Source organism: Struthio camelus, chromosome 5, assembly GCF_040807025.1.
Source record: "Struthio camelus isolate bStrCam1 chromosome 5, bStrCam1.hap1, whole genome shotgun sequence".
NCBI lineage: Eukaryota > Metazoa > Chordata > Aves > Struthioniformes > Struthionidae > Struthio > Struthio camelus.
The window spans coordinates 58,979,034-59,038,898 of record NC_090946.1 but is presented as its reverse complement, the minus strand read 5'-3'; the positions used below and the strand labels follow the sequence as shown (position 1 = coordinate 59,038,898).

The 59,865-nt window shown below is 53.0% G+C and overlaps 1 protein-coding gene across 9 annotated transcripts; it reads right to left on the bottom strand.

The window, feature by feature from the left end:
* Positions 1-2,286: 2,286 nt before the first annotated feature.
* On the bottom strand, positions 2,287-44,434 carry TMEM63C (transmembrane protein 63C). Of its 9 annotated transcripts, XM_009675653.2 has the most exons (28): positions 28,866-35,586; positions 25,205-25,293; positions 24,534-24,629; positions 22,870-22,971; positions 22,558-22,765; positions 20,847-20,955; positions 20,311-20,531; positions 19,209-19,288; positions 17,522-17,609; positions 15,617-15,654; positions 14,960-15,102; positions 14,519-14,570; positions 13,972-14,080; positions 13,329-13,402; positions 12,934-13,014; positions 12,429-12,549; positions 11,694-11,827; positions 11,255-11,377; positions 10,620-10,773; positions 9,913-10,019; positions 9,004-9,090; positions 8,377-8,442; positions 8,058-8,220; positions 7,464-7,569; positions 7,100-7,267; positions 6,800-6,915; positions 6,194-6,265; positions 2,287-6,082 (listed from the first exon to the last, which is right to left on the bottom strand). In XM_009675653.2, the coding sequence occupies exons 7-28, from the start codon at positions 20,506-20,508 to the stop codon at positions 5,870-5,872; spliced, it is 2,493 nt and encodes an 830-aa protein (XP_009673948.2). In that variant the 5' UTR covers positions 20,509-20,531; positions 20,847-20,955; positions 22,558-22,765; positions 22,870-22,971; positions 24,534-24,629; positions 25,205-25,293; positions 28,866-35,586; the 3' UTR covers positions 2,287-5,869. The 9 variants fall into 9 exon arrangements, with proteins under 9 accessions (XP_009673948.2, XP_009673949.2, XP_009673950.2 ...); XM_009675654.2 differs by lacking the exon at positions 22,558-22,765; XM_009675655.2 differs by lacking the exons at positions 22,558-22,765; positions 22,870-22,971.
* Positions 44,435-59,865: the final 15,431 nt, after the last annotated feature.

Here is a 59,865-nt window from a genome sequence, read left to right as displayed (position 1 = left end):
TGCAACCCTAGTGCTGCTGGAAGGGTCAGAGCGACAGTCCCCAGGTGCACCCCGCTTTGCTATCTTTGGCTCCCAGCACCAGCCCGGAGGTTTGCTACGGCTCCCAGAAACCATTCCTGTGTCGCAGCAAGGCTCTGCGCTGCTGCCCGGCGGGGGACGTTCCCCGCTCTGCCGGCCCCGGCCGGCTTGTGCAGTGGTGCGACACAGTGGGAGAGGCGATGTGATTGCTTGGCCCCAGCTGTGCAACACTTTTGCATGCAAAGGCTGTAATCAGGTGAGTGGGTTTCTGAGGGCCTCAGTGCCTGAACGCACTGAGTAATGGGGCTGACACAACCCTGTTATGCTGTGATGAGCTTCTCCTGGAGCGAGGGCTGTGAGAGCCACGAGCTGGGATTGGGGAAGCAATTACAAGCCTTGCTAGCAGCAGGGACTCCTGCTTCTGCTCCCTGGCATCAGCAAGGCCCCAAACGTAGCCGGATTTACTGCTATTTACAAAAGAGAGTGTGTGTGCTGGGGTGGGGGGGGAAACGGCTTTAAAATTTTTGCACCCAAAGTCAAGCCCCCTCCTTTTGCCGTGAGCCAGGCTGGTGGGAACAGCGCTGACCCCGTGGGAGCTTTGTGGGGTCTGGGCGGGAGGGCTCCACTCAGTTCAGCCCTGTGCTGGTGAAATGCAGGAATTTGGGTACGAAGTGTGTGTTTTGGGGAAAGGGGGCGAAGGGCAAAAGAGTCTGCTCAAATCCTAGAAAGAGGCACCCAAAATGGCATTTGCTCCTCATAAAGGCCTCCTGAGAGGGATGATGTGGCCAGCAAGTCACCCATGTCACCTTCCCTGGGCTCGCTGGTGGTCATGTCAGCCTTGGGACTCTTTCCTTCCCGAAAGGGAGCCCTGAGAGCTGAGGTCCTGCTTCATCTACCCTAGGGTCCCCGCAGCTTCTGCCAAGGATCCTCCATGGGACAGATGCCCTCACTCCCCCTGGGCCATGCCATGGTCCTGGTGGCCACCTCCCCCCAGCTGGGGGGTGGGCAGGAAAGGATGCCCCTGCCACCCACATCCAGGGGCAAGTCTGGGCCCCGCCAGTCCCTGGTGTTGCTGGCAGTCTCTGCAACACCCCCCGCCCCCAGCTTCCTTTTCTTCAGCTAGTGATCCCAGGAGACGTGGGAGCTGCCATCTCCAGGACAAGGGGCACAGGAGCCGCACGGGGCAGAGGCTGCCTGCAGGCACGCTCGGCTCGCGGCCCCGCGTGGGTTGGCGGGGGAACTGCTCCCCTCCCGGCGTGGGGTGGCTCGCAGGGGGCACCCTGCTGGCTCCTCTTCCTCACCAGGGGCCGAACTTGTGCTTTGGCCTGGCTGCCGAACACTGCTGCCCGGGGCTCCCGGGAGGGGGCTGTGAGCCAGGAGGGAGTCCCTGGGCTGGCCCCGCGGCCCTGGCGTTCCCCTCTCCGCAGCTCCTGGCAGCAGAGGCGCGCATCCGCTCCGCGCAGCGGGGCGACAGCAGCGGCCAGGGCTGCCTTTGCTCTCCAGCGCTGCAGCTTTTCCCCACACCCAGCACAGCTGCGGGGCTGGGGGTGCTGCTCAGGGAGCTGGTACCGACCCCCCGCTGCTGGGGGGCTGCTAAGAGGCTGCGCCAGCCTCTGAGAGGCTGAGGGAGGGGTGGGGGGGGGGGGCCTCATTTGCCCCTCAGTTCTTAGGCCTTTGCTATTTCTGTCCAGTCACCCCCTCGCAGCCCGTCTTCCCCTTTATCTCTACCAAAGCTTCCCCGCCCCGCCGGCTTGTCTGCTCGCCGGCCTTTGCGCCCCTGCTGCATTTCTGCCCCAAACGCCGGTGCGGTGCTGGGAGAGCTGCCGGGGCGCGACAGCGCACGCGCCCCTGGCTGCAGCGGCGTGAGTCCCCTCCCTGGCTGGGCAGCGGGTTGCGAAGGTTTCGCCCAGCAGCCCGGGGAGCAACACACGTGCCCAGTTGTGGCACTCGCTGCAGGTGCCAGCGCGGTCTCCCTGCTCTCTTAGCACATCAAGAGCGAGCCGTGGGCTTTGCTTCTGTGGGAGCCTGGTGAGGGGAAGGGGTCTAAGCAGCAGCCCCCCCCCCGCCCCCCCCGGCCACAGGGCAGCTGGGAGGCAGCCTGCCTTTCCTGCAAGGGCTAGCCAGGCAGGGAAAAAGGCATGGTTTGGGAAGGGGCTGGGGTATTTCACAGGCTGCAGCAGTGGGTGCCCCCCCCCCCCCACCCCCCCCCCCACCCCTCAACTCTCACCCTACTATTGCCTCCTCGGCACTGTGCGGGGCACACAGGGGTGAAACTCCGGCCCGGAGGCTGGGTGAAGTCATTTTATTCAAGGCACGGTCATAGCAATAAATAAGGAGACGGCACAGACCTCTGGCACATTCCTGTAGCGTGGCAGCCAAGGGCAGGTGAGGCCAGGACCCAGAGCGCCCGAGGACGTGCTGCCACGCGCAGGCATTTGCTTCCATGCTGGAGAGAGCCTGCAGCGTTTCCAGCGGGTGCTGAGAGCATCCCGCCAGCCCCAGCCAGGGCCTCCTGCCCCAGGTGCAGCCAGCAAGGGCAGCGGCTGAGCACCCCCCCCCCCCGGGAAAGGGTGTGGGGGGGGGGGCCCCCACACTCGGGATGAGCAGCGATGCAGGTGCCTGGGCAGGGAACCGTGTGAGCCCTGTCGGGGGGCAGCCTGAGGGGTGCTTTCTGGGGCTGGGCCAGCAGGAGGGGCTGGCTGAGCTCAGGGCCCTGCCAAGGCACCCATGCAGTGGCTGGCACACCAGATCCACCAGCCTGGGCATGCAGGAGCACAGGTGTGGGGAGAGGGATGCCAGCTTGGAGAGCTGGGGGACCTCCCCCCCCCCCCCGGCCCCCGGGCCGGGCCACCCCATGGGGATGGTGTCAGGGTGCTCTTGAGGCCTATGAGACCTGGGCTGCCTTTTAACCCCCCCCCCCCCCAACTCAGGACTTGCGCACTGTGCCTCGCGCGCCCAACAGCCCCAGTAGCATTGAGCACGGTGAGCGGTGCAGGGCATCCCTATAGCTCCACGCTGCTGAAAGTCCATCCAGGGGTTGGACCCCCCTCCCCCCCCCCCAGTGCAACTGCCTCCCATGGTGTCCAGGGTCCGGGGGTGGGGGACAGGGTGCTCCCCCACCAGTGTAAAGCGAATACAAAGTCTTCTGGACGGGCAAAAGACCAAGTTTAGCTCACCCACATCCTGGGCAAGGTCATGAGCCATCTGGCCTGATGCGACAGGCACCAGCTCAGCTCTCAGTCTTGCCTGAGGGTGCTGCATTTCACCAGGTCACTGCAGTGGATGTGGGACAAAGAGCCCAAGCATCACCCTGCGCCTAGGCAGATGGTGATGCATCCAAGGGAAAGTGTCCAGCTCTTGGAAAAGGACATGATTTCCAGTGCTTTCTTCTGCATTTCCCACTGGTGGCCGTGGGCAGCTCCTCGCAGAGGAGTCTGAGCTTGTCGGAAGTGCCAGCATCTCCCCTAGCACAGCACAGAGGCTGTAGGGTCTCCGTGGGGTGTTTGGCATCTTAGGCCCTCCTACTGCCATCCTCCCAGGTACTGGGCCACAAACCTGCTGAGCCGGCCTGCTTGCATGGGCAGAAGCAGTTACTCCTAGTCCCAATTTTTATGCAAGTTGCAATGGTTGAGCCCCTGTCTTTGCATTGCAGCATTTCCCTTGCTGGTTGCCTCAGTGTGAGAGGGGGCTGCAGGAGTGTCCCTTGCCTCTCTGGATGGCTCAGGGAGGGAGATGATAGTGGCTGAAATATTGCTCTGAAGTCAGCAGAGGAGCAGAGATGGTCCTTGCCACCAAATGCAATTTCTCTGTTGTTAGGAGATCACATTGTGAGGCTGGGCTCAGCAATGGCGAGGTCAGTAAGCAGCAGCTTGGGGTGCCTTTGCTTACCAGGTACTGGGCTGAATGGGAGAGACTGGGCATGCTGGAAAGGACTGAGCACAAGTTTCTTCTCAGGAGAGAATATGCCCAGCTGGAAGGGGCAGAAACAGTTATGCAATGCAAAATGCTCCCTTTCAGCTCATCCGCTGGGCAGTGATGCAGGGGACACAGAGCATCACAGCTGCAGCTGCATCCACGTCTGGGCTAGGAAGGCTGGAAGAAGGGGAAACCCTGGGAGCTTGGGGTCCAGTGGCACTGACCATCCAGCTCACGAGAAGCCAAACGCCTCAAGCAGCTGGCTCATCAGCTTGTGAGCTCAGCAGCCAACACCCCCACACTCCTGAACCAGCACGGCTCTGCTCACAAACTGCCCTGATGCAATACTGCATCAGAAAAAGCAGAAAAATCAACTTGAGGCCAAACAAAGGCTGAGCACGTAACTAGAAGCACTCAGGTGCACTTGCAGAAGAGAGGCTGAATAGGACAAGGCTCCCTGGCCCCTGAAAGGACCTACGCTGCTGCTGAGGAAGAGTCAGAAATCCTCAAGGACCCCATGCAGGCAACAACAGGCACATGCATGCTGGCCCTGCCAGGATTTACACTTGAGAGGAGGTGATGGTTGTGGAAGAGCCTCCCAGGTACAGCCAGGAGCAAGGGCAGGATGCAGTGCTGAGACAGGACCCAGGATCTGGAGGTGGGGGTCCCACCAGCCCCCCTTTCTCTGGCAGTGGGACGGAGCCACATGGGGTCCTGCAGCAGCCCTGGGGAGAGCACCACCATGCAGGGGGCTGCTGCGAGGGGGCAGCAGGACGATGGGTGCTAAGGAGGAAAGGCTGTAGCTGTCATGGTAATTGAACACATGCTTCCCTTGACCTTACCCATCTCTCCAAACACTTGGCTCAAAAGCACAAGCACTTTCCAGCTGCAGAGGGATGAGATGGGATGGGATGGGAAGGGAAGGGAAGGATGGCAGGGTAAGCAAGTTGCTCACTGTGGACAAGACCAACGCTGTGGACATCATTAGTGCCTTGCTGCTGCAGCAGTGTGGGGGTCTCTGTGCCTTTGAGGAGCTGGGATTATGGCTTCATGTCTGACTTGAGCAAGGGACGCTGGTGCTCAGGAAGACCGGGCCAGAGATAACCCAACCCTGTGTGGGCCCAGGGTTCAACCCTGTGCGCTCATCCAGTCAAAAGCACAAGTGTCTCAGAAGCCCCCGTTTATAATTGGCAAAGCCTTGGTGCAGCTCACAGGCAGCATGGGGGATGCACTCCTGAGCTGGCGCGTGGGTAGGCAGGAACTGGCTGCAGTGGGTGCCAAAGGGCAGCGGCGAGCTGCCGAGGGCAGCGACAGCAGCAAGTGGGCACAGTGGGAAGCGAAGGTTTGGCAGCTGCACCTGAGCGCGGCCGGCTCCGGCAGCACCGGGGTCCTGCAGGGCTGTGCTTCTCCATTGGACGCATTCATCTGAGCTGTCTAGGCCATCTCTCCCTCCTGGCCAGGGACCCAGCCTTCCTCCTCCCCTCAAAGCATGGCCTTTAGGAGAGACCCTCTCCCCCCACTGCTGCACCCCTCTGCTCCACGCAGGGCTGGAGGAAGGAAGGAAGGGGCAAGGAGGGCTCGGGGCCATTGAGCCCCATCCCCAACAGAGGCAGGGAGCCATGGAGGTGGGCTGCAGGGCAGGGGTGCATGGGCTCCTGCTGCCTTGCGCGGGTGCCTGGGATGGGGCGAGATGAGGCGCTCTCCTGCCCATCAGTCCTGCTGCCCTCCGGCCCTAGGCCCCTGGTACCACCCGTGCGTGGGCCCGTTGGCAAGCTGGGGCAGGCAGGCAGGCACTGGCCCCACAGGTGCTGGTGCCCACCAGGCAGCAGCAGGGTTGGCATGGGAGCCTGGGCTGGTGGGGAAGACTCCTTTCTGCCCTCTCCGCACATCCTCTGCTCTCAGGCATTGCCGGAACTCGCCACGGCGGCGGGGATGCTCATTGGTAACGGGCCTGGCTTTCCATCACCGGCCCGGTCCTGTACTCGCCCTCCACCGCTTCCAGCTCCGTCTCGAAGCTCTGCAGACAACCCTCCTCCCCGTCCTCCGCTGGCTCCAGGTGGTTGCCCATGGTCCCGTAGGACTGGTGCGCCGGGGAGGCCGCTGGCGTCAGGGTCAGCTCAGGCTCCTGCAGGACTGTGGCCACAAAGAGCTGCGGTGGGAGACAGAGTGGGGTCAGGGCCAAGGGGGGCATGGGCTGAGGCTGGGCCACAGCTGTCCCTGCAGGGCTCGGAGGGTGAGTGGGGAGAGCGCGCGTACTCACGTTGGAGTTGGGGGTGGAGGAGACACTGCTTCGCTCCGTGTCGTTGAAGGCGCTGTCAGACTGGTCGGACATCTAGGGAGAGGGAAGCAGGGAGGAAATCAGTGGCACAGAGTAACTGAGCCTGGCACCACCCTGTGCAGCCTCCCCTCTGCAGCCAGTAGTGGGCAGGAAGCCCATCTGCAGGGCTGGTGCCGGGATTCAGCCAAGCAGGCCATGTGGCCTGCTACCCTGTGGCTGGCAAAGGCTGGCCAGCTGCAAATCAGAGCTGGAGCAGTAGCTAGGACAGGGATTAGCTGCCAGCCCTGGTGGGCCTGCGACTGTGAGACTGGCAAGTGTGGCAAGCACTGACCCTGTGCTGGGGTCTCTAGGGGTGGGGAGTGACCATGTGGGTACCAAAACATGGGTTCCAGGCAGCTGCCAAGCCAAGCGGGTAAGAAGCAACCTGGAGGCAGGAGTGATCTGTGCCCTTCCTCTGGTCTGGGTGCAACTGAATCCTCAGGATCCTCCATGAAAACTTACCCAGAGGAGTGGGAAAGGGACAAAGTGGGATGTGGGAAGGAGCTGTGCCCTACCCTGAGAATCGGACAGGCAGCTGCCCATGCTCACCTGGTAGCTGGAAGGTTTCCGTGGCTGCAGCTTCTTCAGGCAGAGGCCAAAGAAGGAGAAGAAGATGCAAGAGAGAAGGACCACGAAGGTGAAGAGGGTAACAGGGCGAGTGGGACCTAGAGCAGAGACACAAGGGCAGCACGTGAACCCCCAAGGGCTCCTTGGGACTTGCTGCACATCTGGCTGAGCCTCAAGCTCATGTCTGCACTATCTGATACTATCTGATGCTTCTTCTGTAGAGCTTGAGACCTGCAACACTCAGAAATGGTGGGGGGGGAGCCAGCCCCGACCTCTCCCTACCGAGGCGCAAGACGGAGAAGAAGAGCAGCCAGAACATGCAGAGGATGGGGGCCACCACAACCTGGCTGATGGCAGCTACATGGAGGCGCTGGTTCAGCTTCGTGGGGATGTACACATAGTAGATGTTGTACCGGTCGACCATGTGCTTCAGCAGCATGTAGAGTAAACCTGGCAGAGAGAAACAGGAGACATTTGGGGAAGAGCATGATGGGGAGAGCCATGGAGCAGGGAGAGCAAGGCAGGCCCAGGAAACAGCACAGGGGGGCATCCTTGGGCACTGAGGAAGCTTGTGCTCCCCTACTGTTCTTGGTGGCTGGAGCACGCTGTTCTCAGCACAGCCTGGGGCAGTGGGGCTGGTACTCACCAAAGGGGACAATGATGGGGCATGTGATGCTGTAGGTCATAACAACTGAGAAGATGCAGCAGGTCCAGGCGTACTCCAGCCCAAACTGGAACTGGTAGGCTTGGCTCTGAGGCACAACCAACAGCACTGTTACCTTCCTGCTCCCACCTTATGTGACTGGAACACCCAGGGTGCTGGAGATGGGCCCTTCAGTCCCTCCCCTAGGGCGCTGACAAGCTGGATGGACAGCAGACCCAGAGATGGTGGGTCCTGCGCAGAGCACACAGGAGCCAGCAGCTGGTCCCTGGTCTTCTAACACCCCTGGCATGGCACTACTTCTTCACCAGCCCTGCAGAGCTCAGCCCCTCACACAGCAGGGAGTCTTTGCATCCCAGCCGGGCCTTGCTTCCCCAAACCCACACAGTTGCCTCTGCACACCTCATCCCATAGGGATAGGGCCAAGGTCCAGCAGCACCCTTTACACGATGGCCTTTCCCCCCATGCCTCCCCATAGGACCAGGAAAGCCTGAATTTACAGCCAGCCCCTGGCAACCGAACATGTCTCTGGCATGCCACGGGGACTGCATGTGTGCAGATGCAGCCCGAGCCATGTACCCGCTTGATGTGGAGCCGCTCGGGCTCAGACTTGGCAAAGCAGAGCCGGGTGGTGTAGACAAGGAGGCCAGGGATGCGCAGCAGCTCCATGGCCGTCCCAGTCAGGCTGGAGGTGATGATGTAGTTGACAAAGAAAGCGCCATTATCAGGGAGGAAAACGCACCTGCCCCCAGAGACAAGGAGGGAAGAGAGTGAGGCCACACAGGCAGCCGGGAGAGCCACCAGGGCAGGAGGCAGCCAGGGGCTGGCACTGGGCTCTCCCCACTCGCCCAGAGCACTGTGTGAACCAGCGCAAGCCAGGGAGCTCCTTGGTACTCACTGGAACTTGATATCAGCCTCATCCAGAAAGTGCATGTCAAAGAGCCAGCGGAAGAAAAGATCCAAACTAGAGGGAGGAGAAGAGTAGCAGCTTAGAAAGATGGCACAGAGAAATATGAGGGGAGCATTCAGCAAGCATGTCCTTTCTACATGCACAGAGCCAGTTCGCTCAAAAGCAGCTGTTATTTCAGGATCCATCAACAGGGAGGTTTCACAGGCCAGCAGGACCTGGTACGGCTGTGGCTATGCAAAGGCTCTAGCAGAGTGTTGTCCTATGCTCACCTGCCTGGCCCCTATAGTACAGAGAGGCTCTACCACTGACTCCCTGACTTGCATGGGGCTGCTGGAGATAAATAAACAGCAGCGCATTGCCCTGGAGTTGGCCATGGCAGCCTGGCAGGCTCCACAGCTGTCCCACTCCCTCTACAGTGGTGTTTTCTGTCTGTAATGATGCTGGGAGTGGCTGGGCACTGCTAAAGAGTGAGCAAGATCCTCACCAGACACAGCTACTTTTCAATAGCAGCTGAAGTGAACTGTTTTAAACTCATTTGTAGGGAGGCAAGGAGCCTGTGCATGTTCCCTAGCCTGCAGGTAAGCAAAGAGAGCAGCACAGCAGATTGGTCAGTACCTGGTCAGCCCCAGTGAAGGCAGGATGATGACCATAAACACCAGGAAAAAGAAACACTTGTGCATTGTGAGTTGATTTTCACTTGACCTGGGGAGAGGAGAAAAAAAGAACTTTGCACTTTCCAGAGGCAGATCAGGAGGTCAGGGTGAGAGGAGGTTGGGCTGGGGTCTAGCTCTTTACTGAGGCACTACTGCTAGCCAGAGGAAGCCAAGCAGGAGCTGTGCACCTGCAGGGGCCCTGGAAAACCTTTCTGCAGGCTGTGGAGGAATCACCATTAGGAAATGCGCTGTTGTGAAAGCTATCACTCTCTTAGCCTCTCACAGCCTTCATCCTTGCCCCCTCCTAATACAGTATCCACTGGTCATGCACCTTGCGCATGGGCTGGACCAGCAAGAGGGAGCTGGATTTCTACCCTGGATGCAGGAGCCAGGGACACTTTCCCTGCCCTTGGAAGGAGAATGGAAGGATGGATGCAGGCAACAAGACAGTGTGGGCCAGGCTCCTGCAAGGAGGGGACTCAGTAGACCAGGCACAGGGGGTGGGACTGACAGAGAGTCAAGAGAGAGGGAGCAAACTGTAGAAGCTGAGCAGTAGTGGCACTTCCTCTGCTAGGAGACTTTGAGCATCCTGAGTCTTCTGTAAATCTCTTCAGACCCCTCTCAAAACCAGCTCGGTTTGCACTTGTTGGCACCCTGAATGTGTTCACAACCATGGCAAGGAAACGTTTCCTTTGAGCATGAGCTGGGGCCCTTTCCTGGACAACATCCATGGTGCTGTGGAGATCTGCCACTCTTCAAGCCTACTGCCTATCTCCCTGCAGGTTGGGTTCAATGAGTCCTACTGAGGCTCTTCCCATCTAACACAGCCCTGAGTAGTCTTGTGGGGAGCATTACGGCCGGGCCCTGTTACCTCGTCCAGTGTGATTCGAAGAATGCAGAGTAGTAGACGATGAAGGGCAGGAAGACGGAGAAGGCCCAGAGCAGCAGCGTAGGGAAGAACTGGGTGATGATGGGGTTCTGCGAGAACAGAGATGCCAGACACCCATTTAGGAGTCCGCTGGCTTCAAGGAGGAATGAGCTGTGCCTGCCTGTGCCAACACTGCTCAGCCATGATGGAGGCAGCTCCCCAGGCCTCCTGGCACAGGTGCCCCTGAGTGCATCCCCTCTGGGAGCACTGCAAGGGCATTTGTTCCAGAAGGGAAGAGCTTGAGGATGGCAAAAGGCATGATGGGTATGTGCTAAGACCCAACACCCTCACAGCAGCTAGCAGGTCAATGAAGAGGAGGGTGTTGCATTGCTGGCAGATTCTAATGTCCTGGAGTTGTTCCCACCCCTTTCCTCCTGCACAGACACCAAGCTATACTTCCCTGTGGACAGCAAGCCTGAGGCACAGACACCCAACCTCAGGTATGCATGGAGGCCCCAGGACTCTGCCATCAAAAACACATATGAGAAGGGGGAGATGACAAACTGCACAAGCTCTCTTTGCCACTCATCAACAACTGTCCTGGTGATGGATCATCTCCTTGGGCCAGCATAAAGCCAGGGACATCCTCTAACACAGACAAGCCTGAAAATGGAGACTCTTTGAGGCTGGCACTGGGCCCTATCAACTACCTTGAGGCTCTCCACGGGCCGTGTGACATTGAACATGTCCATGGTGTTGACGATGATGGCCGGTGTGGTAAGGAAGAAGAGGAGAATGAAGAGGCAGATGTTAAGGAGGATAAATCGCACCCACCATGATGTGCCACGGACCGATAAATTCTCCCTATGAGAGAAAAGTACGTTTTGGAAATGGAGCATAGGACAAGCTGTGTGCCTTGGGGCCTCTGAGCATGCCCTCCAAAGTGTGCAACCACACTGCTTCCCTGTCCCTGCTGTATACACTGACCCTCCTGGCAGCCCTTGCTCCGAGCTCACCCTCTCCCTGCTCTCAGCACCGCTGCATCGCTGCCAGCAGAGCCCCCGGGACTCGAGCATCACAGCAGGAGCAGCTCTGTGCCCCCACAGAGACTCTGGGGGCAGGCCAGAGAAATCAGAGGATGGCAATCACTCCCAAGCCTTGCCAGGCCAAGCCCTGTCACCTTTGGGATGATCACCCCAGTCACAACTGGTGATTTCTGCTAAGGCCGCAGAGAGAGGGATCTTCAGCCCCTGCCTGCCTTGGGAAGATGCCCCGTAGCTATGGCCACAGATTCCCCCTCTGCATGGCCATTATCCCTCCCGCCCCGGCCTGCAACGGGATTTACCAGATGATATCGCTGGGTGCAGGGGCATAGCGAACACCCCAGCAGTGTGACTTGACCACTGTAGTCACGGAGGATTGCTGAGGGTGCTTACGACAGCGGATGTGACTGTAGTCCTTCAAAATCCTGCAAGAGAAAAGAGCTAAGGGGACAGGTCTGAGCCAAGGGCTCAGGACTGCCCCTGCTTCCCTCTCCCACCTTTTGTAACACCTTTTCCACAACCCCAGGCTTGCAGAGCAGTCCTGTCTTCAGCTAGGAGACAAAGCTGGAACAGACGCATCACTGGCTTTGGCTGGAGGAGCCAGGGAGGTGCCCTGAGATCCCCTTGCTGTCCCCCAGAGGCAGTGGCCCCAACCCCACTTCCCACCATGCTGCTGCCAGGCTAGGGGGATGTGCTTGGACTGGTAGGGTCACAGCCTCCCCCTCAGAGATGGGCACTCACACAGCCGTCATCCTCTCATCCTGGAAGGTGACGAAGGCCATGTCGAGCCGCTTGAGCGTGATGCGATTGCGCTCAGCGTTGAACTCATCTGTGAGTTTCTCCTCCAGCTCCCCATAGTACTGCTCAGCATCCACCTGCAGGCAGGAGCAAGGTGGCTTTGAGGAGCTCTCCTTTCTTGGGGCAAGGTGAGAGCAGATGGGGGGCAGGATAACAATCACCCGTCCAGGACCAGGGCCTCCTGAGCATGGGGGATGGAGAGGAGGAGCTCTGCTTTCCCATGCTGGGTTGGAGAAAGATTGCAACCTCGGATTCAAGAGCTGCCAAATCCCATTCGGGGAGTGTATCAGCCATGGTGGGCAATGCGTGCGAGTTGCTGCATGTCACGCCAGCCTTTCCAGCACACACTGCTTACGACAGAGTGGCAGAAGCTGTCACAGAGGCAGCACTCTGGGCTGCAACGGAGAGCTGAGCGCCCTTCAGTACCGCAGTGCCTGTCAAGGCCTTAAAGGGCAGTGCTGGGGAGAAGATACTCCTGGGTGTCCTGTTGCCTGCAAGGGGCTCTGGGGGCTCTTCAGCCTTGGTGTTCACGGCAAAAGGGAGATTTCTGAGGAGCCCATCAGAGATCAGTGCGGCAGGCAAAAGGAAGGCTCTTGGAAGGCTTTCCTGCCATAAGGCAGCCCCTGCCCTCTCTGCTGGGGAACATGCTGTCTCCAGCACTGCCCACTCCCCTCCTACCTGCTCAAAGCCACAGATGCGACAGCAGAAGATGCGGGCACAAGGATGGGTTTTGATCATGATCTTCCCCTCTTTCTGTGCCTTGGTGGTGAAGTAAAGTCGCCCCTTCATTGCCTTGCGCCTGCCAAGAACAGAGCCAGAGATGATGTTCTTTCAGGGAGTTCCCCTCCATCTCCCCCAAGGAAGTGAGACCAGCTCTCTGAAGTTGTTGGGTAGGAGCCATTTCAGACTTCCACAGCCACACTGCCAGCTCAGGACCATTGTGGTCTGAGCCAGCTGTCTCCCCTTGCCAGGTAGACTCCATTTGGCACAAGGCAGCTGCTATGCCAAATCTTGCAGATCACTGTATTCCCTAGCAGGATGGAGGCCTGGGAATAGCCAGAAAAGCTGTAGGAAGCCTGCCCGCCAAGTGCGAACACCAACGCTCACCAGGGCATGCACATCTGGGCCATACTTGTGCACAGAAAAGAAAAGCTGCAGGCAAGGGGCCCCAGGACACACTCACCTCTCTGCATCCAGCTTCATCAGCTTGCGCACGTCGAAGCAGAACTGGACATTGGTGACGGTGCAGCTCGGGTAGGCCTCACTGTGGGCATGGAGACACAGAGACACTGGGAGCCAGGGGGATGGGGACAACCTTCCCTCCCCATGGCAGAGGAGGTGGCAGAGGAGCTCACTGCCAGTCCCCCAGCTTTCTCCCTGGCAGGGTGAACCGGACTGGCAGGGGTCACTAGCCCCAGTAAGACCCCTGGCCAGGCTGTGTGAGAAGAGGCCAACTGCCTTCTCTGCACCAGAGTGGAGCCATCCTGCCTGCAAGGGCCGCAGCATGTTGCTTGCCTTCAGCACGTGGTGAGCACCAGCTGCCCTGGTGGGGCAAGACTGGCACATGGTGCTACTCACTGGAAATGCTTGATGATCAGGGAAGGGTCTGTTATCTCCTTGGGAATCCGCGTGACCATCAGTGTCCGGGCGACCTGGAGGAGGAGAAGGGGGAGAGGTGATGGATGGGGGCAGAGGGTCTGTGGGACATCTAACTGCCATCCTGCTTGCCTGCACGTGGTGTTCAGGGTCACTGCTTCCACAGTATGGATGGTGAAAGGATGTGCACAAAGGGAAGGGAAAAGACTAAGTATGATCCTGCTCTCATAAGGTGGCAGAGAAGGGAGAATGATCCCTCATCCCTCCACCCACCAGGAGGGCTTGCTGCCAGCCGTGCAATCTGAGTCAACACAGACCTCCTCAAAGCCTGCTCCCAGACTCCAGAGGCACGGCTGGACATTACAACCTCATAGAGAGCTGGACACAGCAGAATTTTAATTTCAGCAACAAGGTAGCAATAAGAGAGAGTTTTACCTCTGGGCTGCCAGGCTGCCTCCAGAAGCTGGAGGACATCCACCTTATCTTTGCCTGCCTGCCCAGTTCCAGACTGTTTGTAAAGCTCTTTTTCTATATTGGGACCATCATTTCTGCAAAGCACACACAGCTGTCCATTTGTGCTGAGAAAGGCAGAGATGATGGCTGGCAGAGAGGGGAAGTTGCTCACCTTCTCGTTCTCCCGGTATTCAAGATGGACAGAGTGATGAGCCATGCAGAGGATGGTGAGGATGAAATAGATGAGGGCGAAGATACTGTGTAGCCACAGGAGACGGTCCCTGGAGGAGACAAAGACTGGATCAGCTACCCATGCAGTGGGCACATGTCACACAGACCAGCTCGGTGCTCGGCACCACACACGTTGCTCTCCCGGCCCTCCCGGTCCTTGCAAGGACTGCAAGATCCATTCCTTGGGGGACTGGAGGGGCTGCTTCTAGGGTGCTGAGATATTGTGGAAATGAAGCTGCCCTAGCTACTCCAAATGCAACCTTTGCTGATAATGGGGGTGTAGCAAGCAGTGCATGCATGCCAGCTGCCATGACTGTGCTTGTGTGCAGTGCAAACAGACACACGGACAACTGCGAGTAGCGTGCTGCTCACATGGACCAGTCCCTGGCATGGTCAAGGGGCTATGCCGAGCGTTATGCCTTGGCGCTCCCAGCGGTGCTAACACAGCAGTAGCACACACAGCCCCTCAAGACATGGGAGCCACGTACTGTGTTGGGATGTTGGCGATGGTTGTCCGCCCAAAGTGGGTGGGATTGTTTCCTGCAAGAGAACAGGAGAAGCAGGGAGGTTACAGGAATCCGGTGCAGTGTGTGCTCCCAAGGGGACCGCTCCAGTGGCTCATCTTTGCTCCCTTGTCTCCACACATCTCCCAGCTCCCTGCCAAGCCCCTGCCACGCCTGAAGTTCTCGAGCCTCTTTCATTTCTTCTGTCCCACAGCTGAGCCTGATCCCTGTCCATGGGGCCAGCTCCTGGTACAGTCATGCTGTGTGGGATCAGCCCTCTAGATAGCTTAATTCCGCTCAAGTGTTGGCTCATGACAGTCTGGTCCTGTCCTCCATCCCTGTAGCACAGTGCACACTGCTCACCCTAAGGCTGGGGTCACTTATGCCACTCTCCTGAACCACCCCAAAACTTGGGGAAGCACCTACCCAAGAGATCTCCCGAGAAGTTGACGGGCAGGATAACAGCCACGGAGAGCACACAGACCAGCATGAGCAGGACCAGGAGATGCCGCTGGAAGGAGAGGTATGTGGTGGCATCGATCCCACATTTACTCTGAATCTCCTCATCTCTGGGGAAGAGAAGTGGGTGCAGGTTAGTGCTGGTGGTGCTGCCTCCCCTCCTCTGCCGCCGCCACCACCACCACCACCACCACCATCCCCCTCCCCATGCCAGGGACGCTAGCTGCTCCAGCTTTGCAAAACCCGCAGAAATTCACAGTATCCTGCCTGTGGCACAGGGGATTTGGGTATAGAAGGAACAGGGAGAGGAAAGACCCTTCAGGCCGCCAGCCGATTGCAGGACTTGCTCCCACCAGAAGAGCTTAAAGCCCTTTCTTTTGGGGCATGAGCCTGGGCATAGCAGAGCCACACAAGTTACGCAGAGAGGAGCCCTCTGCTACCTCTCCCCTGTGGGGTGTTTTAGTGGGGCTCCCTCTGCTTTCCTCCTTCTCCGGTCCCCATGGGAGCTTGCTTGGTGGCTCTAGGTGTGGGGTGGCTCCAGAGCCAGTGACCACCTGCACACACCAGCTCCCTGGGGCCAGGCAGCAGTGGGGTGCTGCCAGGGAAGGCAACGCCAGCACTTACTTCATCTGGTAGATAGAAATGAGCCAGGAGCAGAATCCCTGGAAAGGAAGAGAGTTAGGATGAGCTGGAGGCAACCATCCCAGCCTCCCCATGTAGCGCTGGGCTTGGGGCATGGCCCCTGGGGGACACTGCAGAGGTGGTGCAGGGCCACGGGGGCTGAGCCACGCTCTGCTCTTGGCCGCAAAAACAGAGAGCACAGGGCTGTCTGCAGGTACACCTAGCCAAGGAGCTCAGCTGCCATAGTGGCCAAAAGCAGGTGCTGGAGAAGAGCAGGAAACACAGTGATACTTCTGTAAAAGAGTCTCCTGGCTTCAATAACTTCTCTTCTCCGTACCTTTGCTCATAATGGTAAACATGCAGTAGGCTTTTTTGACCATGGCTGACTACTGAAACAGCACTGCCATAGAACAATATAGGACAATGCCAAGATCTTGTTCTTTACTAGTAATAGCTCTGAACCTGTCACGGCATGTAATATTCGGATTTTTCTCCCATATACATTATTTCACGTTTACCTACACTAAAGTTCATCCGAGTTCAAGGTCCTTCTGTAGTCGTCCCCATCAGTATGCTCTGCCCCTTTTCCAGCCAGTTTATGAAGACCATGAAAAGGAGGACCCCAGGCAGATCCCTGGGGGGCTGCCTTTACGCCCTCCCCTTGTGAGAGCTAACGGCTTATTCCTCCTCTCTGTTCCCTGGCTTTATCCATGCCATGACTTCTCCTACCCCGCAGCTGAGCTTCTTTTGAACAACTGCAGTGGGAGACTTTGGAAATCCAAGCAAACTCCACCAAATCTCCTCCTGTCCCATGTGCCCAGCTGGCTCCAAGGACTCCCCATAGCTCTGAGGCCTGACTGCCCATCAGGAAAGCCAGGCTGACTCTCCTCATATGTCACACTCAATAGATCTCTGCAAAACCATTTCTAAGAATTTGCCCATATGGATGCTAACATCACTAGTATGTAATTTCCTGGGTTTCACCAGAAACCTTACTGAAAAAAGTAGCAATGCATTAGCCAATTTCCAGCTCTCCAGGACAGTTTCAAGAGAGAAATATACTTTTTTTTTAATACAGCAGTGACTGTTTCAGCTTTTGTTGCCAGAAAAGAAAGAGAAACAGATAGCGAAACACATCAGTCCGTGTTTGTTGCTAGTTAAGCCTCTTCTGTGTCTGATGCCATATAGGGAAAAAAAAGACAACTTCAAAGGGATGTGTTTGCAGCCCACCAGAGGCGGACATGTGGGCGAAGGGAGCTAGTAGCGCTCCCAGTGGCTGGTAGGGAAGGCAAGGAGGGAAAACTACGGGCCAAGGGACTCGCCTGGCCTCGCTGCTCCTCTTCTGGAGGAGGACTTGACTGCTTTGTGTCCCCTGTGCTTCATGGGCGAGAGCGAGCAGGATGCCTTTCAGCAGCCACAGAGAGAAAATCACTTTCCCCCAGGGCAGGGCTGTGGGGCAGCTCCCTTAAAGTGAGGGCAAGCAGCCTGTGCCCTGCAGCATGGCTATGCGATCCTGGGAGGACTATCCCACCAGGGGAAGAAACGTCCTTACAGGAGCGCAGAGCTTTACCCTCGCGGGCGTACAAAGGCAGCACGCTTCAACTATGTCCCCATGGCCAGCACCAACGGTAGTGCAGCGAGGGACAGGGACCCTGGTGGGGAGGGTCCTCTCCAGGCTGCCCCTCACAGTAAGTGCCTGGAGAACCAAGGCAAACCAGGACAAAGAAACCCTTCAGCTTTTCCTAGCATACAAATTGCAGCTTCTGGGCCTGCTGTTAACGGGTGTTAAGCAGAAAACACTATGTTTGAGAGTTTAACTTCTTGTGCTTCACTTCTGGCCTGAGCTTCCTCTGAGTAACAGTGTCTCCTTGGACAGGATAGAGCTCGCCACATCCTGCAGCTACTCACCACGTCTTTGTTGTCCGTGTCGAGGGGACTGGTCTCAGACGGGGACTTCTCTTTCTCACTCTGCTCGCCATAGAAAAGTGACGTCAAACTTCAAAGGGAGAGGGAGAAAGGAGGAGGTGAGGCATAAGTGAAAAAATAGAAAGGAGAGAAAGAGCATCCCTGGGAAAGCAACTCATACCCTGCCCTCCTTGAGCTTGTCCTGGGAAATCAGCCAGGCTGATATGGGGCATGTGCACAGCAGGCTCAGCGGGTGGAAGGTGTGTTTGGGTTTGAAATTATCAGGTCGGATGAGTAGTGACAGAGGCTGCTCAGAAGGGAGCCCCTCGGAGGCAGGATGGTTTGGAGCATACAAGAATGGCACCCTGAGCCCCCCAGCACCCTCTGCCCCAAGCCCTCCGAGAAACACCTGCTTGTCCCCGCACATGTCCTGTGCTGGAGGCTGGACATGCACAGTGCCTGGAGGGAGGTCGCTCCAGGCTGCTGTACAGCTGGGGCCCACAGTGTGGTTGCTTGCAGAGAATCACCTTAGCTTGAAGACAAGGGCCTGGTAAACTGCATTTTTAATTTGACTAGTTTCAGCCCTCTTAAATGACTTTGCAATAAAGGAATCTTAACCAGATCTTTCATTTTAAATCTTGACTGCTCCTTTGATCTCCCTAGTGAAAGAAAACATCGCCTATCCACTTCTAGAGTTAGATCCGGAGCCCAAGTACAGGAGAAGCCAGAGAGGAGAAAAGATGGGAAAGAGGCTTTTAGGAAGTTTGTTCCTGCAGGCAGCCCAGGCCTTGCAGAGACCTCTTCTGCATGTACCAGCCTGTGGAAAAAAAGAGGCACCACAGCTGGCCTGGGGCGAGCAGCACTCTGGGAGCAAGCAGCTGCAGGCAGCTGTGGGCAGTGCAGCCTGCCAGGAAACCTGGCCCAGCTCTGGCCCGGGCTCTGCTTTAACTGTGACAGTGGCATTTCTTGTGGCAGTCTGTGCTTAGCTCTGCAGACAGGCCAGGAAAGGGCAGGTGAGCCCTCAGCCTGCCTTAGCGACACGAACAAAAGCATTATCGCTGCCTATCTACCTCCGTTCCCTCTGGACAGCCCTGCTCAGTCCTGAGAGCGCAGAAAGGAGTGAAAGGTGGCTCAGTACCCATCAGAAAGCAGCTCTTGGGCCTCTTTCTTTCCCAGGATGAGGTGCTCCCTGTTACCAAGAGCACCATCACCAGATGCCCAGTGCTGTTGCTCACAGGAGCTCCATGTTCTTGGAGGGATTCAGCTGTTTTGGATGTGGAGGGGGAAAGGAGACTATCAGAAGTGCTGCTAGCCACCCTGGGCAGAGCACCGTTCAGTCCTTGCCAGGGGACACGTTGTTTAACCTGTTTGGGTAACAATCTCTATCACCTTTTCACTTCCCATAAAATACTGCCCCTAAGTAAAGCCTCAGCTCTGAACCTGCAAGAGGGAATCAAAGCTTGCCTAGGCTTTCCCTCTCCCTCCAGTGGACCGTGCTTGTCTGCTCCCAGCTGGGAGAGCCGGCCCCAATGGTGCAAGGACAGCCAGGCCATTCCCAGAGGAAAGGAGGACCAGAAGCACCCGCTTGGCTCCTTCGTGGGCCATGCTGTAGCCCTGGCCCCTCTTGGCCAAGAGGCTGCAGCTGAGGGCAGTGGGGCTGGCCTCACGGGTGGCCTCACGCCCTTCTCACCTATCATTGTCCATTAGCAGTGCCAGGCGCCCGTAGTCCCAAGCTGCTTTCCGAAGGCAGGAGAAGACCAGAAGGAGAAGCTGCAACAAGAGGGAAGAGGGAAGGTGAAGGGTCTTGCCGTGGGGTGCCCCCACATACCTCTTTTTCTGTTTTCCTGCTGATGGGCCCAAGCTCACGCAAAACTTGCCTCTCAAGCCAATCTCCTCCTACTCCACAATCTCACCACAGCTGCTGGAGGATGGCAACACAGACGCTGACACAGCCCCACAGATCTCGAGTGCACCTGTACCGTGAGAGACTCCTGCAACTGGGACGCAGCTATTCCCGAGGTTATGGCAACCACCGCTTCTGTGGCAGTCCCAGTGGTCACCCATTGTCCAGCACGGAGTGGGCAAAGCTGTTGTCCCCCCATGCTGTACAACTCACCCACACTATCCCAAACAACGGCCACACTGGCACACACAAGGCACGTGTGCTCACAGCCAGTCTCTCCTTGGGGATGCTACATCCCCACACAGCCTTACCTACAACCCTCAGGCTAGGTCCACTCTTCCTCTTCTGGTCAAGCATCACTGGTGGGATGAGTAGCAGAAGCTCCCGTGTGCATGGATGGCTCAGCCCCTTTCTCACTGCACCATGTCACAGTGCCCTGAGCAGGAAACCTGCAGCATTGCTCCACTGCACCATCCCACAGCACCAGTAAGAGGGATTTACCAGACTCTGGTGTAACTGTAGCTACCAAATCCTACTATAGCAAGGGCTGTCCTGCAGGATCAAAGGATAGGACTGGAAGGACCTCAGGGCTACCTGGAGCACACAGACCTTGGTAGCAGGACATACAGGGACCACATCACCTTTTGGCCCACCTTCTTCCTGGAGCACTGTCTCCAATTAATGCATAGAAAAGAAGTGCCAAGAGAATTTCATTCAGGACATAGCCATTACTCTAAGATGATGCCTCATCTTAGAGTTTGAGATATGGGGACTGAGCTTGCTGGCCAAGGATGCCATTTCCAGCCCTGGTGCCCCATTTTCTCCTAGAAAGTCTGTGGGCACGGGGGAGCGGTGCCCGCAGGCACAGTACCCTTCTGACTCCACTCACCAGCCAGAGGATGAAGTTGATGGCGAGCACAGTGGGCACACCGCCGAATGGCAGGCCTTGCAGGACAGTGCTGCGGGAATGGGCGCTGAAGCATTGCTCCTCCGTGCTGTTCGCCAGGGTGTCCAGGAAGCTGAGCACATCCAGAGAGGTGGAGCCAGCACCATCCGGTGCTGGCTCCACCGAGTACGCACTGTCCATTGGTGCTGCAACAGGGCCTCACGCTGCAACATAGGGGCCAGGGTGAGAATGGGGGAGCTTTTGTTAGAAAAGGAGCTGTGGCTCCTCCAGCTCCTCCACAAAGGTCTGAGAAGCTCGCTAAGGGTAGGGAGGGGATGGAGCTGGTTAGTGGCCTTGGAGTAGAAATGCCAGAGTAATCGGAGCAGAACTGACTGAGCACACCCCATACTCCCATCTTCTCCACTCCCCCTTCTCCCACAGAAGGGCTGTGGGACACAGGGCAGGAGGAGTTTCACGGCTGCTTCACTCCTTCTCCCCACTCCCTTAAACCCCACGCTATTTGTTTTTTTCCATCATACCTGAGATAGGTCCCTCACCACCTCTCCCTCTCATTCCTAGAAGGTGGGTTGAATCATGGCCACCCTGGTGCAGTCAGCAGACAGGAGCAAGGAACCTTTGCTTGAACTTCTGTGAATAAGAGCAATGATCACATTAGCAGGTGGGCTGCTGGGGCTGCACTCGCTTTGCTCCCTGCAACCAGAAAGCTGCTTTTTGTTGGCCATCCCCCAGCCCTCTCTGTTCTCCTCTAGCATCGCGGCTGGTGTGATTTGAGAGTCATAGGACCTCCCTTCTATCTTCCTGCCAGAGCAGGACTGCTACTTCCAGGACACATTAGAAAAATCAGCTTCTTAAAATCCTAAATGCCAACGTTCCCCCACTTTGCCTGAGTGCTGACAGTGCGGACTACAGTTCTTGCTGATAGGAAACACTTTTTTGCTCTTCACTTTCTAGAATTTCATCCCTTTCTCCCCGGTGCCCTTGAGAGCTTCCCTTTTTGCCTTGGGATATCTACCTAGCCGCTGTGACCCCCTCTTGTGGTGGCAGCTTTCCACATTGACACATAACAAGCCTTTTCAATTCTCCCTCATGCACCAGACACCCTTGTTGATTTGAGACCTTATCTAAAGCCTCCTACAAGAGTGCCATGCACTGCAGACATGCTATTGTGACCACAGCCTATGCAAGAACCACATGAAACCTCACTGTGCCTATTAACATGGGTGCTTGTTTTGTATTCAAGCCACTGGGCATTCATTCATCTCTCTCCTTTTTATCTATATTCTAGCCACAATTAGGACCCCACTGTGGCCCCTGCAGTCACTCGGCGAAAGCTGATCCCTCAGTGGCCTGGACGTGCCAAGCTTATATGGTGTTTTCTTCCCATCAAGACCAAACTGGATCAATTCTGCTTTAACACCAAAGGAAATCTGATTCAGAGGCCCTTGGGAGCACAGAAAGAACGCACACACAATTCCTCAGCTTAGAAAGCGGATCTTCTTCAGCTCTACATGGATTTGCTTTTGTTGGGAAACATTTACTTCTGCTGTATCAGCGTGACAGATGGGAGACTACGTTAGCACGTGGTTTTATGTGCACTGTTACAGCCTCAGGCTCTCTCTCTTCGAATAGAGAGTCTTGTTCTTGAGGAAATTATGGTCCTGACCTAGAGCTCTTGAGAAGGAACCCCTCCACTGTTGAGCAGAGCAGGTAGAATGGAGGTGCTGGGGTAGGAGTGACACAGATTTCAGGCCTGAAGCACGGACCCTCTTCACCCTCCTTATCCAGGGCAAGGGAAGATTGAGAAAGAGAGAGGTTTTCAAATAGAAAGTTGACAAAAATGGGCTTTGACACTCTGACAAATGCAATCAGGTAGACATCATGGATTCCCAAGGACATCTTGAAAGTTTAGCCTTTAAGAGCTGAAGAACTAGTCCTGGTGCCTGTTGTTTCCAAACTAAAGAAAGAGACTTGCTATTTCTTCTGAAGCCTAAATTCCAGCCCAGAGCAAATCTTCACTAGAAGCCACAGAGTTGGCTGGGGACCTTGGACTAAGGCTATAGCCCAGCAAAACTTAAGGCTCACTCTACTCCAGGGTTAGGCTGATATCTGAGGCTATCTGCATAGGTTCCTCAAAGAGATGTCAGAAGCTGCTGAGCTACAGGCATCAGGATCCCCAGGACACACAGACCCATACCAGTCACACTTATTGTATATGTGGCATGTTGTCACCTGGGGCACTGCATTCAGCCTCTGCTACAGATCTGCCCATGCTGCTCACTGCAACATCTTCTCCTTGGACGTCACCCAGCCATGTATGTCCTGATCTGACCAGTCTATGGGGTCTGGAGACATCCTAGCCCAAGCTGGGAGGGCTGACAGGGTGGATCCCAAAAGGAGAACTGCCACGTCACACTCTGGGATGGGCTGATACCTGGTCCTGGAGGGCATGCCAGTAGGGTCAAGATTGAAGTACTATCCCTGATGTCATGTGTGAAGTAAGGGGTGGGCTGGCAAAGCCTCCCCATAGTGTCCTCTACTCACAGTTTGTATCCCAACCAGGGTAGGGAAATCCCAAGCTTCGAGGCCCAGTGTGGCCCGGATGAGATAACAGCCTCTGAAAAGGGAACTTCAGCAAGGCAAGTCCTGTGGGAAATAAATGGGCCACTGTGACATGCTGCAGCCATCTCCCCCAGCCCAGTTGCCTTCGGCTTGCAGCAGACAGCTGTGAAACCTCCAGCACTATCGGGACCTCTGGCTGGGGGCAGCCCTCTCCTAGGGAGATGCTCTCGATCTGTTCTTCCCTGTGTGCACATCTCCCTCCCTTCCATCCTCATATAAACAGCAGAGCCATCACCATCTGGCATTTTCAGCTGCTAAATAATTCATTGCCTTTTTGTTAACAAGGAGAGTGTGTCTGTGACCGAGGGAGCTGCTGGACCTTCCGCAAATAAACAAGGGGACTCTTAGCAACCTCTAAGTCTCTTCTCTGCCACCACTTCACTGCCCAGGGTTAAGATCCTGCAACTTGTTTCTAGGCAGGGTTCATGCTTCTAGAAGGAGCATCACAGCATGGCAGGGAGAGAGGGAGAGAGCATCACGGGGATCAATAAAGGCTGCCTTTCCCTGTCAAGTCCTTGTTGCTGCCCCCTTTCTCCAGCAGCAGATAGCATTTTGCTCCCAGTGGACAAAAAGCAACGGGTTTCTCCTGCAAATGCTGCTAGTCATCCTGCTCCAACTTCTCCTGTCCACACGCAAACCTGTCCAGCATCTCCTTTCCGAAGCAAACCTTCACACACCTAGTCCAGCTAGCTCCTGGCTCTTCCCCATCACATCAAACATCATTTTTTCAATGACAGTCTCACTGCACAGAGAAATTTTAGGGACAGAAGAGCCCTGAAGCCACAGGTGATCTTCCCCTCTCTCCCAGACAACTCCAACTCCATGCCCAAAGGAGCCATCACACTGTGCTCAGTCCCATAGCGCAGCCCCTGCAGCAAATCACAGCTCCTCTGAAGCTAACCGAAGCTCATTTTCCTGCCTTTGTCCAGGTCCCTTCACTCCCAGATATCCCTGCATAGGATACTCGTCTCCAGATACCCAAGCGGTATCTTTCTAGACCATTTGTTTCAGCCAATCTCACCTTGTATGGTGCTGATCCTATAGAAGCTTACGCAACTTACATAACTGCAGTGTTACCATTAAAATAACCACTGGGAACAACCAGATAAGTAAATCATGTAAAGTTTCTAGGAATAGCTCATGCAGTAAGAAGGGCAAGAAGAAATTTCTGCTCATGCACTCCAGTAACAGCTTGATCTCAGACCTATAGGACACGCTCAACTTTCCTCCAAGTGGAGGAGATACGTTAAAGAATAGGATTTTGCAGTGATACATATAGTGAGAGAATCACATGAACGCTGTAGGTCAGAGTTAAAGTTACTGTTAAAACCCTTAAGCTAAATTTGCACATCAAGCTTAAGAGATAACAGTATTTTGAAATACTCTGGTAACAGCACTCTGCAACCATATCTTAAAGGTCCAAGCAAAAAAAAGATAGAATCACTAGACCAGTTTCTAATCTGGTCTACATCACCGATGGTGTAATTTTGGGTGAAACCCTTCCCCTCATTGTGCTTTTCCCTATCTTTAAGAAGTAGAAAGGGAATAATGATGTGAATAACAGAGCTGAGTGGGTGCATTCTCACCTAGAAGATTCTGCAAGCACTTCCTGTTAGTCATATACAGGACAGTACCACCATATGCCAATCAAAGGTAGGAGTCCCTTTGTGCCAGATGCTGCCCTGAAGTAATAACAGTGACAGTTAACTGAAGAAAAACAGGAATAGGCAGGATTGCATCTAGGAAAATGAAGCAATAATATACAGGCAGAAATCACAACATATGGCCTACCTAATCAAGGTCTTACTTAGAGGAAAGATGCTAAATTAGGATGAGAAAATGTGCAGACTAATAGAGAAAGGCTATCTTTATTTCTCTTTTTGCAATGGCTATGAAAGGACAGCGAATTTATTAGGTTTGCCATTCAGAGTGACTTGCTGGATAATTTCTATGAAGCATTTCCAGTGTGACAGGTTTGTCGTGAATATTCAGTGCCCTGTTTGTTTTGTTTATATACCAGCATATGCTTCTCCTCTCTGGTTGGGTGGGCACTAATCCAGAGAATCAGATTTCTGATTAAAAATAAGACATTTCTTTTATGTGAATGCAATTTTTAAAATTTGTCTTTCCCTTAAGTACTCTGCCAGCAGACTCATTTGCTAAGATATTCACGGAAAGCTGGGTAGCAAAACACCAAAACAAAGTCTTGGGAAAGCTTAGATGACTAACCCAGGCTTTCTTGCATGCCTGTACTCACTCAGCCTTGGCCATCCCTCCCCGGCAGAACGAGGATTGCTCACTTCTGTTTGCAGATCGGGCAGCTGAGACACCGGTCTGTTGAAGGAGCTGCCCACGGACACAAAAAACCAGCAGAGAAATTAGGGTTAGAAAGCAGACGTTGGATTCCCAAAGTCTGTTAGAAACCAAACCTCCCCGCTACCTGACTGCCCTCTCCACCTTCCTTCCTTTCCAAAGGAGATATGTCCAGGCTACAGAAGAGCAAAGTGAGGACGAATGTAATGAGCTGATCAGGTTAATAGCTTGATGTGCACAGGCTTGGGAACAGGAGACAAATCTCCAGCATTCAACCTTGGGTGACTGTGGTGACCTGTGGGGAAGGTTAGGAAACCCGAGTCACTGGCACTGATTCAGCACCACAGCCAGGAGGAAATAACGACCTCCAGATGGGAAAAAGCACATCAATACCCTGCACTGAGCTCAGCAAAAGCATGGCAGAGGCAGTTTTGGCATCAAAGAGTACAGTGACCTCTCCGTCACTGTAGCTTAGCGTATGGGGATAACAAGCACACCACAGGCTGCATCCAGCTCCAAGACAGACAAGTACAGAGGGGACAGGAACACAATCATGGCCCTTTAATACCCCCTGTGGGTCCAGGGTCTTCCTCATGAGCTCTCCCTTTGCCCTTCCCTCTTAGAGTAACAGCATCTGTGTCCAAAAGGCATAAACACCACGTAGGGTAGGACGACCCTGTTGGCCCAACCCCGCCCGCAATGTCTATGTGTGTGCAAGCGTGGGAGGGGGAAGCCTTGGAGCTGCTCTGCTCCCCTTATTTCCACCATACAGCCCAAATCACAGGACCTTTGCTCCTCTTCTACATATGCCCTGTGTGTTCCCCCATCCTTGGTTACCCTGCTCTCAGGCCATGCCTCTGCCTCCAGAGGGAGCAAAGTCATCAGGTACCTCCTTGGTCCTTCCTCCAGGTCTTAGTGGAGGTTTGATCTTCTCCCACCCCTGCCACACACAGTTTGCTACTCAAACTGGCTTTTCCCAAGAAGTATTACATTGATGAGGACATTTCCCAGTCTCACACTGTCCGGCCTCATGGCAGCCCACTGCTTACTACTAATCCATGCCAGGAACGTGGGGCTGACAGGAACAGCCACTCCTGTTTGCTGGGACCTGTGATTTCTGCATAATCTTTTCTAGGAATCTTAAAAGCAGGGCTCTCCCTGGGGGCTGTTGAGAACTAGGCTTGGGAACTGATTTCTCTTGGGAGGACCTCTGAGCATGCTGCTCTGCTCTGCTCCTCCACAGAGCTGCTCTACAGGGTACGCCCCTGGCTGTGGCTCATCTCGTTCCTCAGGACATAGCTTGCCTCAATGTGCTGTGTCCCTTCTCTTTGGAAGCCCACCGAGCACAGCTGCCCTGGGGGCACCGGTTGGCACTGTGCCTTTGACAACACTCCTGCCAAAGCAGGCTGCTATGTAGGTGTCCACTGCCTCTCTGCCACAAGCAACATCAATTTGCGTAGTGCTGGCTAGCATGTTCTGAGCTGCGACTTCTCTCCAGCACTGGGGACATGGGCCAGAGAGCAGGCTGCACTGAGAGAGATCCCTGCAGCACAAACTTTGCCTAATTCCCAGCACTGCTCAGCGGGGAAACCACCAGGGACAGCTTTCACCCAGAAACATTTGGCCGACAAGTTTTAACTCACTGACGCAGAAAAGTTTCCTGTGCATCTTCCTGCACTGCCTTGTCAAGCCCTGTCACCAGGCTCCTACAGCCCACATCTCCCATAGAAATCTCTGTTTCAGTGGGCAGCAGCCGGACATCCACCAGCCAGAGTCTCACCCTACCTCTGTTGTCCTTGCTGGAATCTCTTTGGGAACTGCTAAGAGATTATCCTTTTCTCTTCTCTCCCCTCCTCACAGCATTTGCAGTGGCCTCCAGCCACGTTAGGCACCAAACATGCTCAGGAAAACCACCTCAAAGTCAATGCCCCAAATTTCTCAAATAAATCTAGTTTGTGCTTCTCTTCCACATCACCTCCCTGACCCTATTACTTGTTTGTGCCAGCACATATGATTCTTCCACCAGGCTGAGACCCCAGAAAAGAGGAAATCAATACCTCCAGCCCTCTTCCAGACATTATGCCTGTGAGTCACTCACAGACTTTCACAGACTCTCGGTAGGAGAAGCGGTCTCTTTATTGCTGCTACTTCACCAATCTAATGAGGCATGCAATAGGAACCTATGACGTTTCGTGACCACGTTCTGCCCCCACGTTCAGCCTTTTCTGAGTGCAGAGACTTCATCGTGAGGAGCTCAGGATGACGGAAACCTCACCAGATCAGCTTCTTTGAGCTGGATGTTTTTTCCTTCTGAGTGGCAGCAAAAGGAAATGCTAGAGCTGCTCTCTAGCTAGGCAACTTCAGCAGAGATCACTCTACAAGATCGCGCTTCTCGCACTTCTGGGGGAAAAGGGGGAGCAAAGGCCTCCTTGCTCATTCTGGAGGACTAGAAGAAAGGACTGTTGAAGATACTTTACTGTTGAAGATCTGGCAAAACTCAACAGCAATTTTACTGAGAAGAGACTAAAACCATCTCCCTCACTTCTGTAATTCACTCGCCTTGTGAAGCTCGGTGCTACAGAAGGATATGGGATTGCTTTTTTTGTTTTGTTTTGTTTTTCTCTCCAGTGGGTTGGAACGAGGTAACATAAATGCTGCTCTCCTCCAACAGCAGTATTAGTTACCACTTGCACAGACAGCTCTCATCAAGGCTGAGATGGAGGGGTCCCTCCAGGGAAAGGAGCAGAGAGAAGGCAGTGAGCATAAGACTGCCCAGATAGCCTGACACTGTTTTGGGGGCACAGATGGTTCAGACTTTGTTTCTGAATCTGGCAAGGGGAGGCCTGGATTGTGCACAACAAAAAGGCATGACCCTCAGTTGTCTCACGGTCGCTGCCTCAGGGGCTGGCACTTTAAGCTGCCATACCTCAAAACAGGAGATGAGACCTGTTCATGTCATATTAGAAACTGAAACCAGCAGGCATCAAAATCAGCCGCTCTCCTCCCTGACACCCCATCTGATACAAACAAGCACTCAGAAACGCTCAAGGCCCCTGAGGAAATCCAGGTGCTCCCCAGCTTGCAGAAGGCAGTGCCTTCCCACCAAGCCCATCGCTGAGGCATCCCAGCCAGCTCCTGCAGCCTTCCCAGGAGGGGCTGCCGACCAAGAACTGCACAGAGGTGCAGGGCTGGGGCTGAGGCATCCATTACCTTGCTCCTAACCAGGTAGCCTAGCACTGACAGCCTGATGCTGGAAGGCGGTCAGGACCCTTAACAGCACTCAATGCCCGCAGTCCCAGGCCAAGCGCAGACTCTGCTTGTAGCTCCTCACCTGGGCACAGCCTGACACAAGCTAGCAAAGAGGAGGCAGTCACAGTGTGAGTACTCAGAGCGACCAGCCCCACACTCCCACCACAGCTGTACCCCTCCTCTTTGCACAGGTGTGCAGAGAGCCACATTTTTCTGCTCTGAAGAAGCAGGCCAGGACCTGGACTAGGGAATCCACTGCGGAGTTGACTCTGTTACAGGGAAAAAAAACCCACAACGGGCTGTCCCACAATGACAAGCCACAGCAATGGCAAATGCCTCCTGCAACGGTCACGTACCTCCCAAGGCTTGCTGGCTGCTGCTGCTTGGTTGGGCGAAGGTGTGGGCCTGGAGAGCAAAGGGTCTCAAAGGCTCCCCAGGTTCCCTGGCACGTGCCAATAAACTTCCCAGGAGCAGGCTCAGAGCTGGACAAACTCTTCCCAGTACAGCGGCTGTAACAGGCAGTCTCTAGAGACGAGAGGAAAGAGGCTCTCAGTACATGAGCGCCATGGCAGCACTCGTGCGTTGCGATGCAGGAAGAGCTGGCATCCTTCCTCCACTTCACTTCTCCCCTGCCTCCCGCACCTGCTTTGGCTGCGGTAAGTGGTGAGCCCTGAGCTGATGGAGAGGCGGCCTGGGACAGACGGGCCATGTGAGGGGCCCAGGCTCCGGTGTGCAGAGCCTGGCATGAGGTGGAAGGAGCACCCCTCCGCCCCGCTCAGCCTCCCCTCCCAGCAAATGCTGACCACTTGCCCATGTCACAGCACCATGCTATGCACAGACATGGCTTTCCGCAGCCAGGGTCGGACTGTGCGAGAGAGAAGCCACCCTCCGCTTCCTCTACACCCCGTCATCGCTGCAGTCGTTCATCAAATGCCTGTGGTTCAGAGATCGCTGCTTAGTCGCTCCGGCTGCAGGAACGGCTGCCAAGGAACAGCTTGCGAGCGGGGAGGATAGGGAGCCCTGCCTGGCCCTGCTCCCTCAGGGGACACTAGGAGCAAGTGGCCAGGCTGGGAGCCCGCAAGGACTAGGCAGCATTATTACCTGGGCCAGGACTCTTTCTGCCAGCTTTAGCATCTTCAGGGAATGAGTGTGCATAAGAGACTGGCACCGTTGTACAAACCACTTGGGAAAGGCAGCTCAGCCCAGAGCAACAGCTCCCAGGTCTGTGGTGGCCGTGACCCCACAGACCCACTGAGAGCTGAGCCAGACTCCAAAGGGGAGCTGACACACTGTGCAGAGATCTGTAACAGAAATATTAACACTGTTGTGAATATGGTATGCATGAACGGAAATGTGAGGGGAAGCACCAGAAGGAAAGTACAACAAAGGGTTAAAAGCGTGGCCTATGTTAAGGACACCATTCTCGGGACACTATCCCCAGCAATAAAATTGAGGAATGTGTTATTTATGCCAAGACCCAAAACACCATACTCTGCTAAGCCCATGGCAGAGACAACTCGTCAGCAGAAGACCCTGCATCCTACCACCAGCAGGACAGCAACCAGATTCAAATAGCACATATACCAATCCTGTCCCTCTTAGCCCACCTTGAAAACAGATATAGCCGAAAAACAAAAACAAAAAAAAAACCCAAAAAAAAGAGCAGCAACCTGGCCTAAGGTTTATGGTGGCTGGAGTCAACAAGATTTAGAGGCAAGGGACGCCCCGTAGCAGCTGATGACTCCTAAAGGGCTCCAAAGACCTGTTCAAAGATGAGTTCAGTATCGCCAATGAAGGGGCAAACCTCAGAGAGGTGACAAGGATTCAATAGTTGGTGCCCTTTGTCCCCTATATCTCCCACAAGGGATCCTGGCCAGACTGCCCAGGCACACACATTGGGGTGCATGTGAGGGTGGGCTTGCAAGTGTGGGAGCCAATGACATCTCTGAAAGAACAAGGGTCAGAGCATGCATGGAAAATCAATCTGCTTAAAGATTTTGTAAATATAACATCACCTTCCCCTTCCATAAGATTTCACACTGAGTTTTCCTACACTGATTTTCCTACAAGGGGCACAGACGTCTGCCAGGCTCACTGCAGGCAACGGCCGCAATCACAGGCGTGGGAGCTGTTGGCCCCGTGAGCCTGCACAGGCCCTGCAGACGGGAATACTGCATGTGAGCTCCCTCCCCTTGGCAGCGATCCCTCCTCCAGCACCACCGCTCCACATCCCCGGCTGCTAAGTCCCCTCCACCAGCTCTCTGGGGGCTTCCTGCTAAAAAGGGGTAAAGCGTAGCTGGCGAGAGTCCCAGGAGGAGCACGTTCCTGGGACAGAAACTGCGTTTCCTCCCTGCCCTCGTCTCCTCACTCCCTGCTCCCAATGAGCTCTGCCAACACAAACCATCTAAACTACTTGACCCATCAGGAGAGAGAGATCACGTCCTCATTTCAGGGGAGTCAAACATGTTTTTTCTGCTCTGAGGAGTGGCAGGTTGCCATCACATTTAAGAAAATCTGTGCAGGGTCACTCTGCCCCGAGAGAAGAGGCCCGAGACTCACCTTAAGCCAACACAGCACTTTGGGGCAAAATCCTCCCTTGTCACGTCCCCTGGAAGCTGTTGCTGAACAGCTCCCAGCTCCCTGCCCTTCCCTCCTCTTCCAGCACCACCAGGATCCAGGTATGGCTGGGTTTTGACACTAGGACAGACTAAGCTCTGCATATGACATATTCGGAGGGCAAGATCTGAGAGCCGTTCCCACCACCTAGCCTTCTGGCAGGAGCCTTTGCATGACTACATTTGTGGACTTCCTCTGCAACCTGGCAGCCACTTGCACAAACCTATGTCTCCTGGAGGGAAGGTGTGGACCGGGCAGGTCAGCATTCACTCTTTGCAGCACTTCTCAGCGTGAGAATAGGGCCAAATCCTAGAGAGCTGCAGAAGACCACAGACAACCGAGAACAAACAGTATTTATGATGAGATCTACCAGCAGAGAGGTCTGTTTGGGCCAGCACAGGGAAAATGCCGTACACAGAGCAGCTCTTATCTAGCTCCTCCTCCATGCATACATGAGCAAGCAGATGCTGGTGTGAGCACCCAGCAGCTGGGAAGGAACAACCATAGCTGAGCTTTTCCATTTCCACGCTAGCCCTTTTCCCCCATGTTTGACTAAGCTGCCACTGCAGTTTAGCTCTAACCTGTGTTTGTTTTATATTTCAATATCCTGCTGTGCACACATTGTGCTTTCACAATAATAACGCTTAGCCCCTTACACTGCACTTCTTATGTGCAAAGCACTGAGCAAACATTAGCTAATTAGGCTGTAAGCTCCCTACGGCAGGGCCCTGTCACTCATTCTGCATTGTTCACCCTTGTACTTTGATAATGCTTAAATCAATGCTGTTCATCGCAAAGGATTACCAGGGTCAGGCACAGCTCAGTCCTGCAGGGCAGGGAAACGCAGGCTGCAGAGCCATGGGGGTGCCCTTGGGTCAGGGCCGGGAGCACAGACAGCCAGGACAAAAGCTAGGGCTGCCTGTGGGGGACGGAGGGCCTGGGTGGCTCACATATGGCAAAGGGGCAGGGAGTTATCCCAGGTCACTGAGGTTGCAGAGAATAGCTCAGGGACCTCACGGGGTCAGGGTAACAGTGAGGGAAGAGGGACTGAGTGAAGTCTCCGATTTCTCACTCAAAGGGGTTTCCAGTTTCTCAGTTACTCATCATCTACTAACTCCATCATCATAGCACATTATGTTCAAACAGACCCAAACCGGCAAGAGCAGCTTTGGTTTGGCATCAAAGGCCAAGGAAGGCCTCTCTCAGCAAGGCTGGGTGGGTGGTAGGACATCAGCCATTTAGAGGCAGATTGCTTCTTCCTCTGGTGAGGTAAACGTGCTCAAACAGATGAAGATTTTAAGGACTGTGTGAACAAAAGGGCCATCTCTTCTGGGGAAAACACTCCCTCGTGGAAACCAATATGTAAACCAAGAGCAGCTATGTCATGGTCCAGAGACAGACTGGGGCAGGTCACAGGCTATTTTTTCCACAAGTGCCAAAAAGGTACCAGGAGTACTGTGGTCTCTGAAGACAGGGAAAAGACAGAAGAGCAGCTCTTTCCTCTCCAAGTCTCTTTTGCTGTTTGGGGAGCTGGGAGCTGTGGGAGGTGGAGAGGAGAGTGGGAGTTTTATATGCTGCCTTTTATAAACCACCTGCTGCAGAGAGACTTCAATCCATCTGGGAACTGCCAGCACAGCCCTTTCCAGCAGAGCTACGGTTATCACTGGTTCTCAGGAAAGCAGGCGAAAACTTACCCCAGAGCAGAGGCAAGACGAGGGGAGCACTTGGCACGTGTGCACATACAAACACACTCAGCCTATGCATGAAGGGGGGAAAGCCCACTACTGCACTGCTCAAACCGGGCAACTCTCACAGCTTCGCTGCCCTGTGTGCTGCCGAGCGGGGCTGGCAAGGCACATGTGGCAGCCAAGGGAAGGGCAGAGAGCCAGCTGAGCCCCCGATGCCTAATTACTACCGTAGTACGGCCCACTCCACCAGGAAACTGTGGCCAGGAGCCCAGATAGAGGTCTTCGACAGCTGGGTCTTGTCCCATTAGGGAGGACAGCCCTGGGCTCCACAGGCCTATCTCCCATCCCCAGTTCCTTTTTGTAGCTCATTATCCAGTCTGTCAGGGCCCCGCATTGGATCTGACCGCTCGAGAACTGCCAGGACATTGGCATCCCTTTGTGCTGGTAGGACTCAAGGAGGATGCAGCAGGGTACGAATCCCCCCACAGCCACATGCAGCGTACCTGTCACCAGGGTGCATGGCTGAGGGGGTGATGGCTATGCTGCTTTGGAAAACCTTCATTGCCACAGGAGCCCAGGGCAACACAACCCACGCTGCAGGCAGACCCACTCTGCCTCCACAGCCTGGCCCCCACCAAAGGCTCAGCTGTCCCAGGGGCAGGGGTAGAGCGCTTGTGTTTCAAGCCCCCTGCATGGTTGCTTTCAGCTGTTGACCTCCAGAGAGCCCTCCTCACAGCTGAGGTCTGCAGGCCTGGTGTGTGACGAGGGGCGAGCACGGGTGTGCAGCAGCCTAGCAGGCATCAGGCAGGCCATGCTGCTGGTCCCAGCTCCGCTCCAGCACACAGCATGGCTGCAGCAGCCCAGACTGCCCAATGCACCAGGACACCTTCCCTCCCTTTCCTTCTCCTCCATGCCCCGTCAAGGTTCAGATACCACACTGACAAGCCACAGATCTAAGCACACTCTCGAAAACAGCCATGCTGCTGCCACATGTGCCAAGACAGCTGAGCCCAAAAATCACACAACCTCACAGTGGAGCCTGCCTGGCAGCCCCTGCCTGAGGCCCACCTGGCAGCCGACGTCTGAAGGCAGAGCAGCCACTCCTACAAGGGCAGAGGGAGGCTGCAAGGTATTTCTCTGCCCAGGGCACAGAGCTCAGCTCCTCCTAACCTAGCGCAGCTACTGCTGTGTGGATGCCCATGCACCTGACTAGCAGACACACTGTGGCTGAGTGGAGCCAGCAGCAGGGAGCTTCCTGCCTGGTCCTGGAGATTCTTCTGGCCCCAAGCATGGCTGTCACAGCTCTCCTGGCACTGTGCAGGCTTATGCTGGCTTCAGACCTGCTCCTCACTTAACAGATATCACCAGAAGGCCCAGGAGCATCCTGCCACCAAGTATCCTCATCCACACCCATCTAGGGGCCAGGATAAGGTGGGTAACATCACACTTGTCCCCTGTTTAGCCCACTTCTCCTTGAACCACTTGCACATTTCCCTCCACACTGCTTTCTGGGGAGATCTCCTCCCCTGAGCTGCTCTGCCAGCTTTTCTGCTGAGGCGCAAACCTTCACAATGCTCCCTGCAGCTAATTCTGCTCTTCTTAGCTCATCTCCTTCCAAGCACAAAAGCTTCTTCTTGAGGGCAATGGATTACAACACTATATATATATCTATTTTTACATAAAATATGATTTTAGAACATTTGCAGAGCTAGAACACTTTCTTAATTGCATGTACTTGGTGCCTTACAAGCTAAGCACCAGGAACAAAGAGTGAGGTTTGGCCTGCAGCAGGAGCCCACAAGCACACCACTTGCCAAACCTGGCCCTGATGAGGGTCTCCTCCCACCTCTGCACAGCTTCCAAGCAGATTTGGGTAATACCAGACAACCAGGATGAATCACAGCGCCCTGAGAGCGTGGGAGCTGACAGTTCAGCTAAAACTTCGGCACCAACAGGTTACACAACCAGGGATCGCCTTGGCGGTTGCTGTGCTAGCCGCATCCAGCCTCCCCATCCTGAGATGGAGGAATTAGCTCTCAGTCTATCAGTTTGAGTTAATAGTGCATCGAAAGGAAGGGAAAGCCTTTGATGGTGAATGCAGCAGCCTGGAAAGGGAGGGCAATAAGAGAAGGTGCTCCCAAAGGCCTAGCTCTGCCACCTCTGTCCCCGGGGGACCCATCCAGAGGCAAGGGTGCAGGACCCACCAAGTCAGCATGGACTCTGCCACCCGGCGCACACTGTGGGAGCTTTGCTGTACCTGCACCCGGGGCTGGATGCACACTGCGAGCTCGCTGTGCCCAGTACCCAGTGTGCCCTGTACCCCACCGTCCAGGTCAGAAAGCCTACATGCCGGCGGCGAGTTAACTGCGCTCCTGCAGCGTGAGGGGACTCTGTACTGCACAGAGGGGTATTTGAGCATTTAGAAGGAGAGCCACCTCCCCTCTGGCTTTTGGGGAAGATACGCAAGCAAATTTGGCCTGGTTGAATGGGAGGAAGGAAGGAACTGAACTAGTCTCAAGAGTCTTATCATCAGATTGCACTGCCTTCACCTGCTGCCCTCCCAGCAAACCCTGCCTCCACAGCACAGCTGACTTGGACAGCACAGTTCTGCTTTTTCCATAAGGCAGTGGATGAAGCATGCATTCGGTCTCCGCTGCTTGCTAGGGCACAGGTCCACCAGCCTTCTCCAGCCCACGCAGCCTTCAGGGGGGAAATCAGAAGAAAGCTTCTGCTGTGGAGGGAGGCGGCTCTCCCAGGCACACGCAAAGCCGCAGACATGTGGATCTGGAAAGCACTTACTGTTCCAGCCTCTTCCCAGCATGCTGAATGCTCAGCAAGTGCCGAGAAGACAGCTTGTCCCCATCGCTGACGCTTGCCTCCAGGGGAATTCCCCTTGCCTGCGACACAGCCGAGCAGATCCTCAACCACGAACCCGCTGGAAAGCAGAGCGGACAGCCTCTCACATGGATCAGGCAGCTTTTTTCTCCAAATCTCCTTCAAGGAGGAGAGTCAAAAGGGTCTGGAGCATCAGAGAGATATCACAAGGCAGTTGGGATGGGAACGTCATCGCAGCCCAAGCCAGCAAGAAGGGGGACAAGTCGCACAGCAATGCCCAGAGCGCAGGATCCCTCTCTGACACATGCATAAGGCAGGTGAGAGAGGCAGCGAGAGGCAGCACACATTTCCACTCTGTGCCAGCTGCCTCAGAGCTGGCGCTGCCCCCGCATCCACCCTGCGCTTCCTTCCTGCTCTACCCCTGCCATCCCTGTCGGTTAGCAGCTGCTCACAGCTACTGGGAGGGGGAGGTCAGAAGTGATGGACGTGACTGAGAAAACCTTAAGACGTGGTTTATTTCCCTTAGGGCAGAGAAGGAAGTGTCAAATCTGGGCACGTACAAAGGACAGGCTGAGAAAGCAACGAGGGATCAGGAGGAGAGAAAGCCGGGGGCTGGGACAGGCAGCATCTCCTGAAGGATGTGGTAAGACAGATGGCAGATTCAGCAGCAGGGCAGCCACAAAGCAACCTGCACGCTAATCCCCCTGCAAGAGTAGGGGATACAACACTGGGTAACGGCTCACAGCAGGAGCTGTCAAGCCAATCCACCCTTGCCTGGCAGGTTTTGGGGGGAGAGGGAGGTTGCAGCCTTTCAACATGCAAAGTTCAACAGCCAGCATCAGAGATCCTCCATGGATGAGTCATCCATGGAAAAAGGCTACCTGGGACCAGAGGCAAAATGGGTAAAGAACCAGGATGGCAAATTTTAGGGGCAAGGAGACAGAGATCCCCCCATGGCCTCTCCGCAGAAGCCTGCCTCTCTCAGCACGCCTGGCCGTGTTGCCAGGCAGGCGCTCAGAAAGGCCAGCCAGCCCCTCGTGCCTGCTCAGCCAGCCCAGCTGGCAGAGCCGCGTCCCTGGGCAGCCGCTCGCCTGCACTCCGCAGCATTGCCGCTGAAGTGGAAGAGAAAAGGAAATGAAATTAAATATGAGATGCAGCAGCAGATGGTTGCAAAGGGAGTTTCCCCAGCCCCCAGCCCCTTGCCCGTCCAGCACGCTTTGGGCAGAGTGGGGGTCGGCAGCCCTGAGCCCTGCTCAGCAGCCGCAGCAGCGCTTGTGCCATGAATACGACCAGCCAAAGAGACCTGGGGGCCCAGGGAGCAAGCAGTGCCCCACCAACAGTCACTGCAAGCTGCTCCCCAGCCCAGCAGCTGAGACACTGCCACTGTTACTAGGGATCAGACAGGTCTGTCTCCATTTTGGGAGGGGTGCTTGGGGATGCAACTCTGATAAGTAGCAGTGTTCACAGCAGCTAGGGTGTCATGGCCCAATCCCTGCTGAGGATCTTACTTTCCAGCTGGTTTTGGATATGCTGTTCTCCTTTTGTGCTTCACCCCTGCCGCAACCCAGCAGTTTCAGTGCACCAGGGGCACTTTCTGCTCCAAAATATCCCCTGTGCTTCACCAAGGCTGTATCCACACCCAACAGAGACACAAAGCTGTGGAAATGCACATTCTTGGAGGACTTTGGCTCAGCCTGACATACTGCGCTAACCATAGCCCAGGGACTGCAAGCAAAACTCTGCACAGGCACCAAAACCCTCCAGAGCAGCAGGGATCAATATTTAAGTGATGCTGAATCCCATGCTCTTGCCTCTTTCCTAGGAGTAGAGCAGCCTACAGGATAAATAGGCCTCCAAATACCACACGGCTGCTTTCCATGCTTCGTCCCGGCAGCACAGCTCTGCCACCAGGGAGCTGGGTGTCACGCGAACATTGTGGCTTTCCCGAGGCCAGGAGCGTAAGCTAGATTGAGGTCCTAAAGGAGGGCACTGGCAAGGCACCTCGTACTGCTCTCCAGGGCACCAAGAGGTCTTGCACGGCATGAGTTAAAGGAACAGACCAAACCTGAGACTGGGCTCCAGCAATGCCACCGGGGTTAGGCAGAGCACCTCGCCGTCAGCAATGCCTAATCGCACATTCAGCCACCAGAGCCTGGTGGGCTGCAGACTGACCACGCTCATGGACGTGTTTGCAAAATCCAGTTACAGAGGCTGCCGCTATTAAATGAGTGAATGAGACACCATCTTGCTGACACAACTGCTCTCTCTGCTTCCCACCTCTTGATCAAGATCAGATAAACAAAACAGAAAAAGCTTTCTCATGTGACTGGACTCTCGTGCAGGAGTACGCATTGACCCAAGAGCAGGACTGAACTCCAAATTTGGCATACAACTCCCACCACCCTTAAGCTCTGCAAAAAGTCTGAAGGTCCAAGAGGCACAACAGCAGCCCAAGCACTGAACAAGGCCAGTGCTGCCATCACTTCTTTGCTTACACAGTTCAAGTTTTAGCAAAACCGACACAGATCATGTCAGATCTTGGGTGAGAGAAGGGAGAAACAATCTTCAATTACCACCTCTTAAAATAAATGCTTAATTTGTTGGCTCTGCATAAATTCAGGGATGTAGTGGGAACTCCAAACCAAACAAATGTAAAGCTAAAAATAAAAAGGTATTGGGCTCTCTTTTCTGAGGGAGCTGCCCTTGTGGGTCTGCGAACCAGGGATTTCCAAGCTTGCAGCTCTGCTGGCAGGTCCCATCGCACGTCTGTGTACCTCTCTCCTTGCGTAAACCACTGGCTCCTCCACCTCAGGTGCTGGGCATGGAGAAATAACTGAAAAAACATCACTGAAATAACAGACCATCATGGACAGCCAGTAAGGTGGAGGGAAACCCCCAAACACAGATGCCAGGTGGGCTTTTAAAGATTGCAGCTTACAGACATAAACACACTCTGATCCCTGCCTCCATGATATTTCCACCTCTCTAGCTCCCTCCCTGTCCCATCCCCACGGAGAGGCGCGTGGCCCACGCCGCGCGGGCTGCGTGCCAGCCGGCTCACCCAGAGTCCGGGCCCCTCCGCGTTCCTGCCACGCAGATTACCACCCTCAAACAAGCGCACAGTGAAATCTGGTCTCTGCTGAAACCGACGGCAACGTTTCTTTCATTAGCACCAGAAATTCATCTCATCCTTTTGCACGGGAAGAAGCCTCTGAAATTTGACTTTGTGCAGGGGCTGTCTATGTAAACAGAGAGGCAGTCAGAATAACTCTTCTCAGACATAACTGCAGTGACAAATTAATCCTGAAACCTAGTGATTGATTACCCCTGGAACACACGTAGTGTTGTAGCTGCGACAGTGTAAGTAAAAGCACAAGGCGAGGCTTGCGGCATGGTAATATTTTTTATAAGACCAATTAGTAGAGTTCTGTACTATTTGGTTTAAACAGCTCAGTGTGCAACACAGACCACTGAGGACTGTGCTGGTGAAAAAAATCCAGCCCCCGACTTTCCTGCAGTCCTTGAATTAACCTGAAAGTCTTTAAAGCTCGACATTCTCAGGAGGTGGCACAACCAACGGAGCTTTTAATCACTTTGTTGGGTTTTTTGTTCCTGAAAATAAGGAATTTGATGAAATTACATGGAAAAAAAAACTCACAAGAACTCAAAAACTTGGATGAAAATTTCCCAAAAGAAAAATCCAATGAAACTGCCTGATCAGAAGATTAGTAGCAGTGTAATATGAAAGGAAAAAGCAATAAAGAGTACTTGGAAACAAAACAAATAAAGAGTTAGGACTTTTTTGAAACATACACCTGACTTAAAAGTAGTCAGATTTTGCCTGAACTAAAAACTTTTAAAATTAAGGAACAGCCAATACAATAACTTACATGTTAAGACCTTATCTCTCCTTAATCCGTAAAAAATAAGTAGAAATTCAAGCAGCATATCCTTGTTGCCAGAGATACGCTCACTGGCTAAACATCTGGAACTAAAATCTGATGAACTGTTAAAGCAGCTCTGACTGCAGTAACCTTTTTGCAAGCAGAGGGAAAAAAAAATGTTTCAATTAGTTTAGTGATTAGTTTATCCAAAGGTCAGAAAATTACTGAGAGTTAAAGCAGGAGAGCCTGGTTCCCTTTCCAATCCAAATAAAAATGAAGTGTGAGAGGATGATCTCTACTAGCTCTAATTTCTTAAAAGCCAGAAATAATCAGTTCATATGACTGGTTATACTTTACATTTCCTATAATAAAACTGTTTTCCTATAATACAGTCACTATTGTTAAATCCATTGCAAATACAAATAACACTTTCATAAACCTCTTTTGTGTGGATCCATACATTTTAAGTGGCCTTATTTAACCAAGTAGAAAAATGTTTTAATGGTTGCTTTCTGCATTTTAAATTGAGTTTCATTTTCCACTGAAATACAGCTTAACCAAAATTATAATAACTAATGAAGAAATATCTAATAAAGAAATGTGTCATTCACCATTTTCTAATTAATTAACATGCATCTCTGACTTCTTACTGAGAAAAGCAGCCCATACATACCGGGAACTACTTATGTTCCTAACCTGGAACCTGCAAGCCCCAGAAGCCTCCCACTGGCTAAGAGACCTCAAGACTGGCATATGCAGGCTCGGGTGAACTGGCTGAAAAACCAAACTCCCATCATTCCTCCTACAGGTACCTTGGGGATCATGCCATGGTGACTGATTTTGTCAGAAGATATGACAAATAATTTGGTCATTACTGCGCTGGGCAAATACTACAGAGGAGAGGAGGAAGGTGTAGTTCCCCTGATCCTAGCTCTTCAGCACGCCCTAATCCCACTAAAGCCAATAAAATACAAAAATAACCTGAGACTAGAGTTTTTTGAATACATATTTCCACCAAGGGCCAGCACCAATGGCTCAGATCATATCCATCTGTGGGTAGTTAAGGCTACAGCAGCTCTTGAAGCACCTGCTTGGTCAAAACAGTACCACAGCCTCTCATGGGGCCTGTGCTGGGAGCTGTACAAATGATGCCTACATGGAAATGCTTCTGTACAGTGGCATTTAAGCTCTCCAGAGGCTCTGCAGCATTACAGTAATTTCAATGAGGAAAGCGATTTCTCAGCCAAAGAGGTTTGCTTTGCAGCCCTTAGCACGGATGCAGCTCTTACATCAATATAATCACCCACTAAGAGAGGGCTGTACCAGGACAGGCAAAGCAGGACAATGCCTGGGACTTGGGTAACCAAGATGAGTCATAAAACCTGAACCTGGTGAGGGGGTGCAAGAGCAAGCGGCCACCACAGGGCCAGGCTGAAGGTGAAGCCGGGACAGGGCTGGACGCAGGAAGCCATGCCCCACTCAAGAGGGATGGCCCGTCCCTCACGGAGGGGTGCAAGGAAGGGCCCTGCCCTGTCTCACCCATTAACCAGTAACAATAGTGCCATTAGCAACGTGAATGGCTGTACCCAGTTAGCTGGCTCAGGTCTTTCCCATTGTTGTTGTAATGGTATGAGCAAACTAATGCTATCGTCGCCACCTAGTAACAATATGTGATTACAATCAAATTACCAGTCGGAGCTACATTTGAAGTGATAACTTCAAGCCAGTTTTTAAAAGATATTTAGGCATTTTAAAGTGCAGGTAGATTCCAGGTGGGATCTTTAAAAGCTATGAGACAGCTCACCACTGAAGGATCTCATAGACCTTTACTACATTCAGTCACAAAATAGCTCCCTCACGTGCATTAACTGAAGGAGACCAAGGCTGGAGCTCCAAACTGTGGCATGGAAACCAACCCAGAATGGACAAATCTGCTTCTCCTGAAACAATCTCAAAGCAAAACTGCTTTTCCTCTGAGCGCAGTACGTAAGCGATTGCAATGTTTTCCTCAGACTTAAGGTTAAGATACGTTAAATATGTTCATAGCAATTAAGCTAGGTAAGAAAAGCTTTGGTGTTTATAGGACTCATATGGAGGAGTCAGCATTTGTATAGCAAGCATACTGATGTTTTCATAAGAGTTAAGGTGACTGATTAGTTTAATATCAATTGAATTCACTTGTGGGTGTTTTCTCCCTCTCACTGATGCTTTGGTAAAGCTATCACAGTCTGTTAAGACAAGAGTATTTCCTACAAGGAATATTTTAAAGCAGTGACAATCCTCCTTTTACAACTCCTCAGATTCAGGCTTTGGAACTGTTTTGACATCTGCTTCGTTTACCTTGGGCCAGAAGTCTGCATGGAAGAAAGACTGCATTTACCGGCGCAGGACTGCACACGCCTCTGGTGCTGTACCCATGCTGACCAGCATCTTCAGAAAGCTGTTTCTATCACCATTTGCAGGACCGCTTAATGCTTACGGCTGTCAGCAGTAGCTGAACCAGGAATGAACTAGTTAACCTTGTGGAGTGCTTTGAAGAGGAGAGCAGTTATCATGCAAATGAAGAGCTGAAAGGAATTCAGACACAGTTGCAGGCAGATAGAAACAGAGATGCTGCTATGGAAAGAAGGTAGAGGCTTACATTTACAGGGAAGCTGGAAAAGCCTGCACATGCTAGAGACCAAGAGGCTGCAGGGGTGCAAAAGGCCTCCATTATTTTATTTATTACTTATTTATTTGCAAGTGGCTGTTTGCCAGGCCTACTGAAGACAAATCCTTCCTGAAAGAGCTGCCCCTGCCTCCCTCTCCATCTGCTGCCCAGCCCTGACCACCGCTCCCCAGGCGGGCAGGGCAGGGCAGCAAGGCCGCCATCAGCTGCTACACGCAGGCCAGAGGAGATGCCTCCTCTCCACGGACCAGCCTTGCCTAAGGGCCTGCCTTTCTACCCTCTGCTTTTTTCACACTTTCCCCTATCTCTCCTTTAAACAAATACACTCCAAACCACTTGAACAGCACCTTTTTTTCCCCAAGCAGTACGTGTTGCCTTTGCCACGGCAGGCAGCCTGGCCTGTCACACAGCATCATAAAACCCCAGCATGAGGCAGGGCAGGACTTCCACAGCTGGAGCCACCAGGGAAGATGCCTTCTTGAACCTTCCTTGCCCTCCCTGCTTTCCCCACACCTCCTGCCTCTCTGTCCACTCCCTGCTGGAAGTGTCTAGAAGGTGGGAGAGCAGACCATTCCCATAGATGGCGGTCAAACAGTTAAAAGAAGAGAGATATGCATGCAGAAGAAAAATCCCTCAGCCAGACAAAGGTCTCTCTCCTCTCCTGGATAACATCCATTCTGCTAGGGAGGTTTCTGAACTGCAGACACACCGTGCAGCACAGCTGCCTGCTGCAGAGGACGTGGAAGCAAGAAACTGAGAAGGCAGGGCCTGGGCAAATCTGGATGAAGTTGTAAACTGTGAGAGAGCACCTCGGCCAGAGCATTAGATCATCCTGACCCTACAGCCCTTTCAGCTGGAGTCATCAATCTCTCAAAAATTGGAAGGAGAACTGGGGAGGCGATTTCCCCCACCTTCTTCCCTGCTAGCATGAAGCATTTCCAGTATCATCAGGTGCGGTTCCCGGAAGAAGGATTATGTGGCCAGGATGACGCGGGGACTGAGCACAAGCCACGGCATGACACAGCGGTGGCTTGAAATTTAATCTTGCATCAGAGGACAGCAGCATAGGGGCACTGGAAAGAGCAGTGAGAGGCTACGGCTCTCTGCTGCTGCCACTAACTTGCTCCACAAGCTCAGGAAAGCCCCTGCACTGCACTGGGCCTCCGTGCACCCATCAGTCAGGTGGGCACAAACATTACTTAAAGCCTCTTTGGTGCATGCTCCAGACTGAGGGCAGGAAAACTCTGTCTAAAGGGAGAGATAAGTATCCAGAAGTCACCTATAACAAAACAAACCCAACTCTGCAACCCAGACCCACACAGCCCCTCTCATAAACTGTGTCTATGCACCGATGAACACGATACCAGCACTCCCGGTGGCCATACAAGTTGCCACGAGCCTCTCCCAATGAGATCGCAGAGAGGAGCCCAGGTAGAAAACACAGCTAAAGCATCGGGGCTGTGACTAGCCCCATGCCGGGCAGGATTGCCCCCTTGCTCACCCCACTGCCAGGATGCCCGGCCCCTCCCACGCCCCCAGGAGCCCCGAAGCGGCAGTCCCACCGCCAGGCTCCTCCAGCCAGCCCTGGTCCTCCCGGCACGCACCTTCTCGCTCTTTTTAGCCCTTGAGCCTGCGCTCCCGGCTGCCCCGCAACTCCCCCCTCGAGGACCTCCGCAGCCCTCACCAGCACCCACCCGTCCCGCCGATCTCTCCCGCCCCCCGCACTGACCTGCCGGGGAGTCCCGGTCCCGCCTGCGGGGGGCCTCGGGCCCCGCTCCAGCGCCGGCGCCGCCCGCCCGGGCTCCGCGCCGCAGGCTCCGCTCCGCGCCCGGCTCCGCAGGCGCCGCGCCCGCCGCCCCGGGCGCCTCCCTCCCCGCGGCCGCGCCGCGCCCGCCGCTCCGCCCGGAGAGGGTCGGGCGGAGCCCCGGCCCGGCCCGCACTGCCCGCCCCGGCCCCAGCCCCAGCCCCGGCCCCCGCCCGCCCTGATGCGGCAGAGAGGCTCCGGCCCGCAGCCTGCGCGGCGGCGCCGGTGCGCAAGGCCCCGCGGCCTGGCGGCTGCCGGCGCTGCAGGACCCGGCGCGGAGCTCCGTCCGTCCGTCCGTCCAGGGCAGGCGCTGGCGCGGCAGCCGGACCTACCTACCTGCCTACCTACCCCGCGCGCGGCCCCGGCCGCGGCCCCGTCCCGGCGGCGCGGCTGGCGGATGTCCCCCGCCGCGCCAGCCTGCGGCATCCGTGCGCCAAACGGCGGGGCCGCCGCTGAAGGCGTGAAGAGGGAGGCGACGGAGCGGTCGGTGGCTCCCTGGCGGTCCCGGCTGCTCTGCCTCCCGTCAGTAGGAACGGCCAAGGAGTTCCCAGCAGAGCGCGTTGATGCAGGGCCTGCGCATCTCAGGCTATTTCTAGGTCTGAGTCTGTGCCCGGGCTCATCGCAATCTCCAAACAGCTTCTGCGCTATTCAGACGCCAAGGGATGGCTGCCTGGGTTTGTACCAGAGGGGAAACAGGGGAAGTGTGCTCTCTGGCAATCAGCCGCCCGAGTGGGGATACACAGGGAGTTGCCCCCCTCACAACAGCAGCAGGGCTCAAGTGGATGGATGCATTTTAGAGCCTGGCCACATTTGCAAAACCTCTCCTGTCAATGCAGCATCACTCAGTTAATGGCAGGTGTGGCACTTAAGAAACTTCTTCCATGTCATTTTCTGCAGAACAGCCGCCCCTGTCTGCCATCGAATGCCATCAGCAGGTGGGACATGGAGCTGCACCACCAAGATGCAAAGGCGACTTTGAGCCTATTCATCCTTAAGCATCTCACCCCTCTCCCTAGCTCTCCAAGCCACCAGGACACAGGCAGCAGCACACCAGAGATGCAATACTGAACATCTCATCTAGCCACCACTGTTCCCATCTGACAGTCAGGGATCCACACACAGCTGAGCTAGCAGGGAACAGCTTCCAGAATGAGACTGCAGGAAAGTCCTACCAACACCCCTGTCTTCCCCCAGCACTGTCTTCCCCTATTTTACTACCTCCCCAAGGCTGAAATCCCGCTCACCTGATTTCTGTTCTGCTGGAACAAGACATAGAGCACAGGTGGGCCACATTTGATAAGACTTTACTGTAAATGAGACCTTTATCCCCAGCTGGTGACTCCTAGGAGCTCCCATAGCCCAAACAACACACAACTAAACTTTAGAGAACAGTAGAATAAACAAGGGTTTCCAAATGTCTCTCACTGCCGTTTTCCTCGGTTCCAGTGACATGCACAATGCATGGAGAAGTCATGCAGCTTGCCTGCTCATTCTGATCGAGGCAGCATCCGTCCCACAGCCTCACCAAGACCCTGAGACCTTGACTCTCTCTCTGTTGCAGCAGGTGACATCATCTACATCAGGACAGGGCAGAGAGGGCTGTGCTGGCTTAGTATGACATGTGCTCTGCAAGAGCCAAGCAACAGGGGTTTGTAGGAGAAACAAATGTATGGCAGTTTTCTAAAATCACTTGTGTTTGTGGGTTGCCTCTGCTTTTTGGTCCCCACCATTAGATACCATAATTTTCAACAAGCGTGGAGTGTCTTTTCCACAAGCCATGGCTTCCTTGAGCCATTGTCCTCTGACCTGGAAATTAATGTGCTCCATCACTTTAGCTGGCAGGAGTGGTGTGAAATCTTGACTCCTGAGCAGAGCTGGCAAACTTGCTGCTGGTGGGCTGCCCCAGTCCCAAATGAACAAATGCCAACTCCTCCTCCATTGCCCATCAGCGGTCACACAAAGCTGGAAAAACCTACCCCATGTGTGAGCAATTCCCTTAGTATGCAAGATGCTTGTTCCTTCCTGACTCTGGCCATATTGTATCTCGCTATAAGCCAAGAAGAAAATACAGGGGAGTCCAAACAAAGAAAAAACTCCTTCACTTTCTATTGTGTTTAAAGCTTCTGTGGGCTGTGACTTTGGCCCAAGAAGAACATCACAGGTATGGTCTCATGAGAGCCTGGCCATCCCATGATTTTTAAAGTCCCTGCACAAGCGCAGGAAGCACATGCACTGTGTGGCTCAGCCTGCAGCACTGTAAGCAGAGGAGCCTGCCACCTCCCTTCTGTATCGCTTATAGCTGTGCAGCAGTGCGGGAGAGCCGTGGAGAGACCGGCTGCGAGCGTAAGGCACAGGGAGCTGATTTACAGTCAGAGCCGGTAGTGCTGCCGGCTCTGGTCTCTGCCTGTTGCTCCCTATAATAAGTTCCTCTTTTCAGTTGTTTATGACTTTAATATTTGAGCTGAATGTCTCCCCGGCAGGCTCAGGGATCCTGGCTGAGTTTGCCTAGACAAATTTCAGCCAAGGTGGTGCAATTATTGCTAAGAATGAGGGCTGGGAAAAAAGACTGTTTTGCCCATGTTTAAAAACACTCTCAGTTTCTTTGGAAAGCTCCAGTGTCTCTGAGTTTTGGAGTCAAATGCTGGCAAAGGTTTGGCCTCTAGTCAGGGATGTGCCTTTAAATCCCCCTATGGAGCTGGTATATGTCTCTGAAAAACTATAGTGTGCCCAGGCTGAGAGCAGGCTTAAAGGGTGCAGGAAGGAAAATACCCTCTGGTTCCCTCCTCCCTGCTCCCAGAGCCGATGAGCGCAGCTGCATATGTGCCCTGACAGCAGCCTGGCCCGATGCAGCACAGTGCAGTCAGGATGTCCCTGTGCTGGCTGCTGCCCTCAGGGTGGACCCAGCAGAGAGCGGGACCTGCTCACAGGCAGCCCAGCAAAGACAGCGGTCACCTCTATAGCACAGGGACAGGAGCCAGCGTAGGACTTTACGGGACAAAGTGGTATGAACAGATACAGACCTCAAGCTTGGGGACGGGCAGCTGGAAAGGGATGAGGCTGGGCTAGGGGATGGGGTGTGGGAAGTGCTCGGGGCAGCTGTAGTTGGGGCTGGAGCTGGGGAGGGGCGAGGGCGGGGGGCAGAGGGTGGAAAGGGAGAAAACTGAGCTTGGATGTAGAGCTGGGGGAAAAAGACTAAGCCGGGACCCCTGAGCTGGAGGGGTGGAGTGGGGAACGGAGGCAGAGCTGGCTTCACTCAGTGCCTTGCAAGTGCGTGTTACAGCACTGTCTCTGGCCGCGCGATGCACTGGACAAGGGAGCTCCGCCTCAGCCACTGCACAAAATGCCTGGTGCTGGCTTAATAAGCAGCTGTTCCGTATTGCGTACTGTGCTCAGTGCTGGATGTGGCCCCAGGCTTTCTTACCTGCAAACTGCTTCGCGGACGGAATTGTTTGTTTCCTCAGAGGATTTTTTCTCATCGTTATATTACGTTCATGCTTCAAAAGCAGGAATTAATTTATTTTCATAGCATCCCTGTGAAAGGTGAGGGATTTTCTCCCCCTTTAGAGATGGGAAACTGATGCCTGAAGAGAGTAAACTCGCAATTACCCAGTGATGCTGAGTGATTTTCCTGTGTGGCTGGCATTATATAGCACTGCAGATCTTCAGTGCACAGCTTCAGCTAACTTTAGTCACAGCCATGAGCACTCAGCACTTCTTCAAATTGGACCCCAGGGTATTGAGTGGACACCCAGAAAATGAAGTCCAGGCAATTTAGTAGACACATGCAAAAAGTTTTGGTGATACACCTCCAACCTGGTACAGCAACTGAGGCAGAGGCAGGAGAGATGCTGCTCCCCAGGGTAGCATCAGCTGCCTTCTCCTGAGACTCCTTTCTCTTCCTGGAATTGCCTGCCTCCTCCCTGAAACACCTCCTGGCTTCGGTAACTAAGGAAACAGGGCTCTTGTCGACAGCAGCTTCTTTTATTGTGTAACATCGCTAGGTCCCCAGAGCACATCCAGACAGAGGGACACAGGGGCGTTGTGGCACGCCGTTCTGGACACTATCCTGGGCTCGAGGGCAGCACCGTGCTGATGTGCACCCCCGGGGCAGGTGTGCTGAGGCACACACGGCCCCTCCTGCTTCCCCAGCCAGGCCTCTACCCACAGCCTCAATGCAGCACTGCGCCTCTCACAACACCTCCTGAAATCTCCCTCCCGCCCCCCATCAGGGAAGAGCCCTGTGGCGTGCCAGCCAGCTATAATAGACCCAAATTCCCCACAGGAGGGCAGAGGCCACAGAGCTGAGCTGCTCTGGGAGCATCAGCCCTTCACTGGGGCTCTGCACCCAAAGCAGCCCCACGCCTTGGCTAGGCTGGGGCCCCTGGCAAGACGCATCCCCCTTCACATGACAGGCCACGAGGCTCCCACTTTGCAAGAGGAGGAACTCCAGAGCTGCAGCAGAGCCTGAGCTGAGATCACACCAGCCACCTTAATTCTGCTAATTAAAAAAGTTAATTTCTTAATTTTCAAGTGCTCACCCTGGACCTCTGCAAGGGTCTTCAAGGGCAGTTTTCCTTGTGTAATAGCAGAAAAACAGGGGCCACAGCTGTTAAGCTGGGAAATCATCTCTCACACTGCCGGCTCCCTCGTGGTTTGGCGTATGCATGCTTGCAATTTCAAATCTGCTTCAGACATCACCCGCCACCCAGACTGCGTGACCAGGCGCTAATCAATTACATTAAAATATGCTAATAGGCTCTTCACAATTGCCACTCAGGCGGGACAGTGCAGCTCAACACTGACAGGCATGAGATTTCTCTGTGGCTGCAAATCTCTTTTTTTTGGCTGGCCCGGGGAAGCAAGTTATTCCTGAGGTCTTGTCCTGCCACCACCAGCCTGCTCCAGCAGGCACACTGGCTGTGCCATGCTTGTGGCTCAGCGCAAATAGCTTAAATTGTACAGGCCACTGAGACAGTTTAACCACAAGTGCTCATCTCAAGGTATATTAGCCAAAATGACCTCTTCTTTCAGTCCCTACTGTCTCCAGTGACCCCTCTATGGGTGCTCCCACAGACTCTTTCATCAGCCTCACAGCAGGGAACTGCTGTAGCTTCTTGCTCGGGGCTCGCCCCACTTCATCCTAGCGTCCTGCCTGTGCCCATTGACTAAATGTTCCTCCACTTTTGCTTCCCCAGATCCTGCCTTTTGCAAACTGAGCACTTGGCTAACCACCTTCAAGAAGAACCCGTTGGAGAGCTTCATCTAGACCTGGAGGCTTCCACCTGATATCTCCATGCCAGCTTTTGTGCACCAAGCATCCTTGCATAACTTCCCAGAGGTCAAACCCACTGCCCACCTACCCTTTCAGTGACGTATGCTCTGAGCTGGCCCAGGGTCACTCTGAAAGCCCAGGGCAAGCTTGCTCCTTGCTTGCAGGCCCGGAGATGTGTGCAGATGGTCTGTTCACTCTGTGGAAAATACATCTCCCTTTCTTATGCATGTGAGTGTGAGAGAGAAACAAATTATATGCTTGGTTATACAGAGCTTGCAGAGAGGTCAGTAGCATGTCCTGAAATGGAGGACACAGAATCAAATCTTTCCTGCAAATCTAAAGGAAATGACCTTTCTGTGTCAGAAGGTGTAACCGGTAATTCCTGACTGACAAGAAGAAAATCCAGGCTGAGCACTTGACCTTTTGAATCAGGAAATGACATTTGTGATGATGCTTCAAGCAGTGAAAGATTGATTGCAAAGATAGCAGGGAAAAGTGATGGTAGTTTTAACAAGAATGTCAATGGATTATGGGGGAAAGATGTGAGCTGACAGTTTGAGCAGAGAGAGCCAGTGAGGAAGATGCACATCATGTAATGAACCGTGTTACCATTCAGGCCAAACGCGGAGCTCTGCATTCAGGATGTGTCTCAGCACACATGCCTGGCCTTCCTGGGAGCACGTGGCAAACACTCAATGCACTGATGTTCTCCCTGGCTATAACAAGTTGCTAGCAGCATAGCTAGCTAATGCACAGTCACATGGTCATTTATGAAAGTCATTAACTAAATGAGCTGTCTCAGATACAAAATATTCAGCAAAAATGTCCTGTTTATGCAGCAATTATCTTGTTTATCTTTCCTCTATGTACAAAATAGCATCAGAATGATAAAAGGACCAAAGGACCAAAGGATATATATAAAAGGAGACATTCTCAATCAGAAGAAGGATCTATGTAGACCAGTATTCTTTTTCTAGCAGTGGCTGACAGCAAATGTCTTGAGAAGAGTATAAGAACAGAGCAGGAATATGATACTCCCGCAACATCCTCTCCCAGTTGTCAGCACTGTGGCTCACAAGCTTCCTGGCCTAGGAAATACATAGTCCTTGAAAGAGGCTTGGAAGCAGTATGAAATGTGAGTATCCACAACACCCTGCAGCAAGGTGTTCTCCAAGCAAACTACATGTTGTCTGAAGTATCTCCTTTTGGTTGCTCTGACCCAGCCGTCACCTACTTTCACCCACTTCTCAGCCAGGAACATGCCATGAATGTTTGTTTGAGCCCTTTTTATTAATTAATAAGTATTTATTAATTTTTCTACTCACACTGCTGGTTTTACCTCTGCTTTTACTGTTTGTATAATTTATCTTCAACTTCATTCATAATAACCTTTGCACTTCCTTCCTCCCTCTCCTCCTTCCCACAGGCACTGACATGAATCCACCATTTAAGTAGAGGAAATACAGTGTTTATCAGGCTGCAGTTACACTAGTTGGGATTAAGGAAGGAAGAAGAGCTCCCCATTGAACTGAAAGTAGAAGGGGAATGTGGGTGGATGACATGTTATTAATATCCAATAATATCCCATGATAAAAGCAGATGCATGAGATTATCACACACGATCACAGACCCACTTCTGGACCTTCATCCGCCCTCCCAGATTGCTCAACAAATAATAGTTTTGCCACTGCTTCACCAGATCTCCAAGGGAGAGCTCCATCAGCTGAAGAGCTTTGGAAAGTGTCAAACGAGCTTCTCCTTTCTTTATTCTACCACTTGTTCTGTCACTGGTGCTGCTGGAATTAGCTGTTTGGTTATAGATGTCCCTTTTGGTGAAGGCTGAAGCACAAAAAGCAGAAAGCCACCCAGCTTCCTCTGAGCAATCAGCTGAGAGGTTCTCCTCCTGCTTGAGAAGTCGACTAGTTCTCTCCTTTGTCTCCCTTCATCAGGGCCCCATGGGCACTGACAGCCCTCCCTGTCCCTGCCTATACCCCAAGTCTCCCCCATTCTGCCTAAGCCCAGGCCCCCATTTCAGACCAGTCAGAGGCCGTCAGTCCATGCCCCACGATTCCATAGCGGTGCCGGGCTCCAGACCTACCACGGCGTTGCCCTGTGCCTGATCACGGGCTGCCTGACCCTAACCCTGACCGACGGGCAACCGCCCTGCCCAGCCCCGGACCCAGCCCCGCCGTCCTGCCTTGCCATCGTGAGGCTGTGCCTGACCCTCCTACTCCCACTAGTATAGGATGACTGTGCCGCCCTGTCCCCAGAGGGATGAGACCTGACCAAGGTAGTCTTCTGATGCCGTGTTCCCAGCCAGGTGTCTGAAGGGCCTCCTCAGGCCCAGCAGCCATTTTGGCAGGGACAGTGCTGCAGTCCACCCATGTCCTCTGTTAGAGAAGGCAGAAGGCCTGCACAGAGGAGGTCCTGGGAGAGACAAGGCACATCCCTCAGCTGTTTGCGCATTTCAGGCAGGCCAAACCTGGCTCAGAGGTGATCTGCTTCAAAAAGCACTGAAAGAGGCTTGAAACAAATCAGGAGCTGATTTAACTGACTTGAGGTCTCCACCCATGTCTCCCCTAGTGAATCTCTTTGCAAAGCTCTCTGGCTTGACACACAGGTGGTATAAGAGGCCAGTGAAGTGGTGAAACAAAGTAGAAGCTTGGAAAGCTTCTGGAACACATTCAGCCATGTTGCAACAGAGTGAATCACTGCAGAGGGTAAGATTCACATCTGATAGAGCAGAGCTGAATTTGGGCTTAAACAACCTCCTTTCAGGGAGCTTTAATCCTCCTGCAGTGAGGACTGCAGAGCCCTCATCAGCAGCTATTTAGGGAGGTGTGAGTGGGGAAGGTTGCTCTGCAGGTGAATCTTCTGAGGGAACAGGCGCTGCCATCGCAGCTTCAGGGCTGGGAGCTCCCCAGCAGAGCCAGAGTAGCGCCAGGGTGGGCAGAGGGCAGGGGAGAGATCTCTTTGGAGCTGTGACAGTGCCTGCCTTTCTCCCCAAACTTCCTGAAGCTGCTTGGCCCCCAAATCACAGAGATAGCAGCCCCACGCAGCAGTTAGACATATCACAGCATACTGGGGGAGGGATGGATAACCTGGCCACTCGTGCCCCATAGCCTGTACCTGCTGTAGCCCTACACCCTGCACTGCCCCCAGGCTTATCTTTGTGTCCTGTTGCAGTCTCTTATCTCCTGCCATCTCTTCAGCCTTCACCCGAACCTCTCTCTGCCCTACATCCTCTGCCGTCTAACTCCCTTTTGTTATGCCCAAAGGGAATGAGAGTTGGGCCCTTCTTGGCCGCTGGCTGTGCCCTCTGGGACCAGATAGACTGCTGAGGGCACAAGTGGTGGCCAAGAAGAGCTGCTGTCCCAGCCATCCAGCTGCCCCTCGCAGGATGTATGCTCCATTGTCATCCCTGGATGGCGCCTTTGAACCATCCCAGACCAGGCAATATCTCAGCAATCTGCTGAGGTGAGCACAAGAGCAGCGCACCAAGCAAGGTCCCTGAACTCTGCAATATAGTAGGACAAGAATACAGTGTCACATGCCACATGCAACACAGGTCTAGCTTATATCCACTGACCTAAATCCATTTCTCAGCTAGATCATTCCCTGTTATACGGTTCCTAGCACTTCACTCAGCCTTGTGTTAGCATCTGACAAGATGGTACTTTGTTGAGAGATGGATGTGGAGCTCCCCAGCAGCACATCTGTATGGGCAAGTTGGAGCCAGAATAGCTTCTATTTCCTTTCTGTGAACTCACAAGCAGGTGTTATAGGAAAAGCGAGTTGTGCTGGGGAAAGTTCAGTACTCCACACTGCTTTTCTGTAGGTACTTCCCTTTCATTTGCTACTTCTTCCCCATCTATGAAATGATAAGGGATTTTGGGGCAGTAACTTGATTTTAACCCACGGGGGGGAGGAGGGACTGCTGCCTCCTTTCACCTTGGTCATGGCTCCACTGCCTTTGTATGCCTCTTTAATAAGAGTGTAGGAAGGTTTATGTTTCTCTTAAGAAGAGCCTGTATGTGTTGAGCCGGTTGTGAAGAAGGCCTCTCTGTCTTTGCCAATAACAGTTGCCTGTAAAAGCTGAAAACCTGGCCTCTGTCCCCCACCTGCAGGAGTGTTTCAGCCTGGGAGTTTTGGATGCTGTGCAGGTGTATTGCCATACAGCCCTGTCTGTCCAGTGGGCAAAAAACAGCTTTTGAAACCAGCTCAGTGTAGCTTTTCAGTCTGAAAATGCCTGATGGAAGGAATGAACTTCTCTCTTGACAGGCTCCCAGCACCATCTATTGGCTTTCCCAGGCATCTCCAAAGTGCCAAGTGAGAATACACAGAGGAGAGGGAGGGTCTTCATTCCCCATGTCCCAGACTAGCCCTCTTCTTCCTCTGAGGAAAGTCCCTTAGGAAATGACAGTTTCTTGCTTTGCACTAGCGTCTGCCATATAGTCCTCAGCAGTAAAGATGTTGGAGCGTGGACAGCCAGCAGCCCTGAAAAACATGGACGAGGGAAGAGCTTGATAGCTGGGCTTCTGATGAGGTTGCAGTCAGAAGAGCTGGGGTTGGGAGTGTAGTGGGACCCCAATGCCTCCTGCACAGAGCCTTTCTCATCTGGGCACTCACCCAACCCCTCTTCTGGCCATTTCTGACCCCAGATTTCCTTTTTGTTTTCTAGCCCTCATATCTCTCACTTAATTCCATCCATCTCTGCACTCTCCCTCTTCCACTCCACTTTCCCAGCTCCGTTCAGTCTTGCCATCCACACCATGCCAAGGCCCTTCCTGCCCGAGCCATCCCCCAGGACTCCTGCTTGCCACAGCCACTCCTTATGCCCCGTGACCTCCATCTCCCTCAGAGCCCCCACAGCAGATGGGCCCCCATTTCCAGCTGCCCAGCCCCCCCTTGCTCCCTCTGCTTCCCAGGCACAAGCCTGGCTGCTGTCCTCTGCTAGGTCCCTGGGACTGCCCATTTTCCCTCACTGTCAGAGAAGCAGAACCTGGCTTCTGCTTCTGGAAGGCATTTTGGAAACCTGGGTACTAGCTGTACTCATCCAAAATTCCAGACAGGAATCTGAGAGAAGAAAATTAAGACATATCTGGAGAAATTCCAGGTCTAACTGCTATGGGGCTTTTCCCTCATATTTATTCTTCATTTTCCATCTTAGTTTCATCCCGTAACTCCTCACTGGGTCTTCAGAAGTGAGTAATTCACATTCTTCCTTGCTGTTTATACTGCAGTTCTCTGTTGTTTTTTTCTCGCTCAGCTCAATCTCAATGCAAGGAAGAAGGGGAGGTAAAGCCAAAGGTACAAGCCACACAGCAGACTCTACATTGGCTCTGTAGGCCCTCTGCTACCATTAGCCTTCAGAGATCCTCAGAAGCTTGGGGATAAGACAAATTATCACAGAATCACAGAATGGTTGACATTGGAAGGGACCTCTGGAGATTATCTAGTCCAACCCCCCTGCTCAAGCAGGGTCACCTAGAACATGTTGCCCAGGATCGTGTCCCGACGGCTTTTGAATATCTCCAGGGAAGGAGACTCCACTACCTCTCTGGGCAACCTGCTCCAGTACTCAGTAACCCTCACAGAAAATAAGTTTTTCCTCATATTCATATGGAACTGGCTGTGTTTCAGTTTGTGCCAGTTACCTCTCTTCCTATTGCTGGGAGCATGCCGTTTCTTCAGGTGGCCTGATGCATGATTGCTCCTGATATACTGCCATCAACCTAAACCTGGGCAGCACTAAGGGCTTCATTTGTTTGATACCAAATACATCAGGTGGTTCCTGGGGTCTAGCCAACAGTTACCTCTAATCAAATGGTTACTTTATTTTCCTTCAGCTGAGGAAAGAAAATAGCATCTCAATTACTTTTTCCTTGGCTCATTCAGGTAGATGACATTATTGGATTGAGGTTTACACTTCAGTCCTGCCCAACTCAGAAGGGATATTGGTCTTAGGGGCTTGGTGATGGCTCACAACACCTATATGGGCACCTCAGGCCCACCAGAACAAATAAGGAGACACCTTCCTTGCACATTGAGGCCACATGGATGCTGGAAACAGGCAAAAAGGTGAGGCTGCCTGGAGCCTCCTAAGACAAGGCTCTGGCTCTGCCTCTCATCCTTGTGCTGAATAATCCCTCGAATTTTCTCTGTCAAAGCAAGCCAGGTCAGCTCCAGAAAAAGATGCTGCTCATCACTGATGGGTCAGAGAGCTGCTTGGGGGAAGCCCTGGCTAGTGATGGGGCTGAGCAGATATCTAGCTTGGGACTGCACAGAAAGCACCTCCACCCACTTAAGGCTCAGTATGAGAATCCCCTCTAGGTGGCTGCCAGACTGGATGGGATAACAGCCCTTCTTCTGCACCAAATTCAGTGCTTAAACCTGTGCTCAGAAAGTGAAGTGCTTGGGCTCTAGCTCCTGAATCTGCCTGAGTTTGAGCCCAGAGTGTGTTGTACAAAGCTGCCTGATGGCCTGTGATGCAACCATGCTGCACCACTGCCCTTTCAGGAGAGCTGAGCAACTGTGCAAATGGCACATGGAGACAGAGAAGGGGAAAAATCAAGATGCCAGTTAGGGGACTAGGAGCCTGCTCTCTGCTCACAGTGCTGCTAGTGCATTTTATGAAATGAATCGTAAATGGAAAACGTACACACGGGAGCAGGTGGAAATTAAGCAGGGAGAATTTGGTCCTCCATGCAGCAAACAAATGTTCAGTTAAAATCATTACCACCTGCACTGCAACTAGGGTAGCAGTTATAAATAAGGTTACAATTATGTACAGTACAGGCATATTTTGCACTAGTTGATAGCTAGCATTTCTGCAGAACCAAAGGAGTTTAGGAACTGCTCTTACTGAATCATTGGAGGGTATTCTTGGGTGGGACAGGGCAGCAGCCATATGAAAGCAGGGATGGAGATCACTTCCACCAGAACACTGCTGCAGCAGGCAGGTGGATTAATCTAAGTCTGTTTTCTGGAACTGATTTAGCACTGTGTTCATTTATCTGCACCTCCTGCTGAAACATTTTAAATTTCAGATCTGATCTCACTGCTTCTGAGGCTGAAAGGCTTGGTTCTCTAGGGAGGAGCAGTTCTGTAAGAGAACAAGTAAGAGCCCTAGGGAAGCAGCAAAAGGGAAGGCATATTTTATCTTTAGTAACTGGTCATTTCCATTTTGGAGGCAGTGAAATAAAAACCATCTGGTGGGTGCTGAATATTCACTATGTGAATACTGACTTAGTTATGAATATGAGCATGTGTTATTGTTATTTATTATTTATAGGATTCCCTAGGTGTGCATGACACTTTACAAGCAGATACGAAGACAAGGGCTCTTGTCTCTGATATGCACAACATGAATTTGACACAATACTAGATAGCAACAGACTATGACTGATGAGGGTCAGGTAACCAGTTTTGAGGGGAGCAGTGAAAGATGCCACCCCCATTAAAAAGCGCAGCACACCACTCCTGGGACAGCAGCTGCTCCTTCTGAGAGTAGGTTGCTTAAAATGACCGTCTTCACATGTTTCTGCTGGTTATGTTGGGCCTCTACTGTAATTAACATTGTTTATATTTATTATTTTAATTCTGTACTCCCTAAGGAGCTCTGCTCCTGCGGCATCCTGTCTGGAAATGACCCAGTACAAAAGGAACATTAGCCATCTACCTGTCTGTGTGGTGGTATTCACCTTGGGCATTGAGACTGCTGATTTGGCTTGAGCTTTATTGCTCAGAAGATTCAAATCCATCGGTTTAAGCAAAAAGAGACGTTTTATTGCACACTTTTCCTGCTATCACGGAACCAAAGTGTCTTGAGAGCAAGGGAAAGATTCCCATGGAGGCACAAGGTGACTCTCTATTGTCAGAGTATAATGTCTGATGCTGAAGAATGCTGGGGAAGACGGGAACTTAGGAGCACCCAGACACTTTCAGGGGATGCTCAGAGCTTTGCAGGAATAAATGTCCGTAGTACTTCCCCTCCTATTGTCCTTTCTTCTGATTGCTCTCCCTTCTTTTCTTTTCACTGCTTAAGTTTTCTTCTGCAGGGGTTTCTGCCAAGGAATGCAGCCATTCATCTGGCACTCAGTCAGTAACAGGCTTTTACGAAAGGGGAGGGGCATAGGCGCTCACAGGGAAAGGAGGGATCTCCGGTCTCTTAGGAGCAGATTGCTTGGACCCTTATGGGGATAAGGTTCATGGACTTGTAGGGTCACTGGGATGGAGAAATGGGTGGTTAAAGGCCCCTTTCAAGAAGGAGGGTGGGAAGTCTTGAGGACAAAGAGCTTTTAGGTTGCAGATGCCGGCTGCCAGGGAAGAGTTGTTTGGTTTGATATATGGTGAGCTCACCCCCTCCTGGCTCAGCAAGAAGTGGGAGCACTTAAATGTGGGGCTACAGCACATCCATGCTTATCCCTTCCCCTGAGACAACAGCCCTGCCCTGAGCTCAGGCCTATGAGTATCTGCCCTCCTGCAACTCTCCCTTCCCACCTCTCATCAACATTTTCTCTTCCTGCTGGTATGCTCTGACATACTGAGGTTTACTTGACTAACAAAAGTTTGTTTCTCAACGCTACCAGTGAGCAGGAAATGAATCAAACATTAATTTTTGCAACAGCTTTGCTAACACATCAGGTCACACCGTAAGTTCTGACTTTGTACACTTATTTCAAAGGGGCCTGATCTTTCATTGCATGGGCTAGCTAAAATAGCCAAGTGACCAGAGAATCCTTCACAACCTAATATTCAAACTAGTTGGAACAGCGTTGTCCTTTCAGTCTCTCTTCTCTGCTTCCAAAAAGATATGTAGATGTTTATTTGGCTCCAAGAATGAGGCAGACACGATAGGAAAGGTGGGAGGACATGTAAGGTACTTTCAGTCAGGATGAGACAATGTTAGTGGCTGCTCTGTTTTTGTGTGACAAGAGCTCTGTATTTCTTTTTGAATGCCTCTAAAGAGGCTACATCCTACAATCACAACACTCTCCCTGTTAGTCACCACTAACGCTGGAAGAACATACCCATCACGGTAGTTCTCTGGTTGCTGGAGGTCTCTCAGGTAGCCGGCACCAATTAATGCATAGCTTAGGAAAGCAGATCAACTAGTATTTTGAAGGATGGCTTGGCCTTGTACCTTAGGTACAAAGTCCTATTTAAAATTCTGTGAGTTAGAACACTCCAGCTGACACACCTTAGACTGCAGCCAGTTTTTTCTTGTCTAAATATACCCTTTGTGCTCATAACTTCTTGGGTCATCTGAGTCTTGGACTTTCTGACACAAATGACAACAACGTCGGGTTGTTATTTAGATACTCAGAAGGTGGATTTTGTTCAATAGATGCAAAACATCCATTATACTCTATCCAACAGCTTGTTCTTCTTTTGGAGGTAACTGACCCTTTGTTGATCGGCCTTTCGTACTATCTCCTCAAGAGATGGAAACCCATGCGCTAAAGGACATTGTCACTGGGGAAGTTGGAGAATAAGCGTATTTGAAAAAGTGAGGTTGTGGGTCCACTTTTGTTCTTCATTTCTATTCCTCCTCTTCATTTTTATGGATTAATGACCTGAAAATGTCTCTCTGAAATGCAAAGATAAAACAAGCCATGGTTATGTCTTTAGGTGGCAGATTTTTTATTCACTTACTTTAAAACTGTCTGGACATGTTTTCAACACTGTATGCCATTATCCGAATCATAACACATCCCTGCAGAAATACCTTGTACACCAAACTTTAGCTCCTAGCTTAGTTTTACGCTGAATGATAAGCAGAGAGGTTTATAATGAGAAAACAGCGGTGGAATTAACCTGGTGATGGCTTAGCACACTGAGGCGGGAAGTGTGGCTGCATAAAACCCCTCTCTTTCTCAATATTGTCCTTCAAGGAGGAAGAAGGGGAGCGTAGGTGAAGATTGGCCAGATGGGAGCTGAAAAGGAGGTTCAGAAGCAGTGCTTAAATCATAAATTCAGATCCAGCACACGCCTGACAGTGTGTGAAAGTCAGGAGCATCTGTCAACTGTTTAGTTACCGTCTCTTCTCTTGTTAATAAGTATCCTCCTCACTGAAACTCCCAGCACAACCGACACAGCACAACAGGCAATCTAGGCCAAAATGATTAAAACCCAGCAACCTAAAACTATATTGCTGAGCTCCCTGACCTCAGTGCTGGACATCCCTCATCTCTCAGGTACCTGAAAACAGATGCAATACTCCAGGCCTGCAATCTTTCTTTCAGAGACTTCCGAAGCACAGCCCATGAGGAAAAGACTGCGGAAATCACAGTGGCTTTATCTACAGAAGACATGGTAGTCACTTCCAAATATTTAAAAGGCTGCAGAGAGGAAAGGAACTGCCTGTTCTGTATATCCACTGGGCATACGATAAGGACTAAAGCCTTAAAATGCTTCAAGGGAGATTCAAGTTAGACATGATCAAATACTCTGTAAGTATAAAAACAAACTGAATGGATTGCCTGGGGATGGTGGAAAGGGTCCATCACTGGAGATCTTCAGGACTTGATTAGACTCTAAGTTAGAGTCTCACTTCTCTGTGAGGAATAGGTATACTTAGGGCGAGG

Bases quoted from the DNA above. Each gene is read 5' to 3' on its own strand.
- TMEM63C (XM_068946656.1), bottom strand. From the start codon at position 20,508: ATGGACAGTGCGTACTCGGTGGAGCCAGCACCGGATGGTGCTGGCTCC. The intron at 14,571-14,959 runs GTAGGTGCTTCC...GTTCTCTTGCAG, and splicing joins CTTCTCGGGAGATCTCTTGG to GAAACAATCCCACCCACTTT. The intron at 13,015-13,328 runs GTGAGTAGCACC...CCATGCCCACAG, and splicing joins CTGATCATCAAGCATTTCCA to TGAGGCCTACCCGAGCTGCA.